Below are 72,089 nucleotides of genomic sequence, written 5' to 3' on the forward strand. Positions count from 1 at the left end.
AAGTGCGAGAGTATTGTACACTATAGGTGCAGTGTCTAGATTACTGGGGAGGACATAGTATAACTTTTGTGAAATCTGTAGCACATAGCAACCTGAGGTAGCTTGACAGATCACATCTAGCACAACAAGATCTCAATATGCCATCCCCACTAATTAGGATACTGCTGAACATCATTATATTAAAGGTCCTAAAGAAAGCTTTCAGGCAGCCACAATTTTTAAAACACATATAAGCATTATGGAATTGGTGAGCCCGACAGCGCTGGAAATACCGATCATTGGAAGGTAAGTATAGACTAACCTAACCTAACCCCCCTAACCCTCCTTAGGGGTGCCTAACCCTAACCTCCCCCCAAGTGCCTAACCCTAATCCCCCGGTAAGTGCCTAACCCTAACCCCCCCTTCCCCGCTGCCTAAACATAAGTCCCCCAGGGGGGTGCCTAACACTAAGTCCCCCCCCAGGGGTGCCTAACCCTAACCCTCCCTCCCCCTAGCCTATCCCTAACCCTCCCGGGGGGTTGCCTAACACAAAGTCCCCCCCAGGTGCGCTAAACTTAACCCTCTCCCCCTGCGCAGCTGTCCGCTAGCGGCGCCCCGCATCCCTTCGATCGGGATGCTGGATGCCGGTCTCCCGGCATCGGCGAAATGAGGGGTGTCTACATCTAGACGCCGGGCATTTCACCCTCACTGGGATATTAGTCCACCAGCAATAGCGGTCTGGTATTAAGAAGTGTGCTCGTATCTAACGCGTTTCTTCCATTAAGGCTTTCTTCAGAAGGGTTGACGGTGTAGCAGCAGGATCATAAAAACTTTTCCCTCTATTATATTGGGGATAAGGGTGCTCCTGCGGTGGGACTTGGTATAGTGGTTGTGTGGGGTTCTTATTTACTAAGAGCTCCAAGAACTCCATATGTATGTTGTGGGATTTCCTAGTTAAGCGTTCTTGCATAGTTAAGATCTGTGAGATGGAGGATTGCTGCATTTCTTTTTCTGCTTCAAGGAAGCATAATTGGCGTGCATCCTCATGAGCCTGCATGGTGGTGTCCATCTCACGGAGATGATCTACCAGTAAGGTTGACATAGCGTTCACCATTTCCTCCAAACTATTCATTTTTTTTTTTTGCAACTAGGAACGGTGAACACTAGAGTGGGGGAAACAAAAAATATTAGATTCAGCAGGCATATATAGATATACATAGACATAGCAGATGTGTAAGCATACATGTGTTTGTGGCATTTCCCCAACTGCACAAAAGCTACCCTCTGCAACATATATATTTTTTGCACTCCGTTTTGTACTTGCTGCTGGGAACTTTGCATTCCCCATTGTGCATATATGCTCTAGGGATCATTTAAATTTCAATGAACAGCAGACCATAGCATATTAAAAGCAAAGGTAGCGTACTTCTGATTTTGGCCTATTCCCAAATGCATACTTGCTACACTCTGCAACAGATGCCATTTTTTTTAAAAACAATTTTTTATTATCCTTATTATTATACTTAAGATTTTTAAGCAGTGTAGGATTCTCGGTAGACTGCGACGTCTTTGCTTCAGGACAGGGGGACTGTAACATGGTGCTCTGCGACATGGTTGTCTGTGTGTCCTCCAAATCCACTGTGGTCATCTTAACGAAGGAATCATGCTCACTTGTGTCATGTTGATATGAAAGCAGCAGCAGAGATAGAGGCATTTCAAGAGAGGAGGGAGCCCATGTGCAGTCTCCATCACGGTCCCCCTCCTCTCAGTCAGGTGGGTGGCAGCGCACTGAGTGCAGCATGGCCAGTGCCACACTGATAGACTCTGGGCACTAGAGTGTGCCCAGAGTCTATAGCGCATGTGCAGGTCACCGGGAAAATGGCCATTGTGGCCATTTTCCCTTTACTGCGTATGCTCAAGACAACGGGAAAGTGGCCGCCGGTGGCCATTTTCCTAGCAGTTTTACAGAGCTAACACCGGCGCCGACATTGGATACTGGAGTGGTAAGTATAATATGGGTGCAAGGTGTGTTGTGCCATCCCAGGGCCAGGGTCCCATGTGCACTGCACACCCTGCACCCATTATAAATATGCCCCTGGGCGGAGATTCAGGGCAGGCACTACTGCTGGGCATACTTTGCTGACTTGACTGACTGCATTCCCCCTCCGGTTTTTTATTTTGCTGCGGGATAAAGAAAATGACAGGCTGACCGGATTTGTTACCGTGGAGTTGCCAAAGATGGAGTAACATGCATCCCAGTATTTTCATTCCATTATTTTTGCACCGCTTTTATTACGATTATGGTCATGGACCTTGATAAATATTTTTCTCATGGACTTTAACTTGTTTATAACTTGCTGCTGGGACCTTTTAACTTCACAATTTACCAGTATCTTTGTGATGATATGATACACAGTGGCATCCCTGAAAGTGCCCGTCATTTGACTAATGATCTCCTCCTCACCCCTTGTGCTTAGGAACTCCCGTACATCCTCATCAGACCAAATGCTGCCAAGCCTCTCCAAGCTCTTTCCGGACCTGTGCCCAGTTCCTTCTCTCTCCAGACCTGTGTGATCAGCACCCAGCTCTCCAATGTCTTCTCCAGGCCTGTGTGTGCCCAGTGCCCAGCTCTCTCTAGGCCTGTGTGACCAGCGCCCAGCTGACTTGTGTGCCAAATGCTCTGTGCCCAGCACCCAGCTCTCATTCCAAGAATGCCCTGTGCCCAGCACCCAGCTCTGCCTGTGTGCGCCCAGGGACTCCTACCAGGCCCTCTCACCACATCCTCTACCAGCGTGGACACGTCTTCTGCAGTCTCTGGGTGATTACATCAGCAGCCAGCGCCCTGGAAGGATCAATCAGTGGCTTTTGGAATTACCATGGTAAAAAAACCCCGGATAAGAGCTGTGTCAACGGCAGCATTACCAGGTTTTAACCACTAAAAATCCTGCTCGATACCCAAGAAAAAATCCTGAGTCAGTAGACCCGGGATTTTTTTCTTGGAGCTGTGTCTACTGAGCCTTGTCCTGGATAAACACGGCAATTACCCGGGTTTTTTAGGTACCAGAAAAGGAGTATTATTCCCCTTTCAAGGTGGGATATGGTTTTAGAAAGATTTATCCTTTAAACATATTCATGTTATGTATAACATGCCAAGCACAATCATACTTCCTGTAAAGGAAATGATCTCCCAATATTTGCAATCGAACAATAATAAAAAAAATACACAATTGAGAATAGCTACCAATTTCCATTGGCCACACCAATGAACATGTAGCCTCAGTAAGTGGGTGGCCACGAGTGGGTGAGGTTGAAAAGTGCCGGTTTGCTCCAGGTCAATTTTTGGGAGCCTCCTGGCTGTCCTGGAAGAATAGACAAGTATGATAATATCACAGCCCTTTTCATGCTTGTATAACTGGGATTGTCTTTCACCACCTCCCCCCCCCCACATCCACCACGGATGTCTGATCCTGCCCCGCAGGTGTCCAATCTGGTGCCCCTCCCCCATGGGTGTTCGATCGCCCCCCCCATGGGTGTCTGCCCTGGTGACTCCCCCTCATGAGTGTCCATTCCCCCCACAGTGGGTGTCCATTCCGCCCACCCGAGGATGTCAGATCAGCACCTAAACCCACCCCTATGCCCTGCTCCCTCCTACCTGTGTGTCTTCTTCCCCTAATAGATCCCTCTGCTGGCTGCAGTGGCTGGGGTGGCTATTATATCTTCACAGGCTGCCATGTAAACAACAGCCTGTGAAGATTATTGGGGGCTGTACGCCATCTCAGGGTGGCTTACAGTTTCTCAGTCAACTTCCAAGAAAAAAGCATTTTTGGAACCTGATGAATTTCATAATTTCTATGTTGTGGAAATTTGTGGAAACTATCAAGGCACAATTGTAACCAGGAGATATCTGTGATATCTCCTGTGTTACATGATTGATAAATGGGGCTGACACTTGAATTATACAAAATTAGGTGAAATTTTTATTTTTCACCTGCTTTTGTATAAATTAAGTGATGATGAATAGACCCCAATGTCTGTTTTTTTTAAATCACTAAAAGGAAAAAGGGATTTACTTGTACTTCAAACTATACAAAGGTTCAGATGTACAAAAGATATCGAAAGTAGAAAACTGGAAACATGGATCTAATTAGGTTGTCTTTTCAGAGGAAATAATAATAGCTTTTTACTTTACATACAATTGCTTTATAGTTTATACAGTTGAAAAAATTACCCAGGGGCACATTTATCAAAATATCTTGTTCTGTAACTATGGATGTGAAGATCGGAACATTGGCACTGCACAGCCCAAGACATGCAAAATATGTATAGGAAGTATAGAAATATGCATAAGAAAATTAGCAATGTGGGGCAACTATAAATCTTAAGGAGGTGTGCAGTGGTGCTCATCACCGAGAATTAAATCCCCCCCCCTTAGAATGGGGGACAAGACTATATACTGCTCTGTGTGATACATGGTTAGACTATAGCTCTTTGAAATTGACATTTATTATGAATATCACTGGCTGAGTAATACTCTCTCCCAGCAGGCAAGCTGTGCCAAGAAATGTTGGCTACACCAATATTTTGGTCATGCCTATAAAACTACAATTTGTCTCTGTTGAATCTATCAATGTACAACTTCCTAATACATTTCAACCACTGCTGACAATCACAACCTACTAGGAGTATGTATCTGCACAGTTGCACACACTCACCAACATTGAGAGTTGATTCCTGCATAATGCTCTCTCTCTCCTTGCAGCAAATCAGAGGTGACAAACATAGCAAACAGTTCTTGGCCAGACACAGGCACGCCACAATGAGGGAAGGGTTGGTTTCTTATCATTCATTTACGGGCATATTTGTTATCCCCCATATATAGTGCATTGGAGGGTATGTGCTGAGTATTCTGCCTAAGTGGCATGTGAACTGCCTTGGATTGCTCCGTGCCTGGTTTTTGCAGTTGCCGTCATGGACGCAGACATGACCGTTTGCATCACCTGACAGCTCCATACCCAATGGTAGCATGGTGCTGGTCAGCTGACGCTGTCCACCTGTGATCTGCTACTGCAGGGGATAAAGCCAGACTCTGGATCACAGGAAGTTGCCTGTGCAATGTTGTCGCTACCTTTGTGTTTGCTGCTCTCGTTCCAGGTTCCCTTGAGTTACTGGTGACTAAGTACTGACCTATTCTGCAACAGTGTTCTTAGCATCTAACCTGTGTGCCAGATGAAGTAACATCTCACTCTGCAACAGTGTTCTTACATCTGACCTGTGCATCGAGTACCAACTACAGTGCAACAGTGCGTCCTAGCACCTAGCCTGTCTGCACAAAGTGCCATCCCACAGCGCTATTGTGCGTCCTAACATCTAGCCTGTGAGCACTTACCCCGCACCACCTATTGACGCAGACTTGCATCCCGGACTCCTTTCTGGGGTGTGTTTAGCATCTCCTGCCTCAAGTTAGTGTACAGGATCTCTTCTTGGCGATACTCTACTCCTAGTGCTGTATTTCACACAAGTTAGCATCCAAGACTCTTTCTGGAAGAATCTCCCATTGGCATACCGGCATCCCAGTACTCCTTCCCTCCTCCTGTGCCATACTTCTCCTTGAAGTATATCTCCTCGGGCCATCATATATTGTACTCCATTCCCACGGTATCGGACACCAGTGCAAAGGGCCGCCACCTGCCAGCTGGGTGCAGCTAAACCCATATCCCGATTGGTCGGGTCACTGGTGAACACCTCCCGGCTGGTTAGACTCCGCAGCTTTGTTCTGGTCTCGCCAACGTCTGATATTCGTGGATGAGGAAGTCTTATATACAGGCACCAGGCCTCCGGTTCCTTCCTCAAGCCGGGACTTCAGCTTTCACCCCATTAACTGGGGAAACCTCCTCAGAGTCTGTGACATACGCACTGATATGAACCTTTATAGACTTAGTTTCCAGTACATCTGGACAATAACTTTGCTTTGTTCAGTTGTGTACTGGTTTATATCGACACATAACACACAGACACGTGGTGGGGCTGTGTCAAATTTCACAAAATTACCTCAATTACTTTAAAAGTCATAAGAAAAACCTTGGCGCCAATAGCGAGTGAAACACCCTGTATAATATCTGTATAATCGTGGAGTTCTGATGTCATCACTGAAGTGTTCATTAGAATAACTAAACACACACTCTGAATTAGATAATAAAAGTCACCTCATATTTCCATGACCTGGTCATAGCACTTTGTCTGACTTCAAACATCTATCTAATTAGCCGTATAAGATGCAGTACTTTAAATAATATATATTTTTAAAGAATCCCAAACTAACTTCACAGACCTTGTATGAGGGCACCCAGTTATTTATTGTGTAACAAGATTATCAAAGTATAAAATAATCACTGGTGATACAATGTATTTGTCTAAAGACTGTCTCAGACCTTCATTTGGCAGCTTGTTCCATAGAGACACCACTGTGCTCATCTAATTTTATTAATATAACTTACTAACGCCAAAAAAACACTATGCCCACTTCACTGAATTGACAGAATTCCTGTGACATTTATAGTAAAATTAAATTGTTGTAATGTATGGAATATAACCCAAGCAAAAATTAGTTTATACATTTAAATGGCTGCTATAAATCTCTGTGCAGTGATAGGACATGGAATCAGAATAATAGTAATGTATCACTAACCAATGTCACTAAAATGAATGGTTTCACTCTTTAATCTTTAGCATATCTAAAGTGACTATAATAAATGAATAATTACATTGTATACTGCACAGTTAATTGAAATGCTGCTTGGAGTTGAAAACCAAGAAATCATAACATTGAATACAAGGTTTAGTCATTGTTTGAGAACTTATCTTTGTCAATATTTCTTAAGATGTAATGTAAATGATACTGTTCACTATAATATATCATCGGACATTACTTTAGAGCAATGAATTATTCTTACTTGTCATGAATATTAATAGTCTCTGGTTTCTTAATATTTCACTGCTGTGAAGTCTAATGTCATTCACTAGACAAAATGTCTTTATAAAATAAGTAACCCCTATTTTATTGGGGGGAGGGGAGGGGGGAAGCAAACAGAAATATTATTGGTGTGCCAATTTTATTAGGTTTATTTAAACTAAGCTCAAAAGGGTCTTATAGTTGCTAGCAGTGGTGGCTCCAGAGGTGGGGCTGCAGCACAGTCCAAAATTCAAATAGGGGAGCCACACCAACTGCCAGCTGGCAATGTTTGTCAGCATTTGAAAGGACAGTTGGTGTAGCCCCCCTATTTGAATTTTGGACTGCACTGCAGCCCCACCTCTGGAGCCGCCACTGGTTGCTAGTGTTCATATAGGATAGGGGTGGGGAACCTTTTTTCTGCCGAGGGCCATTTTGATATATATAACATTATTCACAGGCCTGGTGCAGACCACACCCACTCTGTGATGTCACACAGGGGCGGGGCCACAATCACCAGTGATTACAGCAATGCACGGAGCATCCTGAGGATGCTCCGGGGAGCTGTAATGGCAGTGATGTGACCGTCTGAAGCATCCTAAGGACGCTCCAGGCGGCACTGCTGCATAGATTGTGGTTGTAGGGTGCCATTCTAGGCACTCTGCTAGCCTGATGAGGCTAGCAGAAAGAAGCTCAGAGGGCCAGACTAAATGAATCCACAGGCCTTATATGGCCCCCGGGCCTGAGGCTCCCCATCCCTGTTATAGAATAACATAAATTGTCAGAAATTTACTCTAAGGCTATAATGGATAATTCTAGTCCTAGAGATTCACTGAACCATAACACCACCCCATATTGAAAATTCAGTATTTGGGTAGAATTTCCTAAATTAGACAAAATCCCAGAAGATTGCTTGCCAGGGGTCAAGTATGATACATCCGATCACCTAACCCTGTTGCGTTGTATGAACAGGGATTGTGTGGCACACATTAGAGAACACATAGTACATAGATCACAAATGTATTGTAGCTCAGAGTAGCTACTGTATGCCCATAGAAAACATGTATAGTTATTACAAACCTGGGATTTTCCAGCATGTTCATTTTGAACAGTTACTTTTTAAATATTTCCACAAAATAGTTTGAATCATGCTAACCAGTAAATGGAATTTGAGGCAACTAGGACCAGTTCACTCATTTCCTTCTGTGTATGGTGCTGGGTTTACTGAATTTGAACGTGTGTATCCCTTGGTTATAATCCAAAACATTGGTAGCAATGATTTCGTAGTTCTCATTTGACCTTATTTTCCAAATGTATTTATTCCAATTGACAGTCTGCAAGGCACATCTCTTTGAAATAAGGCCCATTAACTACAAAATATACAGTAGCTGCATAAATTACAATCCATTTTATTGTCTACATAATTTACATTTTATGGAAATAGTAATTCCACCGGGTACTTTAAAGCTTATCAGTTCATTATCTTTTTCCCAGTTTGCAAAAACAACCTACAAAAGTAGAAAAAAAAGGAGACATTATTTTTTTTTTAAAGTTTGAGGCAGCGTAATATTATTTTATAATTTTGCCATACTATAATACATATACAGTTATTTCATTCATTATTTGGAACACTTTGCTTTTGGATATCTGGGTGAAGGGCATTTCCGTAATTTGGAGCAACATGACACACGTAGTTATTTCAATTTAAAAAATGGGAATATCCTATTTCCAAAAGGAGAGATTTTCAAAATTGTTATGAAGTGGTTTTTATCCAGTTTCTTAAATTAATTCTAAAGTTTGAAAATTCACATTAATTTCTCCTGCTTGTGCCTGCTCAAATGTGTTTAATGTTCGAATGAAAAAAAAATATTTTAAAATACTTTGAAATAGATATTTAACATTGAATAGGCAAAAAAGGGCAACATTATATAGTTTCTTTTAATATTTCCAACAGTTTAGCAGTTAGTATATACAAATTTTAAATTATGAAAATGGGTTCATTTGAACAAATTTTTTATTTGCTACTATAGTTTAAGCACCGCTATCACTTGGCAATCATAGTATATTATATAGTTATCATTGGGACTGATTTGGAGTAGTTCGTAAACTTGATGGTCAGCTTGGGGGCAGGGATGGTCTTGCAAGTGATCCTATGACTGCATCCTCTGACACAGCTGAGATCACACAAGCATGCTGGAGGCATCTATTTACACCAGACGCCTCCTGCTGCATTAGCATATGTTAGCATACTGTGTGTTAGCATCGCTGCTGTGTCTGAGGATGCAGCACAAATGCTAACAGTGTACTACTCTGAATCAGGCCCATTGAGTATTTGTATAGCATCACCAATTGTTACTGATTATTTAGTATGATGAGATGACTCAAGCCTATCTGGTATTTTATATGGAATCGGTATGAATCCTGGCACTCGGGATGCCTGCTGTCAATATACTGACAGCGGCACCCCGATGCTCAGGATCCCAACAATGGCCCGGTAAGTATGGTAACCCTCCCCCCTTCTCCCCCTAAGCCTCCTTTACTGTATCTTAACACTAACCCTCCCCGTTAGTGCCTAATCCTAACCTTCCCCCCTTCATGCCTAAACCTAACAAGCCCCGCTATACTTACGATCGGCATCCTGGTTGTTGGGATGCTGACATCGGGATGTCCACTACTGTTGGTATTCCGGCGCCGGTCTTCTGGTCGGGTAGTGGCATTCCGGGGCCGGGATTTCATCAGCCGGGATGCCGGCTGTATGCATCTTAACTACATCCAATTTTATATATATTACTGTCCATAATAATAAGTTAGAATTTGGGATGACTATGGCTTCATCTCCAGGATGGAAATGTAATGTTCCTGTAAATAAAAAAAAGAATAATATTAAAATAGTACATATTTTCATAGCTGCAGATGTTTCAAATAAACTTATTTGATAATATCTATAATTGCAGCAAATCTTGGTACCAGTGGCAGATTTTGCATAGACCTTACCAGGATTTAGTTGTCTATCACTCAGGAAAAGGTATGGGGGAGGGGATTTTGGAACTGCTTCCAGCTTAAAGAGGGTGGCCCTGGCAATGAGTATTTCATGAGATGTAGATTTGAAGCAAATCAAAGTGAGACATTTTCATTATGTTTACAGCCAGGCAGAGCCATTGGTCATACACATGAGGTAAACTTTATCTATCTCATTCAGAGCCGCTCGCAAAATGCGAGTGCTCGCTCTGAATGAGGGTGGCTGCTTCCCTGTAAAGAGCCGGCCTCCTGGACATTCGCTAAGCTGTGGGTGACCACCCACAGCTTTAGTGAGCGGCCAGGTTGATGGTCGCAATGGTCAAGACCATCGCGACCATCGGGGCTTGCGACGAGACCCTTGTGGTAGCCCCAGTGAGCTTTCAGCTCTAATAGCCAGAAGCTCACCACTGAGCACTTGCAAGCGGGTCAATGTTGAGGCCCTGCGCACGCGCAGCGGCCTGCCCTGCACGTGCACTAGCTCCGGAGTGAGAGAGAAGTTCTCTCACTCCGGGGCTCACTACTAAAGGGGCGGCTGTCGATGGTGATCGACAGCTCGCATCGTTTTGTAGGCGGGGTGGGAGGGTGGCTGGCCAAACGGAGGCATTCCCGAAGGAAAGCCTGCCGTTTGGGGGCGGCCCCACTGACATCACTCGTGATGTCAGTGGTAAGCTTCCGGCTCTATTAGAGCCGAAAGCTCACTGGGGCTTGCGGAAGATGAGACCCTACCACAAGGGTCTCATCGCAATCCCCGATGATCTTGACCATCGCGATCATCAACCTGGCCACTCGCTAAAGTTGTGGGTGGTTACCCACAGCTTAGCAAATGACCAGGAGGCCGGCTCTTTACAGGGAAGCGGCTGCCCTCATTCAGAGCGAGTGCTCGCATTTTGCGAGCGGCTCTGAATGAGGTCCTAAGTGTGAGAGCAGAATTCCTGCTCACTCTGTGGGAAACTTTCACCCTGATGGATGTGCTGCATCTGTCAGCAGCACTGGTACTGGATAGGGGACAAAGGGCATGATATGGCTTGGGGAGCATATGCAAGTAAGGGCGTGGGCCTTGATATTGAGGGTATGGTATGAGCATAAATGAATACAAGGGGGCTTGATGATAAGCAGGATAATTAATACAAGTTTGGTATGATATAGGGAAAATCCACAGCGTTGCGATGATATCAGGGCATATAATACAGAAGACCATAGTATGAGGGAGAATGTATACAGGAGTGGCAGGATAGGCCATGAAGGGCAGGGCTATGATACGTGGATAAATCAATACAGGGGGAAACATATGGGGGTATTCAACATGGGGACTATGATATGGGATGTATCAATACAGGGGTCACAAGCACAATGTATGACCACAAAAGGGTTCAGGGGCACAATGTCTGACAATAGGTGGGTTTTCTCTGTATTGTATAACAGTCAGTAGAATGCTCTCTGTAATGTATGGTATTCACTAGAATACTTTCTCTATTGTATGGCAGTAACTAAAATACTTTCTGCACTGCATGACAGTCACTAGAATACACTGTATTCTATAACAGTCACTAGGATAATCTCTGATTTATATGACATTCATTGATTTGTCCTCTGCATCGCATATCTGTCACTAGAATGCGTTCTGTGTTGCTCCTCATAGCAGTCACTAGGAGATATTTTCATTATAGGTAAGTCACTAATATGCTCTCTGTGTTAGTGGCAGTTAGTAGGATGCTATACTGTATGTATTGTATATCAGTCACTATCTGTCTTGTATATTGGCCACTTTATATGACTGTTACTGGGATGCTCTCTTTGCTCAATTGCATTCATAATGGTGTTCTCTGTATTGAATGAAGGTCAATAATGAACACTTTGTATGGCATATCAGTCACTAAGGTATTGTATGGTGGTCACTAGGATGCTCTCTGTATGGTATGATGTCACTAAGTTGTTCTTTGTATTGTTTGGTATGCCTTAGAATGCTCTCTTTATTGCATTCAATGGGATGCTCTCTTTATTGTATGGCAGCCATATGGGTGTTCTATGTTATATATTGGTCACTAGAATTATCTCTGCATTGATTATCAGTCACAAAGATGCCCTTCTGTATTGTATAGATGTGTCATAGCAACAAGCATTTTTCTCACTTAAAATCTGCATCTTATTTGTATTAATAAAACTACTGGGAGCAACAAAACTGCATTGCTAGATTACACTGACCAATTTAATGGGCAAAATTTGTACATCTGTTTGCGACTGAGGGCCCGAGTCAGCAAGGAACACACGGATCAGGGGCAGAACTATGGGAGACAATGGAGGCGCCTGCCGCCGAGCTCCATCTCTGAAGGGGCACCTCCTCCATTGTCCACAACATATTCACCCCACTTAGGGCTGTAACGATGTATCCGGAGTGTACCGTCACGGCTGCCCAATACATGACTCCCCTTCCCAGCACCTGAGAAGCCACCATACACTAGTGGAGAGCTCCATGTCAGACCATCAGCTGCTGCCTTCGTCTATCTATAGCCTGACTGCATGCAAATTGCTACATTACAGTGTCAGCGGCTGTGACGGGGGGGGGGGGCACCAAATTATAACTTGCCTCCGGGCATCTGGGATGAACTTACGCCACTGGCACGGATGCAGATGCATGCACCCGGCAGCTGCGTGAATATGCTAATGAATGCTTATGCACGGCAATCGCAGCAGAATAAGCAGACGCCCAGCACTACATAATACCACCCACTTCCCTTTTCTTGCGTCCTCTATACCTGGACCTAATGCATGCAACAAATATCTCTGAATTTCTATGACCAAATAGTTTACATGTATTGTTGCCGGTACAATTTAGTGTGCTGGGGAAACTCTAGGAGATACTCCCCTTTCTGTTTTTCTGTTTAGTATGACCCTTCCCTTTCATGCACCTGAAGAGTATTGCCAAATTGATTTAAGCAGCTTCCATTTTATGTTTGCTGTCCTCTATACCTGGCAAGACAGCGGAAAACATCGGTAACATCGAGAACCACCGGACCCATACGCACAATAGTGTTTGACCTGACCTTACCGCAGATTTAGCGAGACTTTCTGTATACAACTAGACAACAGGCTGTGTCTGCCGCCGCAAGGGGCTTATTTATGCACTCCCCTGAAACGCCATCCAAACGCACAGGCATGCCTGAGTTTGCCCGACCACTCCTCCATCACCACCCACAAACGGCACTTCCTGTCAATCACTGTGCTCTGGGTCTGCGTAGCCTCTGCAATCACACTTTCCATCGCAATTGCTAGTTTGCACACTGCGATGCATAGGCATGCGCAGAATGCAACAATCAACCAATTGCATGCGTATTAGCAACTGCGTTCCTTGTTGAATCTGTGTAAAAAAGGTTCAGATGCAACTGCCCGCTCCTTTTTCTCACACCGAGTTCCGTTGTGTTTCATCTGCAACTTTGTACATCTGTAAAGCCAATTCCTGTGCCGTTAAAGTTGCAGTCTATAGTATCTAGTACACAGTGAGTGACTTGTTGGTGTGAATGCGATGTGACTAAGATGCAAAATTCAAAGAAGAATATGGTACGCTACTCCTATCAGAGCATCTCAGTCATGCCAAGCTTCTTTAGCCGTATACCTTATAGACGCTAGGTGTATGAGGACATGTAGTCATTAGGTTGTTCTCTGTGTTGTATATGGGCAACTAGGATGCTCTCTGTGCTGTATATTGGTCACTAGGCTCCTCTCTGTATTGTATATCAGTCAATATGGTGCTCTCTGTACTAGGAAGTTTTTGTATTGTTTGGCAGTCACTTGAATGCTGTCTTGTATATCTACCACTAAAATGCTCTTTGTATTGTGCATCTGTCACTAGAATGTACTCCACCAACTAGAGAGCAATTACCCTTGCAGTTTAAAAAAACAGGCTACTACTTGATATTAGCCTTTCAGCCAGTGGTTGAAGTGGGGCGGTATACGGCGGTATGACATACCGCCACTTCCCGGTCCCACTTCATTTTAGATGTAGAGGAGAATGTCCCAGTGCTGGAACAGCGGCGGCAATGTGTAGAGATGTGTCCCGCAGGGGACACATCTCAATCGGGGCAGCAGAGGCGCTGGTATGTAGCCGGGACAAAGTAGAAGCACCACACACTGGGCGGCTGCCAGCCAATCATGAGGCTCGCAGCCACCAGCCAATCATGAGGGTCGCGGCCGCCAGCCAATCACGAAGCTTGCGGCCGCCAGCCAATCACGAGGCTCGCGGCCACCAGCCAATCACGAGGCTTGCGGCCACCAGCCAATGAAAAGCTGCTAAATGGCAGCTTCTCATTGGCACAAATCGGCGCCAGCAGCAACGAAGAACCGAGGCTCCCGGTGGCTTCATTCCAGCAGCGCAGGTCAGAGGAAATTAGAGAGAGGGGAGGGTGTGAGATAGGGGCAGACAGAGGGAGGCAGGCAGTTAGTATTGTAGGGGGTGAAAGAGAGGGAATCAGTAAGTGAGAAGGGCAGGGTGTGAGAGAGGGGAGCAGGCAGGGAGAAGTGTGTGTGGGGGAGGGGGGGGTGAGAAGTAGAATGGGGTGATATGGAAGCAGGGGCCCAAAGGGGGGGAAGATTTAATCTCCACACCCCCACCTCTAAATTCCCACTTCGAGCACTGCTTCCAGCAATGGACATGTCTCAATCTTTGTTATGAGGACTTTTTCAAGCTAGATCTGGCATTGTAGAAGATAAATAAAAGCATAAATGTTACAGCAAGGGTGCAGGATATTTTAATAACCAAGTCCATGCAAAGCTCACCAGAAATGCATTGCATTTTATATTTCAGGGAAACAGAGAGAGACCATCCTCATTACATTAAGGCAGATAGCAAGAAACTCAGAGGTGGATAGAGGGTTTGTACAAATGTCCGGTCCAACTTATCTTCACAGAGAAACTATTATACTTCATGTTACAGTATATAAGCTAAGTAAATATGTAATTTTTATTTATATGAGCTTTTATTCTGCAAAGACAAAACACCGTGATATAATTCCATATGTCTGTTTAATTGCTTTTCCTAAAAATGCGTGCATTTAATATAAACAAAATTCTAATTCAATTGTACTTCTGTGAATGTGTGCAATTGTTGCAGAAACTTTCCTTTGGTCAGGGAAGAGTTAATCTTGTAAATGTTTTAATTCAAGTAGGGAGAAATCTGAAGATTGAGACCTTGTATTACCATGCACAGCGCTATCTGAAAACCACTCCACAAATCACTCACTACTATAAATGCACAAATACAGTACATGGCCCATACTATCATCATTTGACATAAAGAGATATATTTTCAATGTGCATTTATTTTAGCTTGAAATGATGCTTGTTTTAATGCATATGTCATACAATAATGAATAACATACAGTAAGGCTGCAATACAATAGGCCTAGCATTACTTCTAAGAGGGCAGCTTCACAATAGCACAATATTTGTAACTCTCACCACTTGGATGGTCATTAACTAGCTATCGCGCCTTTGTGATTCTGTCCCCTAGAATCCTATTTGATAGATGTGAACAATTTCTGTGTCTGCACAAAGACAGATTGAATACCTTTTTCATTGCATATATATTATAAGCAGAAGAGGTAAGTAGGTTGGGATCAAGGTCATTGTTGTCTTGGACCTATTTACAGCCGAGCATCTACAGAACATTTATTTTACTATGTTGCATTGAGGTATGCACTTAGAAGGCCATACATACAAAATGCTGTATGGTGATTGCCAGACATATTAACATACATTGTAGGTGGACGCTGTTAAAATGCCTTTAATATTAAACATTTTAAAAGATAAAAGGTTCACTAAGTTGCTATAAATAATGCTTTTCTTTCTTATTAGTAGCATTTTTTATTTACGTCCCTATCTAATATTGCTATTGAAGCAAGATGCACTTAACTTATATTGAAGATACGTATTAGAAGATATGTTCTTTTCACAGAACTAATACTTAATTAACCTAATGGAAGTTGGACATTTTCACAAACAGCTTTAAAAGATGAATAGATGAATAATTTAGATGTTTTACAATTCATCAGCCATTGGTTAAAACGGGGATCTTGAAATTATTTGTTCTAAAAAAGATTGTTTAGGCTACATTTGCCTGAAAGGGCTAAGTGGCTCGGCAGAGCTGGATTAAGACTTTGGGGTCACTTACAGTAGGACTTAGGGGCCGTAAAGCCCAACATTTGGGACACAGGGATCGGGTCATAGTGCTTAAGCCTTTGTTGTGCACGAGAGCAGGGGGCGTCACCACACATCACGTCCCCATGACAGTTCAGGCTGGAGACTAGCACATCACTTTCCCAGGTGCTGGGCTGCCCCATTCTCAAGCTCAAAGCAGGTGAGAGAGTTCCATCCCTACCTTTCCTCCAGCCCATAGGTGGGACAGTACCCCAAAAACAGGACTGTCCCACCCAAATCATGACGGTTGCAGGGATATGCATACATACAAAAGTCACACAGATACATATAGTCACACACATATACTCGTACATATAGCCACAAACATACAGTCACACACATATATATATATATACAGTATGTACAGTCACACATATATAAAGCCACACACACATATAGTCATACACATGTACACACACAGTCATAAACAAATTGGCAGGAATCGGTATGTAATGCCGGGTGTCGGGATTCCTCCTGTCAAAATACAGACAGCGGCATCCTGATGGTTGGTATCCCGACTTGGGTTGGGGAAATATACTTACCCACCCCCTCTAACCCTCCTTTCTTGTAGCCTAACCCTCCCCACCCTGCACCCTAACCCTCCTCGTTAGTGCCTAATCCTAAATCTCTCCCCTTCGTGCCTAACCTAACCCTCTCTCCTAAGTGCCTAACCCACACCCCCCACCATAGGGGTGCCTAACCCTAACCTCTACCCCCAAAATCTAACGCTAACCTCGCTATGCTACCTAAACCTAACCCTCCCCCCCTCATGGCTAACAGCTAAAACACCCCGCACTTACTTTTTGGGAGGCATCTTTCTGGATTCCGGCATCCAGATTAAGATAGGCGTCGGTATTTCTGTTCCTATCTTAAGTCTCATGTCGGGCTTGAGACCGGCGGCATGCCGTCCACTGGTCTGATAACTACATCTCAAATACACATACATACAGTCACACACATACTTATACACATACATGGCCTCATTTATCAACAAGTTTTATTTTTCACAACAAGTGATAAAAAACTTGTTGCGTATAGTAATGGTGCCCCAGCCAATCAGCTCCCATCTGTCATTTGTCTGAAAAATTACAGTCGGGAGCTGATTGGCTTTGAGCACCATTTATCATACACAACAAGTTTTATCACTCGCTGTGAATAATAGAATGTGTTGATAAATGATGAGGCACATAATCACTTGACAAAATGTCTGCAGCAGTACACTGTCCTATAGCCACACACCCCTGACCGGACTACATCCACCCTCCCTCCCTCTCTCTCCTTTTCAATTTTTACAGCTCGCAGTGCACTTTTGCACTGCAGCAGTGATCAAAGGCTGGGGAGGCCCTGAGAAAGGGGAGTCCAGGGCACTTACCCCCAGTGTGTGTCCCTCCCCTTTATCTGGCTTTGTGGCTCAGTTGTTATTGGCATATTTCCATTTGCTTGACTGTTATTGGTCTGATACTTTAGTAGATTTTTTAAATTTATTCTTTAAATGTCTTTTAATCAGGGTCTATTTGTGATCTTGTTTATTTGACTTTGATTTAAAAATTAATTAATTGTTTCAACTATGGAATGGTCTTTTTACATTTGTCTGCACAAATTCAAAGGGGTCTATTAATTATGTTAATTATCAGGGTCCAAGCTGGAGAGAATACAATTTGGATAATACAGAAGCTTTAGTTTTATCCAACTTTTGGCAGAATATTTTGAGGACAATACCATATGATAACCAGTGTGATGACTGGTCACATCAAAAATACATGTAATAAAATACTTGGAAATTATCCCCATTTTGAGAAAATCATTGAGTTTCATGTGCATAGCGTCACTGTCACAAATTGAGGTTCTTAGCCTCACGTACCCCTCCACCACTCACATATTGCGGTCGCTTGCAATTATCCTGGTTGCCTGCAGCATATTCCTCAGCAGCATCTCTGTTCCTACAGAACTTCCAGTAACATGGGTGCAGCAATACTAGATTAATCAGGTGATCAAGCCTCATCCAATCAGACTCTAGCTACAGCACTCACATGACACGGTCACCATATGAATATTCAGAGCGCCCTATATATACCTCTTACTTTCTCAGTGCCAGTTAAATTTGTCTTCAAGGACCCTGAGTCAGAAGTTTGTTTTTACCTTTTCCTTATTTATCTTAGCAGCTCAGGCTATAGTCTCCAGCCACTCACTGCTGTCTTTCCTAATTATGTGTACACTAATTATGTGTACACTAATTATGTGTACATCAGTGTATCTTACTCTTCTGGCTTCCAGCTTCCTGCATTCCTCACTGAGCTCAGCGCTTCCCTGCTAGATCAGAGTGCATCGCTTATTGTCATGCCTTCAGCATAGGGTTTATGTTACATTAATTCATATTAGCAGCCCCACCTAGTGGTCAGGACAGTAGCATCTTCAATCCGATCCATTTTGTCCCTCCTAACATGTCTTAGCAGTCTAGCAATGCATTCTGGGCTAAAGGAACTGTAAGCAGCCATTTCTTATTTTCACATTGTCCCAGGCAGACATCTCATATGCTCAACCTGGTACAGCATCCGATGGTGAGTTTCTAAGCTTTAAATGTGCCATGATAGATCTGCTTAGCCATTTATGTATGTTAGCTGTACTATGTCACACTGCAGCCATACTTTACTTACTGTATAACTTCATGCTGTTTGCATATCCCATGTTATCTATATGTTTGCCTTGCATTTCCATGTGCATATTGTAATTGCCATTTTATTGTTTACATTTACAGTTTTACCGCTCACAGTCGGTCATATGCACGTATCTGTGTACATTCACGCAAGTTCCTCTACTGAATAATAAACTCAGTTCTTCAGATCACATCTGACGGGATTATTGGAAGATAGAGTATTGGTTATGCTGTCTGCTCCAAATTTGTCAGACACATAGTGAGGGGCAGAACACTTATTTCTCTGCAGTCTCAGCTATAGACAGAATACAGTCAGGAAGCCAATTGTCACAAAGCCGACCGCCGCCTTCCCATCCTGTCAAATCCCGGCAAGATACTAATGACAGGCGTCGAAATCCCGACGCCTGTCTTTAGACTTATGCCGGGAGTCCGACATACTGATTGAAGGTACAGCCGCGGGGGGAGGGTTAGGTTAGGGGCTCCTGGGAGGCGCTTAGAGTTAGGCACCCGCTGGGAGGGTTAGGGTTGGCTAGGTGAAGGGGGGTTAGGCACCCCTGGGGGGGAGGTTAGGGTTAGTCACCCCCCCGGGAGACTTAGGTTTAGGCTGTGGGGAAGGGGAGGTTAGGTTTAGGCACTGATGGGGAGGTTACGGTTAGGCACCCCTAAAGGAGGGTTAGGGGGTAGAATAGGGTTAGTTGGGATCTTCACCCTTGCCGGGCTTCCGCTGTCAGCGGCTGACGGTATTACATACGTATTCCCTATAGACTACCACGTGCACAACATCAGGAGCCTGCAGTCTTCTCTACAGCCTACCAGGAAACCAGTCTGCAGCCTCATCTACAGTCTTCCTAGTGCACATCGTTACCCGCCTGCAGTACCTGTTACACTCTACTAGTGTGCCTTCTATTATACAGTATACGCATTGTGGAGAAACATCAGCTATTTCACTCACTCCAGTTCTAGCCTGAGTGAGTGAAGAGGGTGTGACATGTATTACCCGACAGCGGCTGCCCGACAAAGGAGGAAATCCTGATCGTCCTAAAGGTAAGTATTGTCTAACCTAGCCCCCCTAACCCTAACCCTCCCTTAGGGGTGCCTAACCCTAACCTCCCCCCCTGTGCCTAAACCTAACCCCCCCTTCCCTGCTGCCTAAACCTAAGTCCCCCGTGGGGTGCCTAACCAAAAGTCCCCCCCGGGGGTGCCTAACCCTAACCCTCCGTCCCCCTAGCCTAACCCTAACCTCCCGGGGGGGTGCCTAACCCTAAGTCACCCCCGGGAGCCCTAAATCTAACCCCCCCAGCAACTGTCTGCTGCGGTGCCCGGCATCCGCTCGATCGGGATGCCGGGCGCCGGTCTCCAGACGTCAGGGAAATGACAGGCGTCTAGATTTAGACGCCTGTCATTCGTCCCTAGTCGGGATAAAGCAGTCTGGAAGCCGGCGGTCGGCATTTAGACCGTCGGGTTCCAGACTACATCCCAGTGAAGACTAGAAAAACGTGTAACCAATCAAAAATCTTTTGAACTAATTTTTTTATTTATTTAAAAAATGTATATTAAAAACACATTTTCTAGGGATGGGTGTGATGTGTGTATTAAGGTAAATTTTAAAGCAAATGAAACTCATGTGATTAAGTTTTCTAGCTCTATGAGGAAATAAAAGCCATCAACTTAAAAAAGGTGTGGTTAAATGTACACCTAAATACTTACAACTTAAGGCCCAGTGTTATTTACACCTAGTGGTCACTTTTCTATTTACACATGTACAACTGCTTGCTGTGCAAATTTCTAATCAGCCAATCATGTGACAACTCACTGCACAAAAACATGTACACATGGTCAAGAGGTTCAGTGGTTGTCCACACCAAAATGGGGAAAAAATGTGATATACTGTAAGGACTGTGGATTGATTGTTGATGCCAGGTGGTGGTTTGAGTATCTCTGAAACTGCTGATCTCTGGGATTTTTACACACGTCGGTCTCTAGAGTTTACAGTGAATGGAGCAGAAAGCAAAAGAACATTAGTGAGTGGCAGTTCTGGGACACAAAATAACTTGTTAATTAAAGAGTTTAGAAAAGAATGGCCAGACTTGTTCAAGCTAATAGGAATATTATTATTAGTTACTTATAAAGCGCAGCATATTCCACTGTGCTTTACAATTGGGAACAAACAGTAATAAAACAAGACTGGGTGATAACAGACAGATGGTAAAAGGTCCCTAGAGTCAGAATTTGGTGAACACATCATGCATCATAGGTCCATTTTGCCTTGTGTTAACTTAGGACAGTATTGTTTTGATCACATGCATTATACCAGGGGTGGGGAACCTTTTTCTGCAGAGGGCCATTTTGATATACATAACATTATTTGCGGGCCCAGTGCAGGTCACGCCCCCTCCATGTGATGTCTCATGGGGGTGGAGTTACAATCGCCGGTGATTACAGCAATGCCTGGAGCATCCTGAGGATGCTCCGGGAGCTGTAAGGGCAGCAGTCTGGCCATCTGAAGCATCCCAAGGACGCTCCAAGCGGCACTGCTGCATAGATTCTGGTTGCAGGGTGCCATTCTAGGCACCCTGATAGCCAGATGAGGCTAGCAGAAAAAAGCTCTGAGGGCCAGACCAAATGATTCCGGGGGCCTTATAAGGCCCCCGGGCCTGAGGTTCCCCATCCCTGGTTTATAGCCACAGTCAACCTAACTTCTAACGGCTATTTCCTGCATGATAATGCTCATGCCACAAACATGACAATGATTTTAGTGTGCTCCAATGACCACCACAGTCATCACATCTATATCCAATAGAGCACACCTTGGGATGGGGTATAATGGGAGATTTGCAGCATGAACGTGCAGCCCACAAATCTGCAGCAACCGCAAGATGCTACCATGTCACATGGACCAGAATGTTTTTAGCACCTTGAATCCATGCCATGAATAATGCAGGATGCTTTGGGGGCAAAGACGAGGTTTTATGCAGTATTAGAAAGGAGTACCTAATAAAGTGGCCACTGAGTTTATTTCTGTAAACCTTTTTTGTGATATCTTTGCTTCTGCTAATATATATCTTTATTGAGATTTTGACAATTATAACTCCCTGAAATAAATTCAACATGGTCCTACAACAATAGTCCTACAACAAGAAATGGATTATTGGTAATTAGGTACACTTCGGTAATGAATATGTGGAAGATTTGGTGCCATAAGCTAGTTGCAATATTAAGGAGGATATTCAATTAGGCACGGGGTTTACCCGCAGCTAATTCAGTGTGCTGCCCGATTGAATTAGCTGTGGGAACCCAATGCACTAAGCCCCATAGGGTGGATTTTTCCGGGTTAAAATGCAGACACACGGGGAAGCCCATGGATTCCAGCACTTTGAACAGAATCTATGGGTAAGCGCGCGTTAACACATGGTTTACTGCGCAGGGAGAATGCAGATTAATTGAATAGCGCTATTCTCACACATAACAAAATTCCCCCGTAAATGTATTATTCTTTATACAACATGGATCTTAGGGTCCCTTTATCATTACCTGCTTTTCAGCACTCTACAATAGCCATAATCATTTCAGAAAATAATCCAGTGCATAGGATCTAAAGAGAAAAGTATATGCAGCAGTTTTTATTGTTCCAATAAATATTACTGGTATAAAAAAAATAAACTCACACAAAAATGTGTTTTCAATAAAATACCCTGCTTGGTATCTACACTGCAATGATGTTAGTTTACAAAGTAGCTTTACATATTTTTTGGGATAATATATTAATAAGTGTTACATATTTATATTGGAGTATAATAGATTTGATTGTGGAGCTTACATTATACATTTTGTCAGATTTATTTTTTAAGACAGATTTGTGTTTCAGCTCATTCAGCCTTTCAAACAGATATTTCAGTCAAATAAATATAGCATTAGATGGTTCTAATTACTTTTATATACTTTTTAATGATTGCGTGTCTTATGTTAGTTATATGTTCTAAACACTTTTTTCAGCAATAATAAATGCATTTTCAATGTAATATATACTGCAATAGGTAATTTACTGTCTACTAATCACAAAATAAATTTCTTCAAGGAGCCTAACTATTATTTCATGTGTAATAAATAGTGCAATATTATTAGGATAGGAACAGTACTGTAGGTTCCTGCATTGTTCTGTGGTTATTCATAATCAGTTGCAGTATTGATATAGTTAGCCATGTATCCTGGATGCTTGTGGTTACATGCTTTTATACGCTCTCTGTTCATCTGGAGCCTGGTCCCATACTGTGTTCTGATTGGTGCTTGCTGCCTTAAATAGCAGCTTAAACAGGAGATCTTGGTTGGTTACTATTAATAGTTATTTAATATAGCGCACACATATTACACCGCACTTTACAGAGAATATTTAGTCAGTCATTCTCATCAGTCTATGCCCTAGTAGAGTATACAATCTATATTCCCCACCACATGAACACTAGGGTTAACCAGTTTACCCCTAGGTTAACCCACAGCTATACGAGCGGCCAGGAGGCCGCTCCATTTTCATGGAGGAGGGCCCTGATTCAGAGCGAGCGCTCTGGTCAGAGCGTTCAGCTCTGAATCAGGCCCTAAGTTACCACTTTGCCAAGGTGGTCTTTGGGATTTAATTTCTACTGTAGTTGAAATTATTAAAAAAAAAGTTTAAAAATACTTCAAATATTTTCTAAAATCAAGGAATAAAGCATTTTTTAAATTATATTAATCTGTCAACAGAATAGGTATTGTGGCTGTACTAGTACCATCAATATACTGGGGAGGCAAATTTTAAAGGCTATCGCCGGCAATAGCAGGTTAATACGGCATAAATTATTACAATCATATGATTGTTCTCTTCTGTCATCCTCAGGTTCAGCCACTTTGCTTCTGATTGGCAGCCGGCAGTATGCCATCACCATTAGCAGAGAATGATGGAGAAGTTAAGGGGTAAAAAAAAGCAGAAATGGAAGTAGAAGGGGTGGTGTGACAAGTAGCAGATATAGAGGAAAGTGGGTAGTGAGGATAAAGGGAAAGGTGGGTGTTGGGGAGCCACAGGGAAAAAGTGGTGGGAAAGGAAGTAGAACTAGCTGGTTGGATACTTATAATAAGAGTGGAGAGGAAAGACACACAGGCAAAGTAGAAAAAGGAAAGGACAGATACACATAAAGATGGAAAAGCCACGACAATACCAACTAAACTTACTAGCGCTAGTATATGTAAAAAAGCACCTAGCGGCAGCTACAGTACTGTATATCATGTAAACCTCAGTGAAGTTTACACAATTGCACAAGAATAAAGGGAATAAAATATAGAGACAGCATAAACCTCAGCAAGACACTATATCAAAAAGTCAGATAGACCCAAAATAGTACATACATATATATATATATACACACACACGCAGTGTATATATATATATATATATATATACATATATATACACATACACACGCAGTATATATATATATATATATATATATATGTATACAACACAGGACCGGCACTCATTAAAAATATAAGCAGCTTTGCCGGGTGCCCCCACAATATAGCGAAATTCAGACCAGGAGGTGGGTCCATATGAGGAAACACGAAGGTGAGCCAAATGGTAACGTTTCAGTTCTTTTATGTAACTGTCTTCAGAAAAGTACAAAACATACAAACAACATACCTTAAATAGCCCATCACCAATCACCAAGTGTCCAATCCGCGCCGCATGATCAGCTTCCTCGTTCCCGCTGAATCGTCGGCGCTGACGATGACGTCACCACTCTCGGCGCACACCACGTGACACCCACACCAAGCGTTGTTAAGCAACAAAATAACAAGTCGTTGAACCACAACACCACTTGCGTATGACAAGGCTACATAGTACATCGTTATATTGTATAAATACAACAGTACATAAAAGCTAGTTAACCACCAGCAGTACCAAAATAGACTGCTCACATAACCCAATCACCCGGCTATATCGTTGTTATTGTTATTATTGTAAAAAAGAGAGATGTATTACAAAACGGAACATATCTCAACACACAAGACATAATTGCTTGGACATCAAGCTCATAGGGTAATACACAGAAAATGCAACCATGCTGAGTTAATATCTATTACAAACCAATGTTACTTACATTGGTACAACCTCAAAGCACATAGCCATACTATACAAATCAGTAATTATATAACTGCATTATCCTATATAAAAACAGGCAAATGAGAACAATATACATACATACACCAATATTCTATCATCATGGATATTTAGCCAAAGGGAACTTTAGTCTAACACATAATGGCAGTGGTGCTTCAGAGTTTAACTAAAGCCAACAAAGGAGATATTATCATTTAAACCTTTAGGGTATAATACATCAAGTCTCAGAATCCATTCTGCCTCTTTCCTTAATAGTAATTTCCCGCGATCACCACCCCGCATTAGAGGTGGGACATGGTCAATCATACGGTATCTTAATGACGCTAAAGTATGCTTAGATTCCTGAAAATGTCTCGCCACGGGTTGATCACTTGTACCATGGGTAATAGCTGCTTTGATAGCAGACCTATGGTCCGCCATCCTTTCTTTAAATTTTCGCTGCGTCTTCCCAATATAGGAGAGCCCACAAGGACAAATTATTTGATATATCACAAACATGCTGTTGCATGTGAGGTGATACTGTATAAAAATTTTTTTACCCGTGTGCGGATGGTAAAATATGTTACCCTGAATCAAGAATTTGCAGGTAGTACATGAGCATCTAAAACACCCATGTTGTTTAATACTAAGGAAATGGAGAGGGCCTGATACATCTTTAGAACTGTAATTTGTTTTCACCAATAGATCTCTAAGATTTTTTCCCCTGGAATAACATGGCATAAGATTCACCCTGTTCAAATCAAGGTCTGGATCTGTTGCCACTATTGGCCAGAGTTTTTTTGATGTTCTATTAATCATTGTAGAATGTACATTAAAACGAGTTACCCATGGGAATCTGTTCTTAACATCCTTCTCATGCTGTGTACATAACAGTTGGTCTCTATTCAAAGCTAGAACCTGGTTTTTGGTGGTTAACAATTGATGTTTATTATAACCTCTCTGGGCAAATTTTAATATCATTTCATCTAGTTGTTGAGAAGCCCTCACTGTATCGCTATTCGTTCTAACTACACGTAACATTTGTGAGTATGGGAGACCTGCCTTGAGTTTATAAGGATGGCAGCTTTGATATTGTAACAATGTGTTACGGTCCGTAGGTTTGGAGAACAATGTAGTAATTAGTCTGTTGTTATCTCTTATTAATCTGATGTCACGAAAATCTATGCAATCTTGGCTCATTTTGTATGTAAGTTTTACAGGACATTCAGTCACATTATGAGTCTCAATCAATTTAATGAATTTCTCTTTAGTACCTCTCCAAAAAATGAGGAGATCATCGATGAACCTCGTATAAAAAACGATTTCATCGCAGATGTCCTTGTTCTTAAAAAACAATTCCTCCTCTATTTCAAACATATAGCAATTGGCATATGCCGGAGCCACTGAGGACCCCATGGCACAGCCTGTAATTTGTTGATAAAATATATTGTCAAACATAAAGAAATTTTTTGTTAGAATAATTTCAAACAAGGAGAGATACACCTCAATTTCATTCAAAGTGAACAGATCACTATTACTTAGCATCTGTTTCACAGCATCAAGACCTTCACGGTGGGGTATGATAGTGTATAGGCTAGATACATCAGCCGTAATAAACCATAGATTCTCTGTGAGAACCTCAAAAGGCTTTAACTTATTGAGTAAGGAAGTGCTATCTAACAAGAAATGAGCATGGTTTTGTACCAGCGGTTGCAATATTGAGTCCAAAAATATAGACGTTGGCTGAAATAATGAACCCCTGGCCGAAATAATCGGTCGGCCTGGAGGGGGTAAAATACCCTTGTGCATTTTGGGAAGGGTATATATCACCGGTGTAATTGGGAAATGTGGAATAAGAATTTCAAAGAGTTCCTCATCGATGACAGTGCGATCCTTGGCAGACAGAAGGATCTCAGTCAGTTCTTGTTTAAACTGTAAGGTAGGATCACTACTAAGTTTATGATAAACTTTACAGTCATTGAGTTGCCTGTTAATTTCCATAACATATTCAGGAGTATCCTGCAACACAATTGCTCCCCCCTTGTCCGCGGGGCGAATTGTTAGATTTGAATTCTTAGAGAGCGATTTCAATGCCTCTCTTTCCAATTTAGTAAGGTTGGGATGCGAGTCCTTATGTTTATTCAATTGCAGGGCCACCTCATAGTCCAAGGAACGTATAAACGTTTTAATCGAAGGATTATAGGAGACTGGGTCAAACTGTGATCTCTCTTTCAACTTTTTAACTTTATCCGGAATTATAGAGGGGGGCACTGGTTCCTGTTTACTGGGGTTTTTAGAGAAAAATTCCCTCAGTTTTAACTTTCGTTGGGTTGTCGTCTTATCCAGCAGTGGACAGTGAATCATCCCAGGAATTATATAGCACCGCTAGCGATACAGATAGACCTAAGGGAGGTGCTAGACGACAACCCTCCGGCCCTTTAGGGGTTACCACCCGCACCAGATTGCCTGTCGCTCCAAACGTCACACCAGACGAGGTGGCCAAAACTCTCGGGGGCAAACGTGGCAAGAAACCCCCGCTACCACGGAGGAAATAATTTTCAATCTGTCCTCCCATATATTAACAAAAAGTGAAACCAGCCTGCTTAAGAAGGGATTATCTTTCATTCCTTCAAATCAGCTAAAGGAGGTGGACTGGCAGATTGAAAAATACCAACTACAACGAAAGTTAAAACTGAGGGAATTTTTCTCTAAAAACCCCAGTAAACAGGAACCAGTGCCCCCCTCTATAATTATTCCGGATAAAGTTAAAAAGTTGAAAGAGAGATCACAGTTTGACCCAGTCTCCTATAATCCTTCGATTAAAACGTTTATACGTTCCTTGGACTATGAGGTGGCCCTGCAATTGAATAAACATAAGGACTCGCATCCCAACCTTACTAAATTGGAAAGAGAGGCATTGAAATCGCTCTCTAAGAATTCAAATCTAACAATTCGCCCCACGGACAAGGGGGGAGCAATTGTGTTGCAGGATACTCCTGAATATGTTATGGAAATTAACAGGCAACTCAATGACTGTAAAGTTTATCATAAACTTAGTAGTGATCCTACCTTACAGTTTAAACAAGAACTGACTGAGATCCTTCTGTCTGCCAAGGATCGTACTGTCATCGATGAGGAACTCTTTGAAATTCTTATTCCACATTTCCCAATTACACCGGTGATATATACCCTTCCCAAAATGCACAAGGGTATTTTACCCCCTCCAGGCCGACCGATTATTTCGGCCAGGGGTTCATTATTTCAGCCAACGTCTATATTTTTGGACTCAATATTGCAACCGCTGGTACAAAACCATGCTCATTTCTTGTTAGATAGCACTTCCTTACTCAATAAGTTAAAGCCTTTTGAGGTTCTCACAGAGAATCTATGGTTTATTACGGCTGATGTATCTAGCCTATACACTATCATACCCCACCATGAAGGTCTTGATGCTGTGAAACAGATGCTAAGTAATAGTGATCTGTTCACTTTGAATGAAATTGAGGTGTATCTCTCCTTGTTTGAAATTATTCTAACAAAAAATTTCTTTATGTTTGACAATATATTTTATCAACAAATTACAGGCTGTGCCATGGGGTCCTCAGTGGCTCCGGCATATGCCAATTGCTATATGTTTGGAATAGAGGAGGAATTGTTTTTTAAGAACAAGGACATCTGCGATGAAATCGTTTTTTATACGAGGTTCATCGATGATCTCCTCATTTTTTGGAGAGGTACTAAAGAGAAATTCATTAAATTGATTGAGACTCATAATGTGACTGAATGTCCTGTAAAACTTACATACAAAATGAGCCAAGATTGCATAGATTTTCTTGACATCAGATTAATAAGAGATAACAACAGACTAATTACTACATTGTTCTCCAAACCTACGGACCGTAACACATTGTTACAATATCAAAGCTGCCATCCTTATAAACTCAAGGCAGGTCTCCCATACTCACAAATGTTACGTGTAGTTAGAACGAATAGCGATACAGTGAGGGCTTCTCAACAACTAGATGAAATGATATTAAAATTTGCCCAGAGAGGTTATAATAAACATCAATTGTTAACCACCAAAAACCAGGTTCTAGCTTTGAATAGAGACCAACTGTTATGTACACAGCATGAGAAGGATGTTAAGAACAGATTCCCATTGGTAACTCGTTTTAATGTACATTCTACAATGATTAATAGAACATCAAAAAAACTCTGGCCAATAGTGGCAACAGATCCAGACCTTGATTTGAACAGGGTGAATCTTATGCCATGTTATTCCAGGGGAAAAAATCTTAGAGATCTATTGGTGAAAACAAATTACAGTTCTAAAGATGTATCAGGCCCTCTCAATTTCCTTAGTATTAAACAACATGGGTGTTTTAGATGCTCATGTACTACCTGCAAATTCTTGATTCAGGGTAACATATTTTACCATCCGCACACGGGTAAAAAAATTTTTATACAGTATCACCTCACATGCAACAGCATGTTTGTGATATATCAAATAATTTGTCTTTGTGGGCTCTCCTATATTGGGAAGACACAGCGAAAATTTAAAGAAAGGATGGCGGGCCATAGGTCTGCTATCAAAGCAGCTATTACCCATGGTACAAGTGATCAACCCGTGGCGAGACATTTTCAGGAATCTAAGCATACTTTAGCGTCATTAAGATACCGTATGATTGACCATGTCCCACCTCTAATGCGGGGTGGTGATCGCGGGAAATTACTATTAAGGAAAGAGGCAGAATGGATTCTGAGACTTGATGTATTATACCCTAAAGGTTTAAATGATAATATCTCCTTTGTTGGCTTTAGTTAAACTCTGAAGCACCACTGCCATTATGTGTTAGACTAAAGTTCCCTTTGGCTAAATATCCATGATGATAGAATATTGGTGTATGTATGTATTTTGTTCTCATTTGCCTGTTTTTATATAGGATAATGCAGTTATATAATTACTGATTTGTATAGTATGGCTATGTGCTTTGAGGTTGTACCAATGTAAGTAACATTGGTTTGTAATAGATATTAACTCAGCATGGTTGCCTTTTTTGTGTATTACCCTATGAGCTTGATATCCAAGCAATTATGTCTTGTGTGTTGAGATATGTTCCGTTTTGTAATACATCTCTCTTTTTTACAATAATAACAATAACAACGATATAGCCGGGTGATTGGGTTATGTGAGCAGTCTATTTTGGTACTGCTGGTGGTTAACTAGCTTTTATGTACTGTTGTATTTATACAATATAACGATGTACTATGTAGCCTTGTCATACGCAAGTGGTGTTGTGGTTCAACAACTTGTTATTTTGTTGCTTAGCAATGCTTGGTGTGGGTGTCACGTGGTGTGCGCCAAGAGTGGTGACGTCATCGTCAGCGCCGACGATTCAGCGGGAACGAGGAAGCTGATCATGCGGCGCGGATTGGCCACTTGGTGATGGGCTATTTAAGGTATGTTGTTTGTATGTTTTGTACTTTTCTGAAGACAGTTACATAAAAGAACTGAAACGTTACCATTTGGCTCACCTTCGTGTTTACTCATATGGGTCCGTGAGTGCCGCACCTCCTGGTCTGTATATCTGTATATGTGTATATGTGTATATATATATATATATATATATATATAGCGTAGATATTAAACGGGATGCACTCCGGGACTCAGCAAAAAATAATGCAAACAACCAGTCGAGTGGTAAAGGGTCGACGTTTCAGAGCCCCTAGCTCTTTTATCAAGACTTTATAAAGTCTTGATAAAAGAGCTAGGGGCTCTGAAACGTCGACCCTTTACCACTCGACTGGTTGTTTGCATTATTTTTTGCTGAGTCCCGGAGTGCATCCCGTTTTATATCTACGCTATTTGGAGTTATCTCTGGGAGTGCACCTGGGCATGTTGCCAAGAATTGGAGCGCCGGTCTTTAACTACAGATATATATATATATATATATATATACACACACATACAGTGTATATATATATATATATACATACATACATATATACATACATACATACACACACACAATACTGCTTCACATGCCCCACTCCTCTGGATCAGCTTACCTTGTTCATGTGGCATCCTGGCATGTCCTGTGGTCTCTGTGCATGCCATATCTTCTCTATCGCCCTGTGCATGTCACTCCCAGCGTTGCCTCTGTTTCCAGTTTGGCAGTGTGACTAAGCCCAGGGTTGCTGCTATTTCCAAGTTGGAGAAAGGACCTCTGTGACGTATCCACCACGTGACCGCTGCAGGAGGCTGGACCGCTCCTGCGTTACCATCCACTAGGGCACAGAGGGGGAATAAATAAATCCCCCGTTACCATCCCCACCCCTCCCCCTTTCAGTCCGGGTCACGTGGGTGTGACGTCACAGGTCCATCTGCGCTCTATAGTCTAGTCCTATCCCTAAGCCCAGCTCAGTATGGATGCAGCCATCTTGACTCTCATCATGTGATCACTCCTGCACCTATCTGGTTAATGCATTACTCCATATGATCACTACAGCTCATCTTCTCCCAGGACAGCCTATATAATCCCTTCCTGTTCACTAGCTCACTGCCAGATCAACTAATCGCTTTACCTGGAATTCCTCTTTGCAAGCAACAGGTTTATCTGTGCTCCCAAGTCTCAGCAGTGCTGAGAGCTTTAGTGTTCCTCCTATAGTCTCCATATGATTTCTTGTTTCTACTCTGCTGAGTACCTATATATCTCTAATTTTAAGTGCTTCCCACCTGTGGGGCTTCAGTTTCAATCAACACCAGTGTTCTCCAGTCTGCTGCCTCCTAGATCAGTAGTGTGTCTCTTATCAGCCTGCCTATATATTCATCTGCATTCTACTCCTTGGAACAAGTGCATAACAGTATCCTATGGATTTCCTTGCTCTTTTTACGCAGTTTAACCCATTACATTCCTGCAAGCAAGTTCAATCTTCTGCTACCTGTGCTCATTCCAGTTGGTTATTATTTATTTATTACCAGTTATTTATATAGCGCACACATATTCCGCTGCGCTTTACAGAGCGTATCTTACCATTCACATCAGTCCCTGCCCCAGTGGAGCTTACAATCTATATTCCCTACCACATGCTTGCAAACATATACACTATGGTAAATTTTGAGGGAAGCCAATTAACCTACCAGTATATTTTTGGAGTGTGGGAGGAAACCGGAGTACCCAGAGGAAACCCACGCAAGCACAGGGAGAATATACAAACTCCACACAGTTAGGGCCATGGTGGGAATCGAAAACATGACCTCAGTGCTGTGAGGCAGTAACGCTAACCATTACACCATCTGTGCTGCCTCACCTCTCACCTCTTCCCTGTGCTGTTAGCACAGAGATTCTCAGATTCACATATACTCTTCAGCAGCAAAGCACATATAACTGTGAGTTAATTTCTTCAGCATTAACACTGTCACAGCACTACTGGTCCCAGCCAGCTACCAGTGTTACCACTCTGTTCTATTCTATCACAAGTTCCAGCCTGGGCCACAGCACTACTGGTCCCAGCCATCTGCGTCACCACTCAGACTGGTCTAGTCACATTACCGGTCCCAGCCCAGTCAGATGCATCACCGGTCCCATCCTGGCATCTGAGCTTAGCCAGTCCCAACCTGGCATCCGAGCCTAGCCAGTCCCAGCCCAACATCCGGGCCTAGCTGTTCACGTCCCAGCATCTGAGCCTTGCCAGTCCCACCCATGCATCTAGTATAACCAGTCTAGTCATCTCCCAGTTCCAGTCCAGCTTCAGTACTACTCCAGTCCAGTCACCTCCCAGTCCCAGTCTGGCTCCAATACCAACCCCAGTCCGGTCGCCTTCTGGTTCCAGCCCGGTCCCTGTCCCTGTCCCCACACAAACAAAACTCTGATTCCTGACATTGATCTGGCCTAACATGGACACAGCTGGTCAAACCCAAGCAATGGATCTGATTCAGGGTTTGATGAAAAGGCTGAATAATCATGAGATGATGCAAACGGTAGTGATGCAAACCCTCCAAGAAGTATTGATACATCTGGACTCTCTTCAACAATCGATTGGTTATTCCTCCTTGGCGTCTCAGACTTTCCAGTCACCAAGTGCTTTGAATCCTGAATGTCTTGGAATCTTTTCTCAGTTGTTAAAACAGTTACAAAACCTTTTGACTAGTATTATCCAATGTTGCCAGAATTCCTTGGAAATTCTCCTGACAATGTCAAGACTTCTGTTAATTCAGTGAAATTGGAGTCCTTAAGAGCTATAGTCTCTTCTCCAGCTCTGAGAAGGGATATATATCAGAGTTTCCCAGGGCCCAAGCCCTCTGAATCTGAGCGCCAGCATCGCAAGGATTTTCACCTCTGCCTTTGTTGTGGAAGTTCCTCTGTAAGCCTAGAAGAGGTGACAGGTCTCAACATCAGGACACTCATGTCTACAAACAATCTCAAGTATCAAGTTTAGTTCCAGTTTCCACTGTGTCTGGTAAGGGTGACAGGAAAGTTGCTCAAAAAGAAGTTTCTGAACCTTTTATACCAAGAGAGATATCTGACTTGCCAGCCTCTGGAGGAGAATCCAATGTTGTAACCTCAGGTGGGGTATCCAATGTTCTAACCCCAGGGGCGGTGTCTGATGGTCTAGCTCCAGGAGTGGCATCTGAGTCTCCAGCTCCAGGAGAAACATCTAATCTACCAACTTCCGGAGGGGTGCCTGAGTTGCCGACCCCAGGAGGGGTTCCTGAGTTGCTGACCCAAGGAGGTGTGCCTAAGTTGCTCACTCCAGGATGTGTGCCTGAGTTGCCAACCCCAGGAGAGGTTCCTGAGTTTCCAACCCCAGGAGGGTTATCTGAGTTGCCAATCCCAGAGGGGTTCTCCAGTACCAAAACTCCAGGAGGGGTCTCTAGTGCCAAACCCTTATGAGTGGTACAAGCCTAGCCCGTCAAAGCCTGGCTTTTGAACCTAGCCGGTCCCAGTCTGAAATCCGAGCCTACCCAGTCCCAGCCTGGCATCCGAGCTTTGCCGTACCCAGCCTGGCATCCAAGCCTTGCTGGTCCCAGCCTGGCATCCAGTATAACCAGTCCAATCACCTCCCGGTTCCAGTCTGGCTCCAATACAGGCCCCAGTCAGTCACCTTCCGGTTCGAGCCTAGTCATTCTAATTAAGGACTTACAGTTTAAACATCACATACACAGTCATCACTCATGTCAGCCCCATCAGTTTAGACCAGTGGTCCCTATCCCTGTGCCCACACAAACAAAACATTGATTCTTGACAATGCTTCTCCACGGACCATACATAATAATTTGCAATGAATAGCTAAGTGCCAGTCTGTCAGCCCAAAAGATATATTTCAAATAGTTACACTTTTAATCCTAGTGAGGTCAGAGTGTCATGCAGATATAATTTACCACTCTGCAAGGAGTTGTTAGTGGTGCAGGTGTCTCACATAAAAAGATACCTCCAGAGGGCAGGTGTTGGCTCAATATGACACTATGGGGGAAACAGAGACATACACTCTGAATGCCATGGGAGGAAACCAGACAGCACTAAAAGAAAGAAGGGGGAGGGCCAAAAGTTATCAGGAAATGAGCACCTGGTGGAGGAGGAGCACAGGTCAGGGGAGGAGGAGCAGAAGTCAGGGGACACAGCATGAGCACAGGAAGAGCTGTGCGCTTTATGGATACAGAGGCGCCACATACTGTCTGTATTATATAGCAATGGGCTGCATCAAATTCAAAATCAAATTATTTATTATTGTCACTACAACATTAAAAAATGCATAAGTGAAATTACAATGCAATATACTAACAGCTCACATAAAGTTTAAAATACACAGTATTAAAGATTTAAACTAACAATTACAGAAGGAAAGAAACTGTTCCGTAACCTGCTGGTATGGCATGCAGCTAGTTGTAGATTCTAAGTGGAGGGCGCATCTACTGGCAGCCCTTTCATTTATGCGTTGTTGGAAAACAATTACTTGCAATACGCCCTACTGACCCCCACATAGGTGCCTGGCGCTTACACTCCTCTTGCTCTGCCCACGCTAAGACCCTGCACTAGAGATAACACTCTCTTGCCCATCTTGCTTCGTGTGGCCTGAGATGTACGGCAGTCAACGCCAAATAAGCCTATGCCTAAGCCACTATGCTGCCCAGTGTCCACTAGTGGTGTATGTGTAATTCTTCTGTGCGTTTGGGTAAGCTCTTATTTTATTTATATACTTTTACAAATGTTACGAGGGTGATTTTACAGCACAGATAAAAAAAAGTAGTGTGACCACTGGTTCAAATACTTCAACAGAGGCAATGAACCTTGTCACCTAAAAGCAAGAGTTTCATACAGTGACATTGGCTGTAGTATCCAAGTGTTAGGCAGTGATTAGTAAATGGAGAGAGTTTGTCAAAGCAGAGAGCAGTATAACTGCTCTGTAATAAAATGGGAACTAAAAAAGGACACACTTTTCTAAACATTTTAATGGCCTCATAGACCAGGAGCGGCAATTTATCTGTATGATGAGTTCAGATATGAACTCAATACCTCTAAATGCTTTCTATATACAGTTTCTACCTCCACAAACTTTTTCATTCTCTCTTTCTCTAAAACCTCACATTTGTATTTTCCGCTAAATAAAAAACAAAACAAAAAGAAACGTTTGTCCATAGGAATTACACATTGCCTGTGTATGCATGGCTCATGGTTATTTGTTTCTCATTTAAACAAAGCTCAGAACTTAAATGTAATTTTCTTTAATGTTTTATTTTACTCACCACCCTTTCGTGCACCCTCTCCTATAATTCAGCCATCTGCCTGCTCTTCACTTGCTCTGCATCACACTGAGGGCCTGATTCAGACCCGCTCGCTAGGATGTGTTCGCACATAGCCTTCCGATGTTCACAATCTGCGCATGCGTATAAGTCGCAGTGCACATGAGCGAACCAGTCTATGCGATCGCGAAGAGCTCGCACCCTGTACACAGACGCCCGGCTAGAATGAGTGACAGGACATGCCGTTTGTGGGTGGTGACAGGGGGTAGTCTATGGAAATGGGGGGGTGGTGGTGCAAACGCAGGCGTGTCTGTGCATCTGAATGCCGTTTCAGGGGCGTGCATAATTAAGATGCAGCGTCAGCATATACGTCACATGGCTGAATAACACTGCTGCACTCGCAGTGCTTGCGGTAGGGTATGGTCAGCCACAAGTGCTGCATATGGGTCCGATGTTACTCGATGTTACTGATTGTTCCATACACTTCCTGGAGATGACGTGTATTACTAAGGAAAAGTGGGCATCTTGTGACAGGCTGGTGGGCATCTAAATACATACCGCGATTGCACGGCAAGACATAGTGGGCGTGCTAACGTCTTGCTAGCAATTGTGGGATTTGCATATTTTAGCAGCAGACGGCAACGTGCAAACGCATCCTAGCGAGCGGGTCTGAATCAGGCCCTGAGTTCGCCACCCTTTATTTTTGTTTAATAGAAAATTAAAAGCGTATTATGCAACATTTATTATCTTTCTCCGATTAGCCTATATGTATACTGCAAATATTCTATGCTAAGCATTTTACTTACACCGAAATCAGTAATAAAACAAGTGCCCACGTGCCGCCCCCAGGCACATGAATTATGTACTTAATGGGAAATTAATTCCTGTATTGGCTGTAAAATAAAAATGTGATCACTGATGGCGCTTCCGTTAATTTTGATCCATCCTATACTTCAATATAACTAATTATCCTGTAAATTTGAGGGTACTGCGGGGGTGGGGATCCATTAAGCCTTGGGGAGAGATTACAACCAATCAGCTTCTAAATGTCATTTTAAAGTCTGTGCTTGACAAATGACAGTTAGAATCTGATTGGTTGGTGCTTTATCTCTCACAATTTTATGTCTATCCAAGCTTTATTAAATCTCCCCCAAAGTACCAACCAATCTACCTAACTGCTATTTCTCTCCAAGGTACTTCTCACCCTTTAGCTTTCTCCACTCTATTTTTCTCCAGGGCTTAACACATCTTCCCAAATGTCACAAATTTGAATTATGTTTTTAAAATATGTACCTGAGTTAGAGATTTTGAGAGGTGAATGTTAATTTACTGGGGAAATCAAGGCATACCGGAGTCCTCGTCATTGGATAATTACAGTGGTTATCAAACTCGGTCCTCAGTACCCCAAACAGTTCATGATTTCCAGGTCACCTGGAGATCTTTAAAATGTGGCAGCTGGTAATACACCTGTGCACCTGCTAGGTGGTCTGGAAAATGTGAACTGTTAGGGGTCCAGGGAACCATGGTAAAGAAACACTGAACTATATTATATTTATTAATATGCTGTAAATCATCTTATCAATTACAATGAGTAATTTTTGGTGGCATACTGTACCAAGTATATTTGCAATTGTGTACCTGCTTAAATTTGGTGATGTATAAATGAGTAATGCATGGATAAAACTCCAGCACAATACAAATGCCAATCAATATTAGATAAAATAATAACATAAAAGTGCATTTTACAGTTTAAACAAGAAATCAACTCCTGTATAAAATATTCAATGTCATGATAATCTGTTGTATGTACTGTATACATATATTTGACAAACAAACACACTTATATTATAACATAGGAAGCAATTAGGTTTTATACATGAGTAAGCAAAACATACGGCCCTGAGAATAGTAATACACATTGGTGATAGAGTCTGGATGGAATGATTTACAGGGTTCTTGAAATTATAAAGGGAACAATAGAATTACACTGTACACGTTTTCACTTAAAAAGGCTCAGCTATCCATCAGAAGACTAATGTGCAACAACTCCAATTACCATTAATTGGATATCCTGGGGATTATTGTCTCCAGGAGATTCCATTCTAGTTTAATAAATAGCTCCCATTAATGTTTTCTGCATATGTTGGTAATAAGAGAAACTCCCCGATATTTTGTTAATAAGAGCAACTCAATTATTTATTGCAAAATGTTTGTAGGAAGTTATCAATAAGAGGTGTAGGGGAAAGAAAAAGATAGTTTATTAGGTCTAATAAACTATAAAGGAAAGGTGAGGGAACATATGAGGATGGAGGGGGGCTCTGAGATCCAGTAATCTAATTGTGTATATTATATATCACATATAAATACTACAAAGCTAAGGGGGATCACAGTATGATAGATGCATAGTCTGGTTAGAAGAAAGGAAGAGGACAAGTAGGTGTCCTGTGATCGGCTAAATGACCTGACAGGAGTAATCACATTGCTGCTTCTTCTGGGTTCTAGGCAATGGTGGCCAATTTTATGATGTGGAATGGTGCTGCTGTCTGATTGTTCTTTCTGCAGAACACTATACATTAAAACCACAATATCACCCTCATAATCAAAATAGTATATGGCGTCCTGGGCCAATTACACAGCTTTTTATGAATCTATTACAGCTATTCATTTTAATTATTTCTCCAAAATGCCTCCCTAACTATTGATAGAAACACAAAGGGTAAAATCCATAGATTCTTGCACTATGTACACTATGAGAGAATCATTTTAAAGTTTCAAATGAAATTAAACTGTTCAATACAATATTACATTTAATAATGACAGTAATTGAAAAAAAAATGTGAAATGTTAAAATAATAGCCAAGCAAGCTTAGTTTTGTCAAAATCCATAGAATGAGTCTCTAAAATGCTTTCAAGAATTTCTTATTCCCAGATGCTTAAAATGCGGACAATCTGAGGGATAAAACCAGCCTGGTTTTGCTTTGAAAATCGTTGATTTAAATCACCTGCCAAAAAGTTTGAAAATCATTGATTTGGACAAATGGCTCTTAATTTAATTTCTCCCAAAGACTTATAAATAGAGTATGTTTCCAAAATTGCAATCTACAGTATGTTCTTATGTTTGCGAAATAATAATCTATTACACTCCGCTGTCAGATAGCAACACAAAGATATTACAATAGTTAAGTAACACCACAAAGAGTATACCAATAAAAAAGCTCTGCTTTTAAACCTAAGCCAATCTGCACCGATATTCTTGAGATCCATTCCACGAACAGGCAACAAGCAGCATTCACCATTGAAGATTAAACAGAGAAATAGATACCTTTGTGCACCACAAAAAGGTCAAAAGGCCTAGCAATACACCTGCCGTGTGTTACAAAGTAACTATACCCTACAGTTGACATCTGTGTGTGAGCTGAAAAGGCAGCCTAATGCAGATTCTTTAGCAAATCACAGCCTCACCTGAAAGGTAGAATGTTACATCCCTATCATCTTTCATTTATCATTATTTTGTTGTCTTTAAGTAGTAAGGCATTGGGCATAAGGTAGCAGGTTTTATTTCCTTATTGTGTGCTACTGCTGATGTTTGCTATCAATATCTAGTAGGATAGAGAGCATTTGTATGTTACTGAAGTACCAAATATGTTGCAATGAAAAGTCTTTACAAGGATCTCAATTACTGTAATGACTCTTTCAGAACTCAATTATGCATCTCTGCAAAACCTTTCAGTTGTCACAAAAGTAGTTAACAGTTATTATATACTTCACCATCAAAGCACAGTAGTTACCTTAATTTCCATGTTGCAAGCAGCAGAATAAGTTTGTTACTGTTACTTTAATGGAGAGAAAATACCATATATGACAGATGTGTGCTAATACTCTTGTAAGCTTCCAGGTCGGAGCCTAGAGGAATAATATGATGATGAGGGATATCAAAAGTTTTTATTTACTGTAGCCAAGGAAAAACCATTTCACTTACAGGTAATTCTAATGTCAATTTATTGAGAGCTAAGATTCACTGCATTTTAGCTCTGATAAGAAGACCAGAAACATACGCACTGATACACAAATGCATCTTTCTGAGCTGATATAACCCTTATTTCTTAAGATATATTTTTAAAGCCGTCATAACGACTAAAAGCTCAGAGGTTTGAGTGATGGGTAGCTTATGCTAACGGCCAAGCCAATTACCCTGTAAATGTAAAGAAAAGCAAAATGCTACTTATTTATTCATACAACAAAGTTCAACATCATACTTCCCCAGAAGAATGTGTTTTACTTATTAATGTGGATAATGGCACAATTTAGAAACTTTAAAGTTCATCGTTGAACCTTGACAAGCTTTATAATTAGACATTAGCACCATGTGTAAGTAAATCCATAGGCTCTAATGTAGAAAAAATTTAGAGTACCTACTGTATGTGGCCCATTGTAACACATAAAAACATGAATACAAACATAAATTAACTATACATTAGTGGAGTAGGTACATATAATTAGATTGTATTAAAACTGAATTTGACGTTTGCAAAGTCCTATCCTTTGTCTTACATACAGTACCATAGGAGATTATTTCCAGTGCCATTACCAAACATCTGTATGTTAATATTAATTAAAATATTTATGTACCTCTGACATCATTGTGCAGTATGTTGTAGGGTTAAGGTTAGTTACAGATGTGCCCTCATACATCATTTCTGCAGTCGCGCCAAATAGCCCCTCTCTGTGCGGCTGTGCTAATTCAAGGCCTCTTTTTGTGTCTTTTTGTGCCGTAAATGCATCTAAGTCGAAATGAGATGTACTACGATGCACCAGCAGACTGCGCTGATTAATTTGATATGCAAAACTGATATACTGTAGGTACTGGCCCTGGCTTCTTAGTTCTGACGGACATTCTGAGCAACCATACGGTTGATCAGAGGATCGATGGCGAAGACTCAGCCTATGGGCAAATCCCGGCTGTTTCCACATTAGCATTTCTTCTCAATTCCTGTGTGTGCAAAGTCGCAATGGTGACGGGATTTGCATCTACCACTGAATCAGGCCACTTGTCTCCATCACTGTTAAGCTGCCACATCGTTGTCAGCCTGCAGATCTCTGTATCTGTGTGCGACCGAGTCTCTGAATCTGTAATCTATAGGTAATAAGTGCTACAATGTAGCGGCCACAGCTTTTTTCCATGCTAAGTTCAATTTTGCCTCGTACACAGACTGTCACATATCAAATTAATCAGCGCAGTCTCGTGGTGCGTCCTAGTCCCATCTGATTGCCACTAAGATGCGTTTTTGGCCCAAAAAAATCACACAAAACACCCGGCGCTAGCAGAGTTGCCCAGGACCTGGCGGCTCACTTGTATAAGGCATCTTGCACCGCGTGGCTTATTGAGGCTAGAGTATGAGGACACATCTGTATCTACTGAAATTTAGAGCAGGAAGGTGGCTGGCTATAGGATGTGTATGCAGTGTGACTGAAATTGTGGTCTCTGGTGCAGCGTGACTCTGCAATAGATCTTTAGTCAAATATAATTAGGAAAAGTGTCCCATCAGTGTGGTGTCTGAGCAATAAAGCTGGTAAAGGAATTGTCAGGTTGCAGGCCTAGGATCGGCCGTTACTCGCCCCAGCACCAGCTTCCCCTGACCTTGCGAGCGGTCAGGCATCAGGTGCGGCAGCAAGTGAAGCACTGGGGATTATGCCTAGGGACCACGTAGACATCCATGAGCTGCTCCGTGTTTTAGTTGCTGCATGGACGCAGCCATGACAGTCTTCATCACCTGATTACCCTTTACCCAATGGTAGCATGGTGCTCATCAGCTGACGCTATCCTCCAATGAACTGCTACCTTAGGGAATATAACTAGGGTCCAGACAGCAGGAAGTTGCCTGTACAACATCGTTACTACTAGTGTTTGCTTGCCGTCACTTCATTCCAGGTTCCCTTGCTGTTTACTCTCAAGTCATCTCTAGTTACTCTCCTGTGCCAGTGGTGCGACTGGATACCTTGCCCGTGTGCTCTGTACATCCTCCAAGTACAACCCCAGTGTCACTCTCCTGTGCCAGCGGTGCAACTGGATACCTTGCCCGCGTGCTCTGTACATCCTCCAAGTACAACCACAGTGTCACTCTCCTGTGCCAGCGGTGCAACTGGATACCTTGCCCGCGTGCTCTGTACATCCTCCAAGTACAACCCCAGTGTCACTCTCCTGTGCCAGCGGTGCAACTGGATACCTTGCCCGCGTGCTCTGTACATCCTCCAAGTACAACCACAGTGTCACTCTCCCGTGCCAGTGGTGCAACTGGATACCTTGCCCGCGTGCTCTGTACATCCTCCAAGTACAACCCCAGTGTCACTCTCCTGTGCCAGCGGTGCAACTGGATACCTTGCCCGCGTGCTCTGTACATCCTCCAAGTACAACCACAGTGTCACTCTCCTGTGCCAGCTGTGCGACTAGATACCTTGCCCGCGTGCTCTGTACATCCTCCAAGTACAACCACAGTGTCACTCTCCTGTGCCAGCGGTGCGACTGATACCTTGCCCATGTACTCAGAACAAAATCCAAATCCTTGATAGTGCTTCTTTCAGAGGTACATTCTCCTGGGCCTAATCAGTGTTATCTCCCTCCATTTCCCACCTGTATTGGACACCTGACCAAAGGGCTGTGAACTGCTTGCTGGGTGCAGCTTAAACCCTTAAACCGCTTGGAAGGGTCACTGGTGAACACCTCCCAGCAGGTTAGTCTCAGGTCTCACCAACATCCGATACTTGTGGATGAGAAGGACATACATACAGGTCCCTCACCTCCGGTCCCTTCCACAACCCGGGACCTCAGCTTTCAGCTCCTCAGTAGGGGAGTCTCTTCAGCTAGCCATGACATAAATTTGTGGGCACTGTATCCTAACCCAGGAATAAACTGTTTGTATGTTTATGTGAAGCACTTTGCACTTGATGTATTGGGGCTTGAAAAATGCTCTGCTCAAACTGAGTCGCACAGTACCTGGCAACTCGAGAAGGGTTTGGTGTGACTGATAATATACTGTATATATGACTGAATAGTGTATGAGGACACATATGTACCCTATTAGTTGATTTTAACAATACTATTTACAACCCCCTGATATAATTACATTTAATAAATAATTATTTTCCATCTCTAATTCCTCCAACTTGGCCTACTCACCCCCCACAATATGAGCTTTTTTACAGCCTCAAGTCAACCAATGCCCCATTGACATCATTTGCTACAAATACTCCTATCTCTTATGACTATGCTGCTCAGCCATGATTTAGCTGTTGCAACCATCACATACAGTTCCCAGCGATCCAAACCTCAACCATAGCAGGTCAGTTACCTGCACTGCAGATTGCCATGGGAATAAATGAATTGCTAATGTTGACATATTTCACTATACATTTATCCTGTCAACAATTGCACCACCACCGCAGTTTTGGAATTGCTTACCATTTCCAATCAGATTTTACTCCATCCTTCAAATATTTAAGAGTTCTCTAAAATCCCACCTCTGTATTACAATTTATCCCACCTATACAAAAGCTGGATTTGGCCACCAGGAGAACAGGGCACTTCCCGCTGGGCCGGACCCCCTCTCTCACCAATACAGTTCCAGATTAAAGGGGAACACCTGGGGCATGTGTCCCAAGTCTCCCCGCTACCAATACGATTGGCAGCCACTGTCACACAGCAAGAGTAACATTGCTGCAGCCTTGCTTAGGGAAATGCTCTCTCAGTTGTGCTGCGGCCAATCATTGCAACAGTGACAGGCAGTCTATGCTGGCTCAGTGTGAAGGAAGGAGCAGGGTAAGGGAGCAGTGGAGGAGCCAGAGTGTGAGGGAAGGAGTGGGGTGATGGAGAAGAGAAGGGGCCACAGTGTGAGGGAAGGAGTAGGTGATGAAGTAGAGGATGGGGCCAGGGTGTGAGGGAAGGAGCAGGTGATGGAAGAAAGGATGTGTCTGGGGTGTGATAGAAGGAGCAGAGTGATGAAGTAGAGGATGTGGCAGAGGTGTGAGGGAAGGAGTGGGGTGATGGAGAAGAGCAGGGGCCACAGTGAGGGAAGGAGAAGGTGATGAAGTAGGGGATGGGGCCAGGGTGTGAGAGAAGGAGCAGAATTGATGGTGGAGAGGAGAGGCCAGAGTTTGAGTAAAGAAGCAGGACAATGGAAGAGAGGATGGTGCCGGAGTAAGAGGGAATGAGCAGGGTGGTGGAGGAGAGGATGGGGCCAGGGTGTGAGGGAAGGAGCAGAGTTATGGAGGAGAGGATGGGACCAGGGTGTGAGGGAAAGAATAGAGTGATGGATGAGAGACTGTAGCCAGGGTATGAGGGAAGGAGCCGAGTGATGAAGTAGAGGATGTGGCAGGGGTGTAAGGGAAGAAGGAGGGTGATGGAGGACAGGAAGTTGATGGGGTGTGCAGGAAGGAGCAGGGTGAGAGAGGAGAGGAGGTGGCTGGTGTGTGAAGGAAGGAGGGTGATTGAGGAAAGGAGGTGCCAGAATGTAAGAAGAAGAGGATGGAGGAGAGAAGGGGCTGCTGCGAGTAAAGGAGGAGGGTGACGGAGAAGAGGAGGGGTCAGAGTGTAAGGAAAGGAGCAGGGTGATGAAGTAGAGGATGGTGCCAGGGTGTGAGGGAAGGAGCAGAGTGATGGAGGAGAGTACGTGGCTGGGATGTGAGGAAAGGAGTATAATGGAGGAAAGGATGTGGCAGGGGTGTGAGGGAAGGAGAAAGCTGATGGAGTAGAGGAAGTGGATGGGGTGTGAAAGAAGAAGCAGGGTGACAGAGAACAGGATGTGGCTGGGGAGTGAGAGAAGTAGGAGGGTGATGGAGGAGAGGATGGAGTCAAGGTGTGAGGGAAAGAGGATGATGATGGAGGAGAGGCTATGGAAATGGTGTGTTGGAAGTTGGAGGGTGATGGAGGAGATGATATAGCCGGGGTCTGAAGGAAGCAGGATAGGATGAGGCCAGGGTAGGAGAGAAGAGGATGATCATCAACTGATCAACCATTAGGCAGATCAGACTGCAGCCTAGGGTGCCAGGGCCTAGGTATGTGCCGCTAACACTCCCTATTGGGGCATAGCCTGAGCAATCATGGACAACTTAGAGATGCATCCAACTGCTCCCAACACTTTCAGTATCGTGACACTGCAGCATTGGCAGATGTCAGTGTAGAGGAGCTGGAAGGAACCAGTCACCAGGACTGTAAAGAAGATGCACAGCGCATAATATGAAATTTGAAGTTAAGTAGTTAATAATAATAAGTATCAAGGCCGTAACTAGGGGTGCGTGACCAGTGCATCATGCAGAGTGCAAGAGCTCTGTGGCCAGCACTATCGCACCTCAAGGCCCTTGTTTCTGGTTAGCAGGGTGCCTGGAACAGCACTCTGGAGCCAGGATTGCTTGTGCAGTGCCATCTGGAGTGTTCTGTGGGTTAAGTGATTCATGAATTCTGGAGGGGAATGGATGATGGGTGGGGGGAAAGTAATGGCTGCTAAATGGGTGCTAACAGTATGGGTGAATGGGTTGCTGTGGATAAATGGGGGTAGAGGTGAATGGGCATATCTGGGGCTCTGAGTATACAATATGCATCCTGACAACTTTTTTGAGCGATACGCTGAGCTCGGGACACGAGTTGTTTGGACCGGATGAGGGTTGTGCCATGCCGCCTTCTGTGCTCAGAGACTAGGGATTAGGCTTGGATGCCATGCTTCCCACAGAGGTCTCAGGGCCTGATTCAGCACGGATCACAACTGCGCCTGCAGCTGCATAATCACGCAATGAATCTGTGAAAATATGCTAATATCTGCCCAGGGCCATTTCTAGGTGTGGGTGACCCATGCAATCGCACGGGGCGCTCCGTCCTGACCCCTTCAGACAGTCTGACTCACTGACACATGCAAGCCACCACGAGTGTCAGTGACAGCAGCAGCAACCAGTGCCCAGCGCTCGCCGGCGCCCCTCCCCTACCTGAGTACCTCCAGCGTCAAGGATGGGTGGGGATGCAACAAACAGGGAGAGACTGGAGTCCGTTCTCTCCCTGTTCGTTGTGTCCCCGTCCACCCATGACGCGGCTGCGTCATGACATGAAAGCCACGCAGAGAAGCAGCCTATTTAAGCCATGCCCGGATGCTGAGGAGCCCGGGTGGGTGCCATTTCGTGAGGGGACGCCAGCCCGCCAGGACAGTGTGTGTGTGACTGCCTGGGCTGGACTACAGTGGTGATGACAGATGCCGGAGAGCAGAGCACGGCACACAGGCAGCAGAGAGAGGCTTCCAGTTCCTCAGATAGAAATATTAAAGGGGGCAAGATTCAGAATGTACATTGTGTGTTAATATAACATATTTTCTGTGACCCCCACCCAATCCACAGGAAGCTTATAGAACACTGCAATTTGAGGCCAAATTGTCATCAAATATGGTTTTCTATGTTATTATTAAAAACCACATTTTATAAGTTATTATTTGGTAATACAATGTACTTTAAAGAAAGTATTTAATATAGTTAAAAATAAAATATGATTGCATTTGCATTATTAGTGATGTTACAGAAATTGTAGTGAAAATATTATAACGGGGGGGGGGGGGACATTTTGAATGCTCACACTGGGAGCCAGACTGGCTAGAAACTGCCCTGTATCTGCCACCGCTCAGCCAGCACAGAGACACCCATGCCTTCTCACATCCGTAATACCTCGCTGTCCTGCGTATACATCAGTAACATAGGAGAACATCGGCTTTCACAAACAATTACAGCAGCTCTGACCTGTCCCAGAAATTGCAAGTCTCTCATCGCATGCAGTGAGTACTCAAGCTACGAAGTTAATCGCAGTGGCTAAATTATGCATGCCCATGCAATGGCGTTCAAATGGACAGGCAAGCCTGCGTTTCTGCAACCACTCCCCCGTCACCACCCCCAAATGCTCATGGCTTGTCACTCACTCTGCGATGGATTACACAGTGCTTCCGTAATCAAAGTGTGATTGCCGTACACGCGCAGTGTGGTGCATGCGCAGTACGCAACAATCAGCAGATCTGCGTACATGGTTGTAATTGCGATCCATGCTGAATCAGGCCCTCAGTTTTCTGATGTGTGGCATATTGTATAATCTGGCACAGCTGTGTGGTATAATCAGGTATTGTGTCACTGTTAAGTGGCATAATTATGTATTGTGGCAAAAAAAGTGTTGGGGGCACTGATGTGTTGCAAAATTACACATCTGCCCTTCAGACTCCGTCGCACACAGATGTACAAATGTTGCACATCAAATTGAACAGTACAATCTAGCAGAGTAGTTTGTTGCTTCCAGTTTCTTCATTTGTTCTAATTTTGAGAGAAAGATGCGCTCAGCGCAGCCAATTCACCCAGGACCTGGCACACCGAGAGGGACTGTTTTGTACGACTGAAGTCACAGTATATGAGGACACACATCTGTAATTCTGGGTACTGTAAACTTTAACTGTATGATATTTTTAGAACGTTTACCTTATTGGAGAATGCCATTTTCTGTAAACTGTGATGTTAGATTTAGTAGCTATTTAAAATTGAGTAGCAACTATTTTATAAATACAATATGTGCTTGTTTGGTGACAACAATAAATAAATGATGTACTGTAACAGAATGCAGTCAGTGGGGGTCCCTGGTTATGATGAACTAGAAGCCACACAACAAAAAAAATGACAATGATTCATCCAGTCCACAAGCTGTCAGATGAATTCACATAGTGTTATCTTATTTACCCCAAAATGTACATTTGTAAAAAGTAGTGTTTCATATCACATTCAATTACGTGTATCATTTATAGTGCAACACCGTCCAACCATGACTATAGCTGTCGGTCAGAGTTTTAAAAAGAATATAGTTAACTTTTTATAGGAACAGAAGAAAGAACTTGTCACTGTGTGTTACTATATGCTGCACAATACAGCTGCCTGCTCCACCCAGCGTTCTGTGGATGTTTGATCACATTGATGGGAGGATGGACAATCAATCTCCTACTCAGACAGTGAGTGGTATTGGCTGTAACACATTATTCTGTCAAGAATTTGGCATTTCAATCGATGGGAAATGATGTGTGATCATTTTAATTTATTACACTTCATTTTCCATCAATCAACAAGGGAAGGCTTTGACATTACAAGTAGTTACAACTGCTGCCAATCACTCTTGGTCAGGTAGTGTATCCCCTTATGTTGCCTCTTTATACAACCTGAGGTATTTTTTTTTTCAAATGACAGTATGCACTAAATCATAAGGCATTGAGGCTAATTTATAAAAAGTAATTCAAACTTCATACAGCAAAGTTGTTTTAGTATAAGTATTTTTGAACACACTTTCAATCTTTGGTTAAATAAAATAGTTTCAACTGTAATAGTAGGAACTGAATACCAAAATCATATACTTGTCCACACAGACCACAGTTGAAGAGTGCATTATATGTATACAATGATAACTGAACTGTGTTATTTCTTTGAGTTTAAGGAAAACGGTATCATCAATGACAGTTTCCAATAGCATGCAGTTAAATCTAGCCAATAGAGATGTTGAGGCTCATTTAAACGTGAATTAATTTGTGCCCTGAAGTGTGTAGGTAAAGATGCATGCACTAAAAAGTGCATTTGCATGCATATGTTTTTATTGGAGCTTCTACTGTAACTTAACAGCATCTGTGCTACTGTTGGAAGGGCTATAGCGAGGGCAAAGCCGGTGGAGCTCGTGCTCAAGGCGCCTGCTCCGGCCAGGGGCACACTGACCACAGAGGATTGTTTCCAGAAATCAGTGGCCATTGGTCAAGGGAGGCTGGACGAGGCTGAAGAGGAGACTGGTGGTCAATGGGATCCGCACACCAATGGGCTGGTAGCGTTTCTGTTATGTTCAGCTGGGGATTGGGAAAGTGTTCTCTGAGGTCACTGGTCAGTGACTTGCATGTGAGGTTATAAAGACTTGGGACAAACATAGTAATTAGTAGGTAGAGTACTGTGAACTACAGTTACACACGTTGGATATGGTAGAATTATGGCTGGCCTTGTAAGTATGTTAATCTTGGTAGCAGAGGGAGCCATTGCAAGGATTTGCAGAGTGGTACAATTTAGTTTAAGCAGTTGTTGTAGGCAATACTGTATGACTGGTACAGTAGCTGAGCTCATAATGGACCAAATTTTGAGCCAGAAATGGGTGTATGACTGGAACGTAAGGTTAGATGATATGTCAGATCTTATAAAGAATAAGATCAGGGAAAGATTTGCATTTAAATTAGCAGTGCTGAAGAGAACGGCAATACCTCTAGAGGATTCAAGTACAGTCACAGTGCCATGGCTGAGCTGCATGCTTCGGTGGAAAGCACTATAGCAGGGTTTAGTCTAACTAGTGTTTTGGACCCATCATTCACTAGTTTACTACAGTAGCTATTGTGCAGGGGTTTACATCTTTTTCTCTCTTCCCCAACTTCCCACCTTTGTCCTTCTATTCATTCCCATGAAATAGTGACATTGAACCATGAGATAGTTGTACATGGTCATATAAGAGAGGAATTTTAGGATATACAGATCAGTGTCTGTAGAGAACTGTAACAAGCATAAATCCTGTAGTTTTGTGTGTCTGTGAGTGTCTGTAGGATATGCAATCAGCAAGTTGACAATGACTATATAGACAGTCATAATGTCAACAACTGATTGTTGAATTTTACTATGTCGACTTGGTTAAAACATTGACATTCTACATGTGGACACCTGCACTATGTTGACATACTTAAAATGTTGACATGACATCTACATAGTCACGATGATGACAATAAATGTTAGGGTTAACATTGAAAATAGGTGTCGACACTGTGAACATGTCGACTTTATATCATAGTGGACTGTTGGAAATGATGCGTGTGCAGGTGTTGATACTGCAGAGTTATATAGGAACACACCAGATAATTTAAACTATGAACAGACCAGTTACTTAACTAGTGGTGTTGGTTTATTGAATGATAGCAGGTACAGCCGTACTCACTGTTACATGTACATTGGAGTGGAGCTCGAGTGTAACGGGGCTCTGTACAGCTCACCAGCCGGTGAGTGTATGCTACAAACAGGTAGCGGTGCAGGGATCTGTAACAGCATTATACAGATATACACTGGGGTCTCTCATGAGGTAAGCAGGAGACTTCTGTATCCCACCATGTCACTTTTTATAGCAACAAACACGATCGCCCTGCAAATACTCAGTAGTGATCAGGGCAGCCATCTTGAAAAAGGGCATGAAGTCTCCTGGGGGAAGCAGGAAGATTAAAGTCTGCGCAGTACCGCACTCCTCTTTCAACATCAACATGGTATCTGTCAACATATTGAACATGTCAACATGTACTCTGTTGACATACAGTACCTGTCAAAACATGTAGTCGATATTAAGATTGGTCGACATTTTGAATGTCGACAAATCAAACTGAACCAGTCTGTGTTGTGATGGGACAGAATAGAGACTAAGATTACAGAGGAGAAAATTATAGTGAGAAAAAGGGAACGCAGAGTTTGTACATTTGGAAACTGCATGCATACAAAAGAATACAGGATTTACCAAGCTTTTATTACATTGAGTAGGACTGCAAAACATATTTATTTTGGGAGAGTTTCAGTGCTCAATTCCTTTCCTTTATATAACCTATAAATTGATTATTGTACATTTTTTTCAAAAACAAGAAACTTCTTTTTGCTAATGCTGCTCTTTTTCTTCCCATGTGATGATTAAAACATTGTTGTATTTTTGTAAATGTTAATTTACTGGTTTCTATTATAGATACTGTATATATATATATATATATATATATATATATATATATATATATTATAGACACAATGTATAGTAAATCTGTAAAATCTGCCACTTTGTTCCCAACAGAATGATATATCAGGGTGTCCTTGTAACCATAAACACAGTCTGTCCTTTGGTTATATGAATAACCTACGCAGCTCTCCTTATGTATAATAACACAAAAAGCTTGTTTTACTGATAAAAATCATGCTGTTACATATATTGACATTAGTACTACTGCAAACAAGTTGTTCTGTTGCGATATTTCAGCATTGTATCCAAAGTAATGCTGGGTACACCCTAGACGATATGTCATCCAATCTGGCCCCCGTGGGTCATCAGCGATATCCTCCGTTGGCCCTACATGCAGGACCAACGGGAGATGTCGTTAGCGAGGGCCATGCTACCGTATATTATGGCTGTATAAATAATGAACAGACTCCATAACCTGCAATAGACTCAATGTGTCCTGGAAGTCTGGTCTGGTCAGCGGCAACATGTTGCTTATATGCCGTATTCGCAAGTCACTTGCCAGATGATTCAGGTGGCGACAGTTTAACTTTATTACTGAAAGAGATATGGAGAAGAACTCACCGGAGCCAAGTCTTAGCAACTGCGGATTCGATCTGTGCATGTGCAGCAGCATCTGCTTCTATTTGCGCCTTCCTTTCTCCTCGTTCCTGGGAGATATAAGGACCCTAGCAAACGTTTCTAGGTTATTAGTTAATAATAATAATAATAATAATCAGGGCCGCCATCGGGGGGGACTGCCGGGACTGGAGTCCCGGGCCCGGACCCTGGCAGTATGGGAGGGGGCTCGTGCCCGCTCCTACCCCCGATGCACAGCCCACACTTCCCCTTCCCATGGGCCGGCCCGATTCCCCTCACAATGGGGGCGGAGCCAAGGTGACAAGCCCCACCCCCATACAAATGTGAATCACTGCATTGTGGAGGGGGCGGGGCCTAATGATGTGAGGTGCCCGCCGTAATCAGCAACCTCCTGTTGCATTAAAATGTAAGTAATAAGTATGTACTGTGTTTTAGCATGTGTATGTATGTGTTAGTGTATATATTTTAGTGTGTATATATATGTACAGTATGTTAGTGTGTATATATGTGTATGTATGTGTTAGAGTGTATATACTGTATGTGTATGTATGTTAGTGCATATATATGTGTAAGAGTGTATATGTGTAGGCATGTGTTAATGTGTATGTGTGTTATAAATAACATATACATGTTTGCTATATACTGTGTAATATGTGTGTATATATATATGTATATACTGTATATGTTTGCTATACATTGTATAATAAGCGTATATATATATTTTATGTAGATAGATAGAGACCTTCCCCCCAGAAAATCCTGCAATTGCCCCTGCCCATGTTCGATACAAATGTTTTATTCCTTTGGAGTCAGTGCGCGTGACTTCATGACACGCCGCTGGCAGGAAGATGTCAGAGGAGCCGCGGCGTGTGAGAAGCAGCGCCAGACAGACCTGGAGGAGAAGGCAGAAGGAAGGCTCATTCTTCAAGGTGATAAGGTAAGTTATGACTCATGAAACTTAGCGGTAGCGGGGGAAGGGGGGTGGAAGGCCCAGGAGCCCTGCCTATTTTGTCAGTCACGGGCCCCACAATTTCTAATGGTAGCCTTGATAATAATAACCATGCTGATGGGAGCTGAGACCATGTACTGGTTTCCAGCTTGCCAAGAATGTAACCAAGTGTGATTCTGACAGTGTAACAGTAACTGAGTAATAATTAGTCAGTTGTACCTGTGATATGTACCCATTAGACATGTGCGCAGACCCCCATGTTTTTGGTTTTGGTCCTAACTCATCATTGTGTTTTGGTTTTTCGGAAAAACCACCCTCAAGTGTTCTGGTTATCTTTAAAAATTTATAAAACATCTACAATCATGTAATTTGGACCTGTTTTTGTTCCTATAGTACTATTAACATCAGTAATATTGATTTCCAGACCATTTTGCTCACTTAACCGCACCTGAAATCATGACTTAATTGCAATCCGAAACACCCAAGATCTGTTTTTAAATCTGAGGTCTGAATTGCGAGAAGACCAAAGTGATTCCAAACTTGGACTCTATTCAACTTGGAACCCCTAAGTTTGGCTGTATTCGTGTTTCTGGAAAACCGAACCGCACATCTCTAATGCCAACACTGTGGTTATATAGCAGTGGGTAAACAATACTTTTATCACTACAATCCTCACAACTGTCCTGTTCACTACTGCTCTATTGTGAGTGTGCGTTTAGCAAGGAGGTAACAGGCAGCCTAATGTTTCAAAAGTTGATGTGGCCAGTTTCCATTACCACATGGTGATGCCTCCTGTCTAAATTCCTGGCAAAAGATGGGATGTAAGAGCACTGTTCTCTCTCTAGAAGAAATGCCCATGATCTTTGCTGTTTTGAATAGTGTTTATTAAGCCAGGAATTTCATTCAGGCATTTACACCGAAGGCTTAAAAAGAGGTGGTAGTTCAAGAAATTACTAAAATTGTCTACACTGTTCTGTGAAATAGTTAATTTATTCTTTATTTGGCTGTGGAATCTTACATGCTTTACATGCAAATTTGGCCTTAAACCAACCACACAGCAGATTTAACTAACAGGTGTTGTCCCAACACTATGCATAGGCGATACATGTTTTTAAATGGGACTGAAATGGGACTGAACAATCGGAATGACAATGCAAAAATGGAACTTGAAGATTATATCATCGGAATTTTGCACCTCTGTGAAAAAGACTGTTCCACTGCAAAAATTAATATAAAGAAATGTTGTTGTGATTTCTCTTATCTCTACTTAGCTCCTTCGCTGCTGAGAGTGTTCTCATCCCTGTGCTGAGCCTATTTTTTAGAAGGAATTGTATTTTGTAAAATCATCATTAGTCTTTTTGCTACTCCTAAAAAATTAAATAAAATGTAACCAATATGGTCAATAATCAATCAATTTAGATTTTTTTTTTCTAGACACCACAAAGAAATACTTTGTGGTTCTTGCTTTGGCATTAATCCACCTTTCCAGAACTGCAAAAAGCAGATTTCTAATCTATGCAGAGGTTTTATATAACATAATCTGCTCTTGAAGATGATAATGCCTTATTTTATTTTGTTTTTTGATAATTTTCAATGGCTCGATTTAAATGCTGTAGGAATAATATGGCAGCCCAACAAGGCCTACCACTTTTAATCTATAAAACCTATCGCTCTAAACAAAGGGACAACTTTTTCTGTTTGACACAAATTTTAAGTTTTAGCTCTCCCCCTTCTGTGGAAAATAATTTTTTTGTCTACTGTTATAGTTATTGGCTCATAATCAGTAGATAGTAATTGGTATAAATACACCTGGTTTGAAATACGTTTCCCTTTTTTTTCAAGCAAGGGTGCTCCCATCGGGTTGATAGCGCATGTAAGGGTATTATATGCCCTATCATATGCTAGTAATATTTTTGGGTGGTCACAGGTGACCTACTCCCACTTTGCGGTGAAGGGGTTAATGTCTAGGCGGAGTTCTCCTAAATCCAGTTTGCTATTTTATTCATTCAGTATAAAGAATGGGATAAATTATCAAGTTTCCAAGACAGATGGAATAGAGAGACTGTAGATTAGACATTTCTACAACAAGAACTGCAGGGATGAAACTTTGTACAGTAAGCAGTCTTGCTATTGTCAAACCTTCATTACTTCAATTTATCATTACACTGCATTCATCAACATAAATCATCACCTCTCTATCAATTCACAACACCTAATTACACAACAAGCTGCCTGAATTAGGCATTTACGCTCTTGTTCCTACATAAGGGATACAGATTAAATTCATACCAGATAAACAGCAGAATCATGCTAATGCAACCACTACAATGTTCTAAACAAGATCGTTGTTATTCCTCTTTTTATGTATCAAGCGTTCCCCAAACCTCTCGGATTGTAAGCTCACTGGGGCAGGGCCATTTTTGCCTTCTGTTTCGTGTCTTTGCATTGAACTTGCTTATGCCAAGAGTCACACACCCAAAATGTGCAGAGCTACGTAATATGAAAAAAGAGAAACCACCTAGCAGGGGTGTATCTATGAGTCCGAGCACCCCTGGCAAAGTAAGGGACCGCCCCCCCGCCCTTCCACATTTTCTGAATTGAAATGTTGTGCGCTGAAGTCACACTGCAAAAGTAAAGCTGTGTGGCTTTATGGGGATGGGGCGTGGTCACAAGTTAGTACCATTTCAAATTACACCACATAGTAATGCAACATTATTCACGTAGTAGTCCCTTTAATCACATTTTGTCACATATGTTATGTATACACACATATACACGGAAACACACATTTTCCCACATATAAATGCATGTTCCCTATGAAAGCACTGTAGATCTTGCCCCTGTCACTGCAGCAGTTTAGATTACAGCTGAGCTCTCCCCCCGACAGACTACCTCGTCTCTTTCCTCCCATCTTACTTTATACTCCATTTACCCTCTCCAGCTGAGCAGGATCAAGGTCCTTCCATCTTAAATAGCGCGGGGGATTCAGATCCAGGCTATCTGACTCTCCTAAGTGCTGGAGGAATGCTGCTGCTGCCGAGGCTTGGCCCTGCCACCTCAGAGCAATCAGTGTTGCGCTCTCAGCTGCAAGGGCTGCAAGTTATCACAGTCAGGCTAGAAAGAAACTGATGTATTTTGACTATTTCTGAGCCAGATGCACCATGAATAGTCACCCTACCTTCCCACAGTGAACAGTCAACACTACCTGTGCCAGTGATCGCACAGAGCGAAAAAAAAATTGTGAGTCCCAGGGACCCCTCGCTTAAATAAATGGGGTCCTATTCCACAGTTTCTGGGTCCCATTAGATATTATGAGGGTGAGGGCAAGCAGCAGCTGGGACAGTGCTGGGGGCAGGTAGCAGTTGGGGTAGAGGGGATTAAGAGCAAGCAGCAGATGGGGTAAGGCTTGGGGGTAAAGACATAGAGAAGTTGTGGTAGAGCTGGGGGTATAGGGGAGTAAGGACATACAGTGCTGGGGGAAGGGACAGGGTACAGCATACAGAAGTTATAACACCGCTGGGGAGCAAGGAGGGTCTATTGGCAGGTAGTTTTGGAGGATGGAAGGGGGCAAGGGTAGATAGCAGCTGCGGCAGTACTGCGGGCAAGGAGGGGGTTAGAGGCAGGCAGTTCTAGGGGTAGGGAGGGAGTAAAAGTAGATAGCAGCTGGTGCAGTACTGGAGGGCAAGGAGGGGTTGGGGCAGACAGTGCTAGTGACAAAGAGGGAATAAGGGTATATAGAAACTGGTGCAGTGCTGGGAGGCAAGGAGGGGTTGGGGCAGACAGTGCTGGGGGAAGGAGGGGGTCAGGGTAGATAGCCGCTGCAATACCGGGGGGCAAGGAGATGTTAGAGGCCGACAGTGCTGGGGGTAGGGAGGGGATCAGGGTATATAGAAAGGGAGCCTAAAGTAGTAGTAGCAGCAGTAGCAGCTGACCCTTACCCCCCTACATCGTTTGCTAAATGTACCCCCTTTTGGCTGCCTGTCTGCCACTCTTCACTGTTACCAGCAGCACTGCCAGCAACAGCAGAAAGTTATGCTCAGCCCCCTCACCTGCCACAGCACAGCCACCCTTAACCAGCAGCACCAAACCAACCCCCACCCGGTTATTACATACTTGAACAATCCTGCACAGTTCCTCTTGCCAGGTGCTGGGGCCGTCCTTCCACCAGGGTGGTCATCCTGCTGGGTGCCGGGGGCCATCTTCCTGCTGGGGCCATTATCATGCTGGGGCTATCCTCCCATCGTGTGCCACCGCCGGGGTCGCTATCATGCTGGAGCCATTTTCCCGCCAGGGCCGTCATGGCTGTCTTCCTGTCGGGTGCCGGGGCTGCTATCATGCGGGAGCCATCTTCCCGCCGGAGCCGGCATGGCTGTCTTCATGTCGGGTGCCGGGGCCGCTTGTCCCAATAGAGCCAGGTACTGCAGCATCAAGGTAAGGTGCTGAAGATGGCTGGCTCCACCTCCACTTTTTATATTCATCCCTGGCCAGGCCAGGGAGACGTAACATGAGTCATGTGATCAGGAGCCTGGGATTGGCCGCTGGGGACGCGTCACTTTCCTCACTGGACTCGATTTAGGCAAGTTCACTGGCCACGGGTGGCACCACCCAGCGCTAGACACTTAGGAGAAACAGGCACTACTGCAGCAGTATAAAAAATAGGTATTTGCCAACCTCACTCTAATAAAACAAAAAGCAGTTTACTGCTTGGGATATTAAATCATGCAAATAATATAAATCATATTTATTAAATAAATTAATTAAACAAACATAAAATACCTAAACACATATAAAAAAAACTAATAATTCAATAATCATATAAACAATTCTATCAATTTAAATTGCTACATGTAGCAGAGGTAGCTTTATATTCAAATCCACATGTGATTATTCAAATGTACAAATATGCCTCCACTCACAGACCAATTATTATATATTGCACTGTTCAGATAGAGCTGATCAGGCTCATATTAAAAGCAAAAATGTACAAAAAAGAAGTTGTTCAGAGTGTTGTATAGCAGGAATTCAGCTGTTCTCCTTGATTATTAGAAGTTCATATATACTGTTGTAGCCAGTAACCTGGGATCCAAGCTGCTATGCACACACGACTGACACAGTTGCAAATTGGGTCTGATTATAAAGATTTGGTTCACTGGGAATCCCCTCTGGCATATGCAGATGTAATATAAAGTAGTATGCAAGCCCTCTGCTTACGGCTGTATAGACATGACATGTACGACCAGTCTCAGTACTCCTGAGCACCCGTTAGCAGCCAGATTAATATAGTATAAATATATAAATATGCACTGGACCTCTCCCCATCCTGGATCTGTCCCCGTATCATTCAGAGAAGTACAGCTGGTTACGTCACCTCATCCACTGCGGTGATCCTGTTTATATACACCCCAGCGATCAGGTCTACAGTATTAACTGTAGCCGGCGAGTTGAGCACAGCGCTGCATAGCGATGGTCTGCAATCTCAGCTGTAGCTAGCGGATGGGTTAGAGCACAGTAGTGTAGTGTAGCGGGTGGCTTAGCTAGCGATAGGGTCCCCAGTGTCTTTGTAAAAGAGAGCAGCAACGCGTTTCGGCTACCACTGTAGCCTTATTCAAGCTGGAATGCGCTCCTTCATTCGCTAAGCAATTTACATAGTATAAAAACTCTGGTCATTGGTTAATTGATTCATTTAATTTAACCGTTTATTATCCACAGTATTAATGTATTACGTGAGCTATGTAATATGTTAGAATTTATAAATAAAAGCTAATAACACTAATAAAAACCATAAATGCCATTTGTCAATCAATGGTAGGTTACAATCAGCTGTCAATCACTCGCAGGTAAAGATGTGTTTCAGCAATATTTGCATAGCAGATTTGCCTGAGGTGTGATGTGAAACATGCTGTAACTTTCAAATGATTTTACTGAACAACCGAAAATAAACGCTGGGCTGAAATGTACGGGATTAACAACATACAAAAAACAATAAACAGCAGAAACGGCTAACTTAATAGGCAGGCTGTTTTATTTTGTTGTGAGAAACAGTGATTAAAACACATGTACAAACGCAGACATGATGTCATTAGACTCATACGTGATGTTTTTCTACAAGAGTTATCTTGCTCTATGAAACTAATTATGAAGGAACTCCATAGCTTGTTTTACTAGTTCAGTAAAACACTTCTTGGGTGGCTGAACAACACAGGACCCTTTGGCACGTATTTATTAACTATAAAATAAGCCTGTTGTGTCCTATTGAAAAAATTGAAAGTTAGAAAGGTTCCCATCAGTGGAACCCTATTAAAATATACAAATATAAAAGCTGAATCCACAGCACAAACCCCCAGGGCCAAATTAGACATGTCTAATCCTTTTACCTCTGACCTTGGCAGCTACAGCACATTTCAAGAGCTGAATCGGAGCGCGGCACAACAATGATTGTCTGTTATTCCCGAGCCAGAAACTACTGGACGGATATTATCAGATACATTTATGAAATACAAAATATATATCCCCAGGAACTGACACTAATGACAGAATGGTACAAGAAACTGAGCAGTGGATTAAAAACAAAATGAAAGCTATATATAATAAACACGGAACCACTCATGGAAAAGAGATTTAAAGGGAACCTACACAAGGTTGGCATTACTTTTTATCTGCACCAATATTTAGTGCTTCCTTATACCATTTTATGCTTGCATGGTAAGAAAGGTGGCGATTAACCAACATGACACAAAGGTGCAAATGACTACACAGCTTCAATTCTCATATAGCTGAGATGAGGCCTCCAATAAAACAGGCAAATGCCTCTTTACTCAAACAAATAGGGCTGCCCACCTGCCTAAATTGGGACTGTGCGGTTGTATTCTTTAAACATACTTTTCTACATATAACTGCAAATTATCTAGTGGGCAAACAAGGCTTCATCTGTGCAGTTACTAATTTTGGCTAGTTACATTTAAAGCTCAATTCAATTAGTTGCAAGGGGGGAGGCGAATTGCGGCTGCAATGACGTGGAAAGGAAAAGCCAGCAACGGCAGCCAAACTCACCCCCTCTCAGCCCAATCTCGAACCGGATTTGTAAAAAATTTTTAAGCAGCCCAAAGGGGCTGTGTACATAAATCTGTGATTCTGCCGGTACCATAAGGCCTGCTGTACCATAAGTGTGAGACTTGCACCTAATTGAATTGAGCCCTTAGTGCAGCACTTGCTAGTAAAAAAAAAATCCATAGTGACTCATCCTTAAGTATTATCATGATCCTAGTAGTAAAATATTGGGGTGATTTAAAAAAATTACTTTGACCAACAACTTATCTGATTTTCCTCTCTGTATTATGATTAACACTTCATCTAATGAGAACAAAATCTGTAGATGGTAAAATTCTTATTTTCTTAGTAATGTTGTTTTTATACAGAGTTTATTTGCTGATCGTGATTTGTGTGATATTTCTCTGATTGGTTGCAAATGTTCAAGGTGCAAAGTGAAAAGAAGACAATAAGGAAGTCTGATTACTTACATTAAATGCATTGTAGTCTGTCCGATAACACCACCTGTGGTCCCATTCAGTCTCTGAAATTTAGTGCAAATAAAGGTCGTCCAAGTGGTGTAATGCTGGACCTGAGGTTAACTGTATCTGCTATTCATTTCCTGATTTTTCAAAGGACTTTTGCAGAGTCATCCTTGTAGTTATGGTTCATTTATTGCTAATGTTAAGTAATATGTTTGCCTGCCATCCCTTTTATGAAGGGATCTGATTGAGAACATTGGGTCTGCAGTGACTCAGTAAAGAAATTGATAGGGGAAAGAAAACAATCTAGCTTTGCTGATAATTCTACAAACTAATAATAATGAAATTGCAACTTTCCTCCTGTTATCACTAGGCACTATTGACATTAGCTTAATTAATACTTTATTATCATGTAAAAGCTATGTTTATTTCACATTGCAAACAATATGATTCATTGCAGAACGTACTGCATTTAATTTATAGGTTTAATGTTTGCCTTATCAGGTTGGCCGACCTCTGAAGAGGATTTAATTAAAAGTAATCAGAGATGCAAAAACATCCAATAATAGAATAAAAGTCTTTCTTTGATGCCCAGCAAACACACGGGTATCACTTTAAGTGGTGCCCACTTCGCAGCCAGCTGTTTGCCGTACGGAATTGTAACTGCACTGAGGACTACACCCTCCCAGAATGCTCCATGGCATTCACAGGTTTGGACACTGTCAATGAGTGATATTCTTGTTATCACGTTACTAATCTTAAATGGTGCTCTAACCATTCGGCTCCTAACTGTCATGTGTTTGAAAAATGACAGTTAGAAGCTGATTGGTTGGAGCACCATTTAAGATTAGTATTGAATGATAACAAGAATATCACTCGATAAATCTGGGCCTGTATATCAAAAGGGAGGAGGTGTCAGGCAGGGGATGGAGAACCAGCCCGGGAAATTTATGGAAGCAGCCCTAATGGCTGGAGTCAGGGGGAGGAAAGGAAAGGAAAGAGAGAGATTCATATAAACATACAAATACATAATCCGGCATTGCCTGGGCTTCTTTTTCTTTTTGTAAACTATTGCAGTCCCCGGCGCATGGATTGTGAAAGCAGGGACACTGATGGGGGAGTTACAGGGAGGCTGAGTGTAGGGACACAGCATGGCTTGCTCGTTAAGTAGGTGTGGTTTGATGGCACTACAAGTCCCAGCACATTCAGTTGATAGTGTGCTGGGACTTGTAGTCTCATCACAGCTGGATATGCAGTCAATGGTCTAGTTACATATAGGATCCCCAGACTTCTTACCTTTAAATGTAGAGCGCCAGGCCATCCTGTCCTAGTGCAGCCCCCGCAGGGTCCAGGATCACGGTCTGTGGACTGTGGAGACAGGTGGTACAGTTCTGGACCGCTGGGAAGGGGAGCTGATAAAGATAAGGAGGCACCATACCTCCGGCTATATCCACCACTGTGATTGTGGTAACTGTGGGTGGCCCGCTCCTGTGTCCTCCTGGCCGACGTCGGCATTGCCTGCTGCCCGGCACCACACTGCTAAGGGGTAGCCTTCTTGTCACAAACGGACCACCCCTTGGCTTCACCTGGCCCTGCTAACAGTGCCACACTCTGCCCCCGGCCGCTGTGGTTCCCTCGTAGGAGCACAAGCTCCATACAGTGACACTGCTGCTCCTGGCTGACGGGCCGCACTCTGAAATAGCTGCTAGCCGGAGCGGACGACAGCTTCCGGTTTGCGTTCCTCATAGGAGCGTAAATCCAGGAAGCGATGCAGCCGGCCCAGGCATACATGGGAATTAGCCTGTGCCGGCAGCCAATTTCAGCCGGCCTGGCAGGGCATGTCAGCCAGCCCAGCAGAGAGGTGCATTGGACCGGCCCAGCGGGACCTGTCCCGGTGGCCCAATCCGCCCCTGGTGTCAGGTAACTGTAAAACGAAGCTTTAGCCAGATATATCATGGAAACGGGCAAGGAGCAGTGCAAAATGCCAGGGAGACAAAAAGGAATGAGTCTTGTGGCACGCTTCTGGAGGGAGGAGCTGTGGAAGAGCAGAGCTTGGTCCCATTGGCTAATGCCATCTTAAGATGGTGTTAGCCATTGTAGTCTATGGGTTATATATCGCAGGGATCCTCCAGTAATAGACAGTCTGTCTGATGACCACCCATACGCAGTACTGTAGGTCTGACATCATAAAGTAAAGTGATCGATGATGCATTCACTTTACTTTACACACTGCAGAGCCCCTGTACTTGGATGTGATTATTAATACATATGGGCGGTAAGCCGGTACATAATATAATATTGCGTTGATAAGAAGTTCTAATTATCAGGTCTAAAACCTGATAATTAATAAATGGGCTCCTTAGTGTTTTGATTCATACTGTTTTGTTTTTTGAATTTGTGCAGCGTAATGCGATTACCATGGCAACCACAGACACATACAACATATGATGTAGCAATCAGAAAAGCCTTGGAACACTTCTCAGCTCTCCTCAGCATTCACACTGCCTTGGAATCCAAATGTTTCCATGTGTGGTACGGTTTTATGCAGTGACAGTCATATCAGTCATATAAGCATCAAGTCTGCAAACAGAACATTTATCATAGATGCAAAATCTGTTAAGAAAAACGTGTGAGCTTGCGCTATAAATCTAGTTTTTGCCTTTTCTTGCTGTAATTTTCCCTTTGACCACCATGCAGGGCACCTGTAAACCTCCATCAGCTTACATGTATTGCATTCATTGGCATGGCTGCAATCTTTTGTATAAGCAAACATAAATGTAATCTATTCTGTTCAGAATTACCACATATCATTTAAGGGGACATAAGTTCAGAACATTAAGCACTTACCTACCGTAGGTGGGTTACGAATGCACAGGAGAACATCTTGAAAAAGATCAGTGCCTTTATAATTTTTTATATTGTTTCAGAAAAAATTATGAGAGTTCAAAAGTTTTGTATTTCTTTGAATGACTGTTTTACAAAATATAGATACTGTACATGTGTAGTGATGGAAAAATAGACTTACCATATCTGCAGTAGCTATCCTACATTACATTGCTAATATTTGCCGTCATCTGCGTGATTTGTTGTGGAATTGCAGTCTCGTTCAGTAATAAGAAGGTTAAGGCAATAAAAGTAAGCCCATAGTGAATAGGGAAATGAATGTAATAGCACCACACATAAAAGTGTGCATGCTTTAGAACAAGCAATGGCCCCATCTGCTGGTATACATGTAAATTACATCTTATTCTGAAACCATTCCCCTATAGCTAAATACAAATATGCAATGAGATTAGGTAAAGAAAGATTCCTTCCGCAATTATTAATAATACTTTTAAATATATTACCTCATATATTTTTTTCATTTGATACGATTTACATGCTAATTGCAAAACAATGCACAGCATAATTGAATGGCCAGTCTGGTAACAACTGGTTAAAACGTAATAGGGATTTGCCCAACACTCCTGTACTTTTTTGAAATGAAGCTCAATTTCATGGGACACAAAGCAATTTAAGGGCAGCAGTAAACTACAATATAGAATTTAGTACAGTCAGTTATGAAATGTGAACAATAACTTTTCTAAATGTGAATGTTTCAGGAGACAGCGATGAACACAGCAGTGCAGTAGAAGGTAATGGGCATCTTTCTACCTGACTAGAATTTCCTGTCACGAATTTCTAGGGTTTCCTAGGTCTTAAAACCCATTGAGATTTTGTGTTACGGCTTATGAGGCCAAGTTACAGCAGTATTTTCATGATTGTTAGAAGTGAAGTGCATTAAATAAGAAGGTTCTCTGTTTCTTTGTAAGTAACACCTGTGCTTGCATGTTTCCGCCTATTGATACACAGAGCTCATGAGCAGCTTTGTTTAGATATTGTCCAATATGGCGACATTAGTATTAGTGAACTAAATCATATACCTGTAATAATTGATGTTAGAAATTAGTGTTTCGGTTTTTCAGAAAAACCAACACACCCGAATTTTGGAGTTTCAAGTCAAACCAAGTCCTGGCTCAGATGGCTTTTGAGGTTCTGTTCCGAGTAGACCGAGTTTCGGCTTGGGTCTTCCCACAAGTCAAGTCTCAGATTTTGATAGCATGTAAATCCCTCCCTCTTGAGTTCAGGTGACAAAATCGGTCAGAATTCACTGGAAATTAATGTTCTTGATGTTAATAATACTATAGGAACAAAATCAAGGTCTATAGGTGCATACACACATAAAGATTTTCTGTCCAACCATCCAACTGGTTCATTGGTTGGAATGAAAATCTGATAAGGTATGAAAGTAAGTGACAATCAGCAATTTGTCCCAAATGCATGAAAATGGACAAAAACTGTTGTTTGAACAATTGTTTATATCAAACATTTAACAAACTTGTCTGAATGACCATTTTCATCTGTTTTAAGACATTTAGGAGCAAATTGCTGATCATCAGTTACTCCCATATGTTACCAGATTTTCATTCCAACCAATCAACTAGTTGGATGGGTGGACAGAAAATCTTTAAGTGTGTATGCAGCTTAAGTTACACGAGTTTAGCCGTTTTTATCAATGTTTTTAAATTCATCCCAAACCAATACAGAACCAAAACACTTGAGGGTGGTTTTGCCAAATCCAAAACCATAACATTTGATGGTGGTTTTGCCAAAACCAAATCACAGGGGTCATTGCACGTCTCTAGAATATGTTTAATTGAATATGTCCAGCTTGCTCTTTTACATCACTTAAAGAACGCAGTCATCATTAGAAGTGTGGGGATTCTCTATCTTGCAGCACTACACGTTCTTGTAAATTGACCAGTACATGCCGAAAGGTAATTAAAATGGTTTGTACTGAACTGACTGCAAACTGGTGCATGCCCAGTGATGTCTCAGCAGTATGTTTGACATGTAATGCAGTTTAACTACTTTTTATACCAGATTCACTTAGAGTAGTATCCTAAATGATGTGAAGGACATGAATGGTAAAGATGAAGGAATTGCTCTATTTTGCTTTATTTTTAAGCAATTCTTTAGCAGAGAGGTTCCCAAACTCCGCCAATACATTCCAGGTTTTAAGGATATCCATGCTTGAGTCCAGGGGGTATACTTACTAAAGTGCATTATTTTGGAAGTGGAGATGTTACCATAACAACCAATCAGATTCTACTTAACATTTATCTAGCACCTTATAGAAGATAATAACTAGAATCTGATTGGTTACTATGGGCAACATCTCCACTTCTAAAAACTTGCACTTTAGTAAGTATACCCCAAGATGTTTAAATCAAATTGGCTGAGGTACTAATTAAATCACCTGTGCTCAAGCATGGATATCCTTAAAACATTGACTGCAATACCCGAGTTTGGGAACCTCTGCTTTAGCATATAGTTAGAGATGGAGTGTCTTTTAACTTCCTGTTTAATATGTAGTCTTTGATGTCTGTGTTTGTTGGTAACACATTTTGATTGTGCTCTGTGATGAAATGTACAGCTGTTAAATAAGATAAAATAATTTTTAATGCATTTTACAACCAGTCTGAAATCTTATTTTCAGTGCTAAATAACATTTTATTCTGGAATTAATTGTTTAGTGTTGCTAATTCAAAGGAATAGCCAGGTGGTAGGTCAGTAAAATTAATCGCTTCTGTGGGATCCTGCGTATACTGACTGTACAAAGCAAAGACCATATGCTGTTGTATTTGGCCAAAGCATCCTTCTTAATGACTAACATTTGTCCCAAGCTGCACGTTTTATTTGTCCTCTGTATTGTGGCATCTCACTGTAGATCATGTTGTCTCCAATTTGCAGCTATGTGCAGGCATGCTGCTTAGCAGATGTTATTATCGAAGGCCATTGTGCAGTATCTATGTGTTTGTGTTAGGGGTGAGCTGGTTCAGATTTCTGAAATCCGAACCCCCCCCCCGAGCCCCCCCGATCCGAGGCCGATCCGAGTCAGGCTCGACTTTTCCCACCTGACTCGGATCTGAAATCAAGGCAAAACGTCATCATCCTGCCTTCCGGGTCTCGCGGGTTTTGGATTCTATATAAGGTACCCTCGTCGGCGCCATTTTCTCACTAGGCTGTGGACAGTGAAGAGGGAGGGTGGGAGTTAGGGCTGGCTGGGCTGTGTAGTGTAGTGTAGTGTTGTGCTGTGCTGCTGTTGTCAATAGGGGCTGTGTCTACTCCTCCAAAGTCCATAGGGGCTGGCTGTGTTGTGCTGTGCTGCTGTTGTCCATAGGGGCTGTGTCCACTCCTCCAAAGTCCATAGGGGCTGGCTGTGTTGTGCTGCTGTTGTCCATAGGGGCTGTGTCCACTCCTCCAAAGTCCATAGGGGCTGGCTGTGTTGTGCTGTGCTGCTGTTGTCCATAGGGGCTGTGTCCACTCCTCCAAAGTCCATAGGGGCTGGCTGGACTGTGTTGTGCAGTCAGTTGTCCATAGGGGCTGTGTCCACTCCAAAGTCCTGTGCAGTGTCCCAGTCCTAAAGGGGTGCTGTAGTGTTGTCCAGGGGGTGCTCTGTCCATCAGGGGTGCTCCCCCAAGTGCAAAAAAAAATAAATATTTTTTCTGTGTTTGTGAATTGTATGCGCAGTAGCCGCACGTGCATCAACAAAGTAGCGCCAAGCGTGCGCCTGTGTCATAAGTAAAGGGCCGGCTGGCTCGTCCGTTAAAGGGTGCTGTTACTCCGAAAGTGCACTCAAAATAATATATTATTTTTTATGTGTTTGTGAATTGTGTGCGCAGTAGCCGCACGTGCATCAACAAAGTAGCGCCAAGCGTGCGCCTGTGTCATAAGTAAAGGGCCGGCTGGCTTGACCGTTAAAAGGTGCTGTAACCCCCAAAGTGCACTCCAAACAAAATAAAAAAATATTTTTTTTTGTGTTTGTGAATTGTGTGCACTGTGGCTGTACGTGCATCAACAAAGTAGCAGCGCCAAGCGTGCGCCTGTGTCCCATAAGTCTGTTAAAGGGTGGTGTAGCCCCCAAAGTGCACTCCACAAAAAATAAACAATTTTTTTTTTCTGTATTTGTGTGCGAAATGTATGCGCAGTAGCCGCACGTGCATCAACAAAGTAGCGCCAAACGTGCGCCTGTGTCATAAGTAAAGGGCCGGCTGGCTTGACCGTTAAAAGGTGCTGTAACCCCCAAAGTGCACTCCAAACAAAATTAAATTTTTTTTTTTTTGTGTATGTGAATTGTCTGCACTGTGGCTGTACATGCATTAACAAAGGAGCAGCGCCAAGCATGCACACGTGTCCCGTAAGTCTGTTAAAGGGTGGTGTAACCCCCAAAGTGCACTCCACAAAAAATAAACAATTCTTTTTTTTCTGTATTTGTGTGCGAAATGTATGCGCAGTAGCCGCACGTGCATCAACATAGCAGCAGCGCCAACCGTGCGCCTGTGTCATAAGTCAAGGGCCGGTTTGGACATCTGGTCCGGACTGAAGGACGTGCCAACAATTTCTGACATGTCTACTGTCACTGCATATGATACTGCCATCACTGACAGAATGTTTGTGAATTGTGTGCACGTGCATCAACAAAGGAGCAGCGCCTAGCGTGCGCCTGTGTCATAAGTAAAGGGCCGGCTGGCTTGTCCGTTAAAGGGTGGTGTAACCCTCAAAGTGCGCTCCAACCAAAATAAAATAATCTTCTTTTTTTCTGTGTTTGTGTGTGAAATGTATGCGCAGTAGCCGCACCTGCATCCTCAAAGCAGCAGCGACAAGCGTGCGTCTGTCTGTTAAAGGGTGGTGTAACCCTCAAAGTGCGCTCCACAAAAAATAAAAAATTCTCCTTTTTTTCTGTCTTTGTGATTTGTGTGGGCTGTAGCCACACCTGCATCCTCAAAGCAGCAGCGACAAGCGTGCATCTGTCTATTAAAGGATTACATCGGTGGTAGCATCCAAGTAGGCATGTCAGACAGTCCGTACCTGTACTGGCAGGAAAAAGAGGCAATTTGGAGGCCCCTGTACAAACTGGCTCTATTTTACCTGAGTTGCCCCCCCTCCAGTGTGTACTCCGAAAGAGTGTTTAGTGCAGCCGGGAACCTTGTCAGCGAAAGGTGTAGGAGGTTGCTTCCACAAAATGTGGAGAAGATGATGTTCATAAAAATTAATTATCAACTCTTCCAGGGAGACCAGCCTCCAGAACGTACAGAGGGACCTGTGGTGGTGGATTCCAGCGGGGACGAATTAATACTCTGTAAGGATGAGGATGTACACAACACTGAAGAGGGTGAGGAATCGGTGAATGAGGAGGATGAGGATGACATCTTGCCTCCGTAGAGCCAGTTTGTGCAGGAACAGATTAATTGCCAGCTTGTTTTGTGGGGGCCCAAACGAACCAATCATTTCAGCCACAGTCGTGTGTCAGACCCTGGCGCTGAAATGATTGGTTTTCTAAAGTGTGCATGTCCTGTTTATACAACATAAGGGTGGGTGGGCCCAAGGACAATTCCATCTTGCACCTCTTTTTTTTCTTTGCATTATGTACTGTTTGGGGCCTAGTTTTTCAAACTGTCATCCTGTCTGCCACTGCAGTGTCACTCCTAGATGGGCCACGTGTTTGTGCCGCCCACTCGTGTCGCTTAGCATAGTCATCCAGCTACCTCGGTGCAACCTTTTGGACATAAAAACACTATTGTGAGGTGTGAGGTGTTCAGAATAGACTGGAAATTAGTGGAAATTAAGGTTATTGAAGTTAATAATAGCATAGGAGCAGAAAAACCCACAAATTCTGTGATTTTAGCTGTTTTTATGGTTTTTTAAAAAAAAATACAGATCCAAAACACAAAACCCAGAACCCAAAACACGGAAGGGTGGTTTTGGCAAAACCAATCCAGATCCAAAACACGAAGAAAGATCCAGATCCAAAACCAAAACACAAAACACGAAAAGTGGCCGGTGCACACCCCAAGTTTGTGTAGATTCTTGTTTCCTGTATCCAGTGTTTTAGACATTTGTCCTATTAGACGGTGTCTACTACACTTCTACATCTTTTAGAGCAGAAATAGGCAAGCAGCTTAACTGTTGTGGAGCTACATGTCCCAGCATACTTCACATAGATACTGGGTCAAAGTTGCCTACTCTCACAGGCTGCCCAGGAGACTACCCAAGGAGTAAGCGATATTTCTGCAAGGCAGCGTACCTACATGTATGGTGGATAGTTAAAGGGCATTGTAAACAGGCAACCCGGGTCGGTCGACCTGGGTCCCGTTTACAGCATGGAGAGATCCGGATTTCCCAGCACTTGGAGTTGATTGGGAAATCATGAACAATTAGGCCCAACCCAGATCAAGCAAGATGTGACCCATTTCCCATAGAGTCACATGTCACACACCCTTACCAATAGTAGGCCACTAGACTTTTGACCTCGAAAAGTGAGGACTGATGCATAATAATCAGAACTGTTGATATATAAATACAGAATGGACACAAAAATAGTACCTATTACAGGTTGAGCCTCCCATATCCAAAATGCTTGGGACCAGGGATATTTTGGATATTGGAATATTCCGTATTTTGGAATATATGCATACCATATTGAAATGTTTTTGAAATAGGGCCCAAATCTAAACACAGAATGCATTTATGATTTATATGCACCTTATACACACAGCCTGAAGGTAATTTTATACAATATTTTCAATTATTTTGTGGCTCAAACAAAGTTTGTGTACATACATGAAATTAATTTGTGTGTCATATACACCTAATACTCACAGCCTATAGGTCATATTATACTTTATTTTTAATAATTCTGTGCCTTAAACAAAGTTTGTGTACATTGAACTATCAAAAATCTAAGTTTTCACTATCTCAGTCATGCTAAAAATATTCCGTATTTCAGAATATTCTGTATTTCGGAATATTTGGATATGGGAGACTCAACCAGTAATACATATTAAAAAAATAGAACAAGCGCTCTAAGTCGCATTCAGATGGTGATTAGTAGAAAAAAGGAAGGGGCAGCCTGATGCTGTGGGTGGTCCTAAACTCACGTGTAAATGGATAAATGAGTAAAGATGCACACATATACAACCAAGCAACTGGATATATGTGTGCAAATGACACCGCCGCATTGCAGCATTGGATGCTTAGCAGTTTTACACTGCGACTCCTTTTTTACATTAAAAGATACTGCTTACACAGTACTCATCCTTGGTCATTATTTACTGTTATGATTTTATTAATATTAGACCCCATCAATTCACGTTCTCACATACACTTGGAACAGATACTATCACATATAGAGGTAGGGTGCGGCGGTGTCATTTGTACACATATATCCAGTTGCTTGGTTGTATATGTGTGCATCTTTACTCGCTTGTAATACATATTAGCCAATAACATATGTACACATTTTTATGCAAAATATATTATCATTTAATATCAGAACTTGTCCATGATAAGATTATCATAGCATGTTACCCCCTCACTGCCAGACACAGCCACACCATGCTGCCTGCAGCTCTTACTCACTCACAGTTTAGCTCTCATCATGGAATACTGTATACTGCAATATGAGTTGAACACAGAGGAAAGTTACCTACCAGCATTTCTGTGAATTCCAGTTGGCAATGCAGTATAGTGTCTAAAACTGATTATGCTCAACAGCAGTTGCAATGCCTTCATTGAGCAATGATCCTTTATGTATTTTAACTAGAGATGTGCGGGTCCTGTTCTCAGACAACTGACAACAACGGAATTTAGGGGCTCCAAGTCAAACCAAGTCTGAGTACGGAACCACTTTGCGGTGCCGAGTCGAACCGGGTCCTGGTTCGGACCTCCTGCAGTTCGGAACATGGATTTAAAACCCAAACCTACTGGAGGTTTTGGATTGCATGGTAACAGGTCAAAATGACATAATTTTGGCTGTTTTTTTTTTTTTTTTTTTTTAAAGATCCAAAACCAAAACATGTGAGGATGGTTTTGCAAAACCAAAATATGAAGGTAAATCCGGATCCAACACCAAAATACGGGGGTCAGCGCACATTTCTAATTTTAACACTTCTGCGGCCAAAAGTCTGTGCCAAATTTTCACCTGACACCATTTAACCCAATAAATACATTTAATTGATTCACCCCAAAGTTTATTTATCTCTTAGCCAGGTAAGTATCTTCTTGATTAATTGACATTAAGGAAAATAACAACTAATACACTCAATTCTTGCCTTAGCTAAATTACTAACACTTAACACAACTATTGAAGACTATACTGCTATTTTTCTTCTGGGTGTATCAAATTTAAAGGGGTACCACATATATGCACATTATTGGAGGCTTGGTGGGGCTTATATGGTCTATGTAATAACATGTATATGTCTCTGTCTACATGTATATTTCTTCATTTTAATTTTTTTTATTTTTTTCTATGAAACTTTGATTAGCATGCAATAGCATAGGCTTACAGTATATGCTGAGAACTCATGCTCTAACACTGGACCCAGGTTACGGGGTGTTATAAGACTGTAAGGGGTCAGTGTGCAGATTTTCGGTAGCCTCCTCCCCTTGAAAAAATGGTGTTGGTGCATTAGATAACAAAGACTCTGGTACTGTGCCAGAGTCTTTTTACATGCACCACTATATTTAGAAATATGGTGCCAGTGCCATCTCTCCAGTGATTTCTTCAGAAATATATTGTGAAGCACTGGAATAATGGTGCAGGGGTGTGCATTTACTTAAGAAGACAAAAGAAGAAAAGAAACTCATCTTTGCTAGGGGCACTCTTTGACAAAAAATGTAAATATAACTTTTATTATGTATGTTAAAATAATCTTAACAACAAACAAAACATACAACACATAAAAAAGTATCAAACGATGATACAGCGAAAATATGAATAATAAATAGTGTGATATTACTGAGTGTTAATACTCAGGGGCCTATTCATCAACACTAAAATAAAGTTTTTAAGGACATTTTCCTTAATTAACGTTATTTTAGTATTCATGAACACACTTAGCACAGGAGATAGCACTGATATCTCCTTGCTAAGTCCCCCTGCGTTAATTTCTACACTCCCCATACATTAGTATGGGGATATGGAAATTATGGTATTCATCAAATTCGGAAAATTATGTATTTTCGGAATTTGATGGTGTTACTATTCGTCACTGTGAGGTGGCGTATAGTAAGTAACACTTACCTGCTTCCAGCAGGGCAGGTCCCCCGGCGTCTCCCTCCGGCACTCTGGTCTCTCCTCTGGCTCCGTCTGCTATGCTGACATTGTGTTCTCCCAGCAAGCAGAACACAATAAAGTTTAGAAAAAAAAAATTATGTTTTTTTTTCTAAACAGTACTGTGCTCTGCTGGGAGAACACGTGACCGCATAGCAGACGGAGCCAGAGGCTGCTGCGTGGGCAGGTAAGTGCAGAACGGGGGGAGGTGAACGGGGGCAGGTGAGCGGAGGGGGGGGGACACAAACTTATCGCAGGTGTAGGCAGTGCTGCGCATGCGCTGGTTTTACAGATGTAACAGTGCATGCTCAGCACTGTTTCCAGCTGCGATAAGTTAGAGCAGGCAGGGATAACTATCTGTTTCCCGAAAAGCTGTCATCGCAAAAATTACAGCTTTTCGGAATAGATAGTTATGAAGA

The 72,089-nt window shown here is 42.6% G+C and overlaps 1 long non-coding RNA gene across 1 annotated transcript; it reads right to left on the bottom strand.

Annotated features, from left to right (window-relative positions):
* Nucleotides 1-8,209: 8,209 nt before the first annotated feature.
* Nucleotides 8,210-56,457, bottom strand: LOC148540831 (uncharacterized). Its single transcript, XR_015880190.1, has 4 exons — nt 56,119-56,457; nt 51,042-51,145; nt 9,554-9,784; nt 8,210-8,433 (listed from the first exon to the last, which is right to left on the bottom strand). It is a non-coding gene; the product is annotated as an uncharacterized LOC148540831 (long non-coding RNA).
* Nucleotides 56,458-72,089: the final 15,632 nt, after the last annotated feature.

Source organism: Taudactylus pleione, unplaced genomic scaffold (assembly GCF_031769625.1).
Source record: "Taudactylus pleione unplaced genomic scaffold, aTauple2 ptg000017l, whole genome shotgun sequence".
NCBI classification, from domain to species: domain Eukaryota; kingdom Metazoa; phylum Chordata; class Amphibia; order Anura; family Myobatrachidae; genus Taudactylus; species Taudactylus pleione.